The sequence below is a fragment of the Chroicocephalus ridibundus genome, chromosome 2, assembly GCF_963924245.1.
Source record: "Chroicocephalus ridibundus chromosome 2, bChrRid1.1, whole genome shotgun sequence".
Taxonomy (NCBI): Eukaryota; Metazoa; Chordata; class Aves; order Charadriiformes; family Laridae; genus Chroicocephalus; species Chroicocephalus ridibundus.
The window spans coordinates 136,896,935-136,969,023 of record NC_086285.1 but is presented as its reverse complement, the minus strand read 5'-3'; the positions used below and the strand labels follow the sequence as shown (position 1 = coordinate 136,969,023).

The 72,089-nt window shown below is 39.2% G+C and overlaps 1 protein-coding gene across 2 annotated transcripts; it reads right to left on the bottom strand.

The window, feature by feature from the left end:
* Positions 1-16,681: 16,681 nt before the first annotated feature.
* PKIA (cAMP-dependent protein kinase inhibitor alpha) lies at positions 16,682-60,170 on the bottom strand. Of its 2 annotated transcripts, none has more exons than XM_063327089.1 (3): positions 59,953-60,170; positions 24,306-24,483; positions 16,682-19,242 (listed from the first exon to the last, which is right to left on the bottom strand). In XM_063327089.1, exons 2-3 carry the CDS (start codon positions 24,454-24,456, stop codon positions 19,163-19,165), a joined length of 231 nt encoding a protein of 76 aa, XP_063183159.1. In that variant the 5' UTR covers positions 24,457-24,483; positions 59,953-60,170; the 3' UTR covers positions 16,682-19,162. The 2 variants fall into 2 exon arrangements, with proteins under 2 accessions (XP_063183159.1, XP_063183160.1); XM_063327090.1 differs by lacking the exon at positions 59,953-60,170 and adding an exon at positions 59,507-59,815.
* Positions 60,171-72,089: the final 11,919 nt, after the last annotated feature.

The following is a 72,089-nucleotide window of genomic DNA, read 5'->3' as shown; positions in this document are numbered from 1 at the left end:
TTCCAGGTCCCATCAGAAGGTTTGCGTTTGCAGCTCTAAAACTCCAGCTGTTCCCAGTTTGAGGAAACACCATTTTAATAGAAAACATTGTTTAGTTATGAAACATCCCCATTAACTCCTATGGATCATTAAAACACTATCAAAAGAGCAGAGAGGCTGAATTTGTATGCTGCTGTGGTACAGATGGCTGATGTCCTTATCGCGCTACCAGTAATTTTTGGGGAGTGATATTGAGAGAAACAAGGCTTTCTACGGGTGTAGGAAGCCATGCAAGATGATTGTAGGACTTGGCAAGGAAACTATTTTGGCTCCATTTTCAGAAAGAAAGATTCTTCCTTTTCCAGTGCTCATTTTTAGCTGCAGTTCTTTTAAATGACCAGTAGAAAGCCTTTATGTGACTGGAAGGACAACCTTAAAAGTAAGAAAAAACTTCCTGGTCCAGCTGGATGCTAAATAATAAAGACTGGAAAGTACTGTCCAACCGTGAAGCAAAACTGGGTGACTCAATATGGGCATGCACTGTCATTGAATATCAGAATAATAAAACAAGCCTATTCTGCCTTTTTCTCACAGCAACTCCATAATTCCAGGAGTATTAATAAGAAGGTGTCGATTTTTCTCCATGCTTGAGAGTAGGTGAGAAATATCGGTTTTATATGTTTTGATCATTCTGTTTATGGCTATTCATCTGTCTGCTACAGGGCAGAAAAACAGACAGAAACCTTTATTTTCATAAAGTTAGCTCTCCTTTTTAATGGCGTTATGTTAGCTCTGTAGAAAAGAACCAAATATGTTTATATACATATCGTGACTAATACAGAAATGCTGTGGAGTTTGGTAGGTATATTTGTTAGAGGGTTTTTTCTATTTCACTTTCTAAAGAGGTGTATGAGAGTATTGATCAATTATTTGGCTCTGCCTTTCATTTTGCAGGATGCGATTATTTTTTTCCTTACTTAATAATAACTGAAAGAGTGGATTGGTTTTCAAAAGGCGTTGACCTCAGTGCTTGACTTTCTGACTAAAGCAGGTTACACCCACATAAAGGGTGTAGAAAAAATGCGACCCTTTGTTATTAGTAGATACTGAAGCTCTCTTTTGTCCTTTCTTGTGTTCAGTATGTGCTTCCAAAACCATCAGCCTGAGATCTGACCTCACATTCTTAAAGTTTCTTACATTATTCTTTCTTCTTAGAGTAACTATGCAAACCTCTTCATTTCAAAGAGGATTTTGCCCAAAGGAGTTGTGCAAAAATGCCCCTATGCTTTACTCAAAGATTAATTCCTAAAGTTTTGAAGGTTCATCTTGGTTAGGAAACTTATAATTAGGAGTAGAGAGTGTTGTTTACCTAACAGCCCTCCTAAAATTCTAGGCAGGCCCTGATACAGTACTCCATTTCCTTCTTATGCAAGCTATTATAATGTAATATTAAACAACAAAGGCATTCACTCACAGAGCTCTTTAGTAATGCATGAAGGATTGCTACATCGTCTTCTCCTGTTTCTACATTGCTTAATTAACCAATAGGACTTAATTACTTGGTAAGGTTTGTCACTCTCTATCAAAACCTCACTAAAGGGTGCTGAAAAGCATATATCACCAATTACAGTTATTATAACTGTAATAATTTATTATAGCTTATTAGTCAGTCCTTCCAAATTTGTTAGCCCATGAGTTGGTCAGGAAGCGTGAGGAGGACAGACCTCTCTCTGCCGTAGCCTCCTCTGAATCCGAATGAGACTTTACACAAGTGACAGCAGTAAAGCCTGTGCCACCACAGTGACAGTGAAGTCCTTTGGTGTCTGAGAGCCTCTGCCCAGAGATGACATTCTACCTGACCCGCGGTGCCACCTCTCCTCCTCAGGTCCCCAGAAGTGTAAGTTGTGATTGGTTTGGGTCCTGGGTTACAGGAGAAGCTTTGTAAGTGTTCCCTCCTTAGTGCAATACAGTCAAGCAAAATGCTTGAAAACCTTGAAAATAAATGTCTTTCTTGAAAAAGAGGAAGAAGAAGAGATTGTCATGATCTGTGATTGCCTTAATAGGCATCCATCTGCTATGTGACTTCATAGCGGGCTATGCTCTGCTGCATCCATCTGCTATGTAACTACAGAAAAGATGACTACAAATGGCTTTCTGAAACTCTTAAAGTACCTCTCTCCATAACTCTGCCTTGCAGGACTTAAAACATGAAATGGGACAAGGTAAAGTGTAAAAGAGGGAAAATTCATCTACAATTATTCAGGAAAACAAAAGTCTGACTTGACTGTACCATTCTTGGAAGATGCTTCAGTCTAGGACGTCTGGCTGCTTCATGCCTACCGCAGGACTGCAACAGAAAGCCAAAAGCCTGGTTGCTGTTGGAGAGGTCCAGTCCCAGCTGGAGCAGAAAGGTAACACATTCTGTGACCAGCAAGACTGGAGATAAAGCTCAACTATTTTAGAACTGGAGTTGCTAACAAGAGATGCTTCAAAAAGAAGAAAAGGCTGGGAAAGCCCGAGGAAAGGTATTCACAGAAGCAGTGAATAAGACATGTCCTTGCAAAAAAAATTCAACTGTCCCACTCTACTCTTAAAAATACTGTTGTAAATCAGAAAATGAACCAGAAGCGTGGTGTATGTCAGGTTTTCCAAATTTCTGTGCACACTGTCTGGCTGTCTACTGTATTCTCTGGCCTTGTAAATGTTTTCATTTCGAAATGTCCTCTGTCATCTCTCTGAAAGCATTCAAACCATGAAGAATTCCTCCAACAGATCTCACATGCATTACTATAATTATGTTAAATTTGGAAGTGTATGGTGTTGACAAAGTTACCTTTCACTTACATACTTTGGGTGAAGAAGAAATGTTCCACAATGTACCAGATGTTATATCTTTGAAAGGATCTGGTCTGTAGGGTCTAGCAAGCATGGGATGAACCCTCCTAGAATACTGCACCAAATGTCTAAGTTAGAAGACCCAGACAGGCACAGCCCTTGTGCCCCTCAGCCTGTGCAAGGAAATTGCATCTGCTGGCCTAAAAAAGTCTGTGTTCTGGACGAGAAAGTCAGGTGTACTGAAGACAGCACTTGACCTTAGCAAATATAGTAAGTTCCAAAAAGCACCATGTCTCAGGTAAAGAGGATTCAGCATATGAGACTCTCCTTTTTCTGTCCCAGTAAAAAGAGGTGAGGGTGAAGTAGAGATGTGGCATCACCCAGGTTCATGGGTATGTCAGCCACCAGGGTGGATATGTCCTAAGGATAAAACTTGGAGGAATGTAGATGTCTGTTGCTGATACATACCATTATATTAAATTAATTACTTGTCATCTATTAAATATATACAGATAGTGATTTTATTTTTTACCCTTATATGGAAGACACCATGTTTCTATTTGGGTGACTGTTTTGTAGGAAAGTCTTGCAGACTCATGCTACAATAAAAAAAATGAACTCAGAATTTTATTTTTATACCTCCATATTATTAGTAGTAGTATTACCAGTATTATTAGTAACAATAACAATAACAATAAATAATTATTATTTATTTGTCATTCAAAGCTGAATGGCAAATAAATATGAGGGGAATAAAAATAATCAAGGTTTTGTCTGAAGGGCTGAGTTTTGGTTTTTTTTGTTTCCAATGTATGTGTTTTGGCCTTCGGAACTTTCGGAACTTTCAAAACAGTATGCTATTCTCAGACACTGCCATATGGCTCTAACACTGTCAGCAGTAACAATATTGTATTCATATGCTCAAAGAAAGAACTGAGCTCTGAAATATCTTTGCTGGACTCCATTAAGGATAATTTTTTAGGATAAAGACATCTTGCATAAAAGGAACTCCAGTCCAGTGTTGGAACCCCCCCTGGTGGACCTCAGGTAGCAATTACGCGGCAAACATGCCTAGGAAAAAATACATCTATCCAGAGATTTAAATCCTACTAAAATATGAAGCTGATTTACAGCACAGGCTTGATGCAGAAATTATAGGATACAGTTGATTCCTGCTCTCAAAGCCAGTAAATAAGTGTAATATTCACTTCAGCACTGTTACTCAGGATTTATATCATAGGAACTGAATTTGCCCCAGCAGTCTCGCATCTACTCAGGGACAATGTATGTAGAGATGTTATATGTATACGAAAATGTTATAGAGACATGGAGTCAAAGGAAAACTCCTACTTGTAATTTTCTTTTTTCAGATGACCACTCAATTTCAGTGTCTGACTTCATTAATTTCTCTATTAATAGTCATAAATTTATGGTATACATTTCTGTCATGTATATTCCTATTTCCATGCATACCAGATAAAACTTTCTGTTAAACACAGCTGTATAAGCTCTATTGATTTTGGTTTTATTTGTTTGAAGTATATTTTCTCAGTGAAGATATTTGTCAAAATATTTGTTCAGAATACTGTAAAAGCAGCTCCCAGGTCAGGAAAGGACTAAGTCCCCCCAGCTCCCCTCCCCCACCCTCAAATTGTATTAATCCAGTTGTATGTTTCTCTTGATAATGAATGTTTTGTTTTGTTTTGATTTGATTTTTATTAACTAGGAACATCATACATAAAAAAGGGAGGTTGTGTTAAAAAGATCCTAGGATGGGGAGGCAGCATTGAACTGACAACTTTGAAAGCATCTGTTTGTCATTGGCCTTTCCCAACATCAGCCTGGAATATTAATGCCAGGATGAAATGTGCTCATAGATGACACTGGGATTGGTTGACTGAAGAGTTATGGTTTAAGGAGGTTTTATTATTGTTGTTGTTGGAGGGAAAATGTTGGTTGTATCTAGATTTCAGATCAGTCATGGTTTGTGATCTCACCTTTGAGACCTGAAGAGTTAATAAATATTGAACTGCATTCATGAGGACAATGCAACTATTGCAATACTCTGTCCTTTGAGGATGCCTAGACTGACTCTGGGTTATGGACATAGAAATGGGGTCTACGGAAGTCACGTGCTGAGGACTGAACTACATAAGCCGGTGAAGAATAGCACAAGGTGGTGTTTAAGACCTGCTTGTCAGGGATGTAAATCTCTCCCTTTGAGTTTGGGGCTGCTTTTCTCTTCTTTGGCTTGACTGCTCTTATTAAGCATGTAAATCCCTTTGAGTAGTTTCCTTTGAAGACGAGATTATCAGTCCTACTCTTTTTCCTTAAGGAAAACAATCAGTGTAGTTTTGGAGCCATTGTCAGGTAGTCTAGTGGTTAGGGCATTCACCTGGGAGAAGGTAAGGCCTTTAATTTCTTTTTACACAGTGGGGAAATGCTTTAAAAGGAAGGCTTGAGAGTCTCAGCACCAGAATACTTTCTTGCCTAGAAGGTAGATGATGGAGATTCAAAGCCTGAGACAAAGGATGGGATTTATTCTGAAACTTTGATGTCATGGATCAAAGCTTTAATCTGTTGGGGAAAGGAATGGGGAAACAGGTACTGCTGCTACGTCCTTTGATAAAATGGTGTCCTAGGAAGACCAGTATTACTGAATCACAGAATGCCAGATTAAGACACAGTGTACTGTCATGATCATCTGGTCCTTCTTTTGTTTCAAATATGCTTGAGGTAATTTCTTTAAAGAATAAAATGCCCCAAAGTTTCTGTGGCTTTCATCAGGAAAGGGGAAGAGATCTCACCTTCAACCACAAAGGGGCACAGCACCTAGAACCTGAGCTATATTTCATAGAATCATAGAATGGTTTAGGTTGGAAGGGACCTTGAAGATCATCCAGTTCCAACCCCCCTGCCATGGGCAGGGACACCTCCCACTAGACCAGGCTGCTCAAAGCCCCATCCAGCCTAGTCTTGAACACTTCCAGGGATGGGGCATCCACAACTTCTCTGGGCAACCTGTTCCAGTGCCTCACCACCCTCACAGTATAGAATTTCTTCCTAATATCTAATCTAAATCTCCCCTCTTTCAGTTTAAAACCATTACCCCTCATCCTATTGCTCCACTCTATGATAGAGTCCCAACCCAGGGGAGGGTCTTTTTAGGTCCCTTATATAAGATTTTGAGTTTTGACTTTAAAAGATCAGCCGGCAAAAGTGATGCATAGCTGTCTAAAAGAGAAGGAACCCAACTTTCTGGAAGAATGAAGGTTTTAGGAGGCAGTTCTTGCCTTGGTAGTCTCATACTCAGTGGCTGTCATACTGGGAGCCACTAAATGAGCTTAGTCAAAAACAATCTCTGCGGGAGAATCCTTCCCTCCCTTCCATCCCACATGTATTTCAGCCTTCTGGTAAGCATGAGTGAACATATCGACTTATGGCTAAAAGATGGTTACTGAAAGAGAGGGCTGACCTTTTTCATGTGTGAAGCTTCAAGGTTATAGGCTGCACCTTCACCTCATGTGCAGTGCGTTTGTGCTTCCTTGTGATGCAGCCTGACAGACTGGTTCATAGAAATCACGGATTTCAAAGCCCAAGCTGTCAAACTACAGCATGAAAGCTTTTAAGATAAAATTGCTTATTTTTCCTGTAATGCATCTGCAAAAGGCTTGGTGTACTATCTTTACTGGAATATAAATGCTACCATGCCATTACATCTCCATAAGGTACATGTGATCATGCGTACAGCTTGGAATTAAATAGTTCATCTCTTTGAACAAAGACAAAAATAATCTCAGCCTGCCTGGACTAGTTAGGTATTATAATGCTCATTAAAAATGTGTTCTGCTTTTCTTATTGCTGAAACTGAAAAAATAATGACTGAATTGTCATGTGATTGTAGTTGGTGAGTCAAGCAATTTTTCTGCTTGAAGAAATTGTACTGTTCTACTCATTATAGATTTTACATATATAATATCTATATGATTATGTCTATATAAATGTAGTTAGTATATCTCCATATAGCTCTATATAATCCATATGATTTGATGGAGATATAGATAGAGATAAAGATACATAGATACAGATATTTTATTGATGAACCATGTGGTTCAAGAAACAAGTAGTAAGAAAGGGAGCCTTTCACTGATCTGAATTCATTCAGATCTTAGGTGGGCAAAACCTATTACTCCTGGCTGAGTAGAAGAATAAGTTGATTTTCTTAGTCGGTATGCCTTCATCTTATGAAAAAAACTCATTAGGTTCTTTCTGAAACCCTTCCTAAATAAATGTTCTCTGGGACGTAGACAAAACAGCAAAATAACAAAACCTGAATTTTCACCTTGAAGCTGTTAGCTACAGAGCACACATGCTTCTCTGAAGCTGCATGTTTCCTATGTAAAAATGTTTTAAAAGCCTTTTTATTTTACTCGAAGTATTAAAAGTAGATGTCTTAGGCTCCAACAAGCAATGTATTAAGTCTTCAGAAAGTGGCAAAACAAAGTACAGAGAGAAATGTCAGTATATGGTACAACCAGTAAAAAAGGAAATCAGTTTACTAGTATGAACAAAACATGTATTTGTAAAAAAGTAATAGGCTATATGTAATGATAGTGGATTCTACTAAATATCACGTTCAGTTCCAGACATCACCACTGGTCTAATTCGTTATGGTAGTTCTTCTGTTATATTCACTTTGCAGCACTCTTCAAATCTTAAAATAGAAAAGAACATGGTAGTGGATGGAAAGGAAATATGTTTGAAAGTGACATGTATCTCCCTCCTCCGACTACCATGTAAGTACAAAGAAATATGATAATATGAAATGCAGCAGTCTCATCGTGCCCCTTTAAAATAAAATCACTGGCACAACCCAAGCCACAGCTTCTTCATACATGAAAAAGTTTTCAAGTTTTTGTGTTAAGAACAAGTTTCAAATTCATATCAAATATCACTGAAGGTTTAAAAGTGGAAACTTGTAGCTGTCTGTTACCACTGAAGGCACTTAATTGTCAGCTCAGTCACACACTTTTATATGCAATATGATTGCTAAAGTGAACAAACTCCAGATGCCTGTTACTGGGGTTATTAACATCCTTTCTTTAAAATCCTGCATGTCTGGTCAAACTAGTGTCTTTTGGGGTACTGCTTTGATTACCAAGTTGGGGTTTTTTTCAGCTCAGTAGATGATTATATGTTGAGTAGTAGTATCGGTGTTTTAATCCACTGCAGCTTCATTCTAAATAATCGTCTGTCTAAATCTGCAAAAGCTCATTCACCCAGGGAGAAAATACAATAGCCCCACTTTAAATATTTTACAAGTTAAAGTCATTCCTAAAACATAATGATGACTAGAGTGAAACTGGTACATATTTTTGGAATAGCTGTTCCACTTTGCATACGAGCCCTTGCTATGTCATTTAATGAGAAAGGGCAAATTGAATAGAAAATGAAGATGAAAAGACAAGTTTGTGAGTCCTGATTGCGCAGTGTATAGGTGTAAGGAAACATTCATGCTAGAAACTGAAGGGAAGTCCCTGTAACTAAGCCAGGTGGTCCCCCCAAACACTTTTATAGGGGGCAATTCAAAGAACCAAAACTAGATTGTGCTTCTTAATCATCCCCTGAAGAAGCTTCTCTCTCTATTGGCAACACACATAGAAAATTAACTGTAGCTCAGCCAAAACCAGTACACTTGGTTAGATGAGGGATAGGAATCATTGGTTTTAAATTGGGGCAATTTATTCAGTGAAACCTCAGGGAAAAAAATAGTCTATTAATTCTCCCTGTGACTGAAACTCTCACCAAAAATTTATCATCTGAATCTGCTTCTGGTAGTCAGAATGTACCTCCACGTGAGTTTTATACTAGTCCAAGTGGATTGTCTTCAGTGAAGGGAGTTTTTATGAGATTGCTCTATAATCTGTATACATCATATCCCCCTATTTTAATTTTTTTTTTCAGAATGTACTGAGCACAGACTACTTATAATTTGCATATATGTAGTGTGGTGTAAAACTCAAAGTAGTTACTCATCTTTTCTAGCTTGAAATTAACTGCTTAGTTCTTTGCATTCACTTACATTCAACGTTACTGTGAAAATGTTTAGAAAACTGGACTATCTACTGAGTAGTCTCACTTGCCCTAAAGAAATAAAAACAGCAGAGAAAAAATAACAGTCGGTTTTAATATGGGACATAGAAGTAGTACGCTTTAAATATTTTCTGACTTCACAACACATGAATAGCAATTACTGAAGTATTTTAGAGAAACAGAATAATGGTTCGGAGAACAGAGCCTGAATATTTCATGGGAGACAGCAGGGAGGGACCAAAAAGAGACTGTGAGCTCTTAGGAAGATGTTGACTGGCCTTGCAGGGAGCTGACGTGAAAGCAGGTCTCCTGCAGGTCAAACACTGATAAAAATATTATGTTGACGCATCTGTGTACAAGCTTTGCATCAACATAATTGCTGATAAAACCACCATGGCAGAATAAATAAGGTACTTCATCTTTTGAATCAACAGTGTTTCCAGGGCAATGCGGTAACAACACAAGGAGCTGACATTAACATCAGATATTTTATGGCCAAAATTTGGTAGAAGAATGATATTTAATAAAGGGCGTGGATTTTTCTGTGATATTACATATGGGAACTTGGTTTGGTTTGACTTTCATAGGCCAGTAATTAGTACAAAGCACACCAAAGAAAGCAATGTCTGCCTATTTTTTCCCAGTCCTTGAATATTCAGATAAATATGTATATATATATCAGGAATGAACATAGTTTTCATCAGGGAGATTTATCATTTTCAGCTTTCAAAACCAAGGAAGCTTTAGGGAAACATGTGCTCCCAAGCAAAAGAAGCAGAATCCACAGTTGAAAAGGTTCACAGGTGGCTATGTACATTTAGGTATATCAGTATCTCCACCGAAGAAAGCTGTGCACGTGGAAGAACTGTTTTTGGCATGGTTAAATAGCACTTTCTATTTTTTGAGTGATACAAGCATAACATTTTTGCTGTGTCTGGGAGTACCATTGCACAAGAACTTACCATCGCTGTCATAATTCATAATATATTACAATATTCTGTGGACCCTGAATTTGTGAAAGCATAGATAGGATACTTTGAAGGGAATGGAATTACTCTGTGTGGCTTTGTCTCGTGCAGAACTGTTTCATAATCCTAAAAATGATTGGTCCAAAGACTTCATTTTGAAGCAGGACATATTATAGATAGTGTAATGAGAAATTTGTTTATATAAAATGGAACCCACTGCAGCATTAGGTCACTTTTCAGACATCGGGAAAGAAGGTAGAAACTAGGTTTACTCACCAGAGTTGTGGCAATATTGATTATGTGTTATCATAACCAAAGACTATGTGGTTGAGATGGATGGACAATCCTTTATTTTGGCAAGTATTGCCTTTAGAAAGGCAAGTATTTTAGATTGTGGACTTCCCCAGAGCTTCTAATACCCACCAAACCTTTTTGAAATGTGGTAGAATTAACACTGAAACAAAGACAGAGGCAGTAAGAATATAATGGGTTAAGAGTGATGCCCTAGAGAACTATTTTGGGCTGGAGACAGTAGAAAACTTCCGTCTTTTTAGCTGATGCATATAAACAGGCACCAATGTTGGTGAAGAAGGTTCCCTTTGAAATTTTTTAAGTGTCCTGTCTGTTTTAGGCATTTGGTATTGACATCCTATCTCAGGACTCTTCTGGTATTTTGTGAAAAGATGTTGAAAACTTGTACTTCTTTGAAGAGAGAAAAAACTAAAGCCTAGATGTGAGACTCTGTCAGCAACAGGACACGATCTGGCCGGTGAGGTGGAAGAAGTGGTAGGACTCTTAAGTGCTGCATGGTATTGTTAATCGTCAGAAAAGAAGCTTCTTTTCTTCACTAAAAAAGCTGCTCTCCTGTTCCTTTTCTCTTTGAAACATCTTGCGCTACTTACGGTAATAGCCACCAAATCCCTTCGTTATTGGTCTCTTTTACATCTAGTTGCTTGGCCCTGATTGTGGAATTAGCACAACAGAGAGGTCAATCATAAGCAGCTTGGAATGCTTCGGAATATCCCTTCTGAATTGGCCTTGATGACATTTCTTCTTTTAGGTTTGTTTTTTTCCCCCCAGGAATTCCACTAAGCACAAACTTCCCACAAATGTCAGAAGAGTACTCTTTGTTTTTGCTATGATGGCATATTTTAATTTAAAGCCTATTAGATATACTAAATTCTTAATTTCCTGATAGTAAAGGTCACCAGGAAAGCACAGCATTTTGACTGTGCTGCCAGACTGGTGAATCCAGGCTGGCATTCTGTGGGCCGTCCTCACAGCAATCAGAGTTTGTATGAAGACAAGAGAATAATGTATTTCTGATTTCAGTTAAGCTACTGGGATCAGTTGCAAGGCCTACTTTAAAACCCTATTTCTATTTCCAGCAGTAATGGAGATTTTATTTGTGTGGTATGGATGGAGATCCTGGGGAAGCCCTGAAAAAGCATTTTAAGAGACAAAAGACAATGTACAAGATGCATTAAGATGCATTTACAATACTCGGCTCTCACAATTTCCAAAGAATTTTCTCAACACCTTAATCATCCCAGATCCACCATGGCTGTTTGGATCTTTGTTTCTACAGGTCAGTTTAATTTCTAATCCTTCTATTAAAAATACTACCCGGTGCCACCAGGAGGTGTCCGTGTACTATTTATCGCTTACTCTCCAGGGTGCTTGCATTTTTTTTATTTGTTTGGCGGGGGGGAGAGCTCCATAACAACGCCACAGTGGTAGCAGTTTCTACAGGATCATTATTATTACACAGCGTTGGTGTTTGCACTTCCAAACAAATGAGGATGTTGTGTTTGTGTCCAGAGAGAGTTCTTAATTCTCTCCCTGGATGAGAAGAATTATAGATGAAAAATACCTGTTAAGCCATCCATCTTCTTCCCTTACAGCATGCCCTGTTCTCTGAAGTATACTGTATAACGTATTGAGGATATCAGTCTGTTGCTAGGGAAAGGATGACTATAATGAGATGTTACACAGTCTACATTTTGACTGCATTGCAGGATCAAAGATGAGGCTGGGGAAATGAAGATCTTTTACTGAAACACATAAGTTGTATCCTATTTGCACTTGTGTATAACTTCCAGGATCAGCAAAAAGAGATGAGTGTTTACTAGCAAAAGCTAAATATCACACAGTATTTTTATGTTGCATATTTCCATTTGGTCTGTGATGTTTAATTGGAAAATATCTAGTGTATTTTCAGTGTCAATATAGGTATAAAATATGTATAGATTCATAGCGATCCACAGGACATTACAAATGACTACAAGACATCCTATTACACTACAGCCAAAAGTAGTGCCATATTTATCACCACACGGATATTCAGAAGCATACATTAGAGTGAATAGTAAATCTGATTTCATTTGAGCATCAGATAGGAAGAAATAATTAGCTGATAAAATATGATCAGACCTGCCTGGTGATATAATGTATGGTTCAGATGTATTCCACAGACTCTCTTGAAAATCCAACCAAATTAGAATTCGGTGTGGTGCAACACGATATGGGAGAGGGCAATGTGCGGGAGTGACACTTTTTTCATGGCTGTACACTCCGATTGACTATTTCTACTTTCTACTGCCTCTTGCAATCAATGTGTGCTTCGATGAAGTGCACACCCTCCTTGTTGAGGTGAAATCATTTGCCTGAAAAAGGTTTTTAAATACAGTGGCGTGTTGTATGGGTTATGACAAAGCTTCTTAAAATGTTAAGAAATTTACAAATTTGCCAAATCTGATTTAGTAGTCACATTTCACCAAGGATATGGTTTTCAGGCTGTGTAAAATTGCAAGCTTACCCCCCACCCCAACGCCTCCCTCCCCAAATTTACCCATAGACTTGGTCTTTTATATTCAGCTGTAACTATAACACCCTTCCACCAAAACACTAGCATGGCCTCTTCCAAGAGTAGTTACTGGATTCCCACCAGTGACGGCAGTCCCAGGATGTTTCTGAGTAGTTCCTGACCCCAATGACTCACATATGTCCTCATCCTATTGACAAAGAGAAACATTAAAGCAGCAGACAGATATCATCACTGTACGTGAGTTTTTAACTTTTATGGTACGTGTTACTACATCAATAACCAGCTAAATCACTGAATTGAAACGAATATGGACAGCAGAAATCATTTTGCAGGCGAGTAGACTGAACTAGTAGAAAACACAGTGAAACTCCACTGAAATGAATGATAAAGCATTCCCACATCAAAGATATGGATAACACATTGGCTAGATACTTGCCATTTGAGGTCCCAAGTAATACCAGAACTCAAATTATTGAGACAAATGCACGATTTTGCTGATGTGTACATTGCAATACTGAATTTCTTTGCACAATCACACCTATGTTGTTCTTTTTTTAATGAGAAGAGAGACATACAAATGGATGCATACTAGTAATGAAACAGATCTGTCAGCATGCTACATGGTAAAAAAAATATCTTGTTTTCTCCTTTGCTGCCTTGGAAGCCACTATTTATGTGTTCATACTTAAAAACTGCTTCTGTGTACCTGTTTGCAATATCCATGTTTGATCAACGCAACGAGACTTAGATTACATGCTAATGCAACGAAACACGTGCAGAACAGATCAACTCACCTGCTAATATGTGCATTATTTGGGCCACACCAGTGCTGACTGAATGACAGGTAGCTTTAATCTCCTGATTGTGGTTTGCAGAGCTGCTCAAGATTTGATTTGCCTAAAAATTATCTGAGATGGATGGGAGATACACGTCACTATGTCCTATAAATTGCTGCTGAGTTACTCTTTTTTATTTCATCTCTCATCCTTTCATATGTTAAAAAATGATTAAATTTTCAGGATCAAAAGGTGTTTTTTTAATGGAAGTAGATTTAAGCATTAACTGATTAACCATTGATACAATAGGTTTATTATTTAACAAATACAAAGCACTTGCCTCTCCCTGCTACTGCGAGACAGTAGTATAGATTTTTTTGCCAACATTTTTGTCTCAAGACATTTTGGGATTAGTTGAGAATCTGCCTTGGTCAAGCCTGTATTAGGCTATCACCTATTACACGATACTCACGGATCAGCACCAGAGAATTTTTTAACAGCAAACAGGATCATAAATGTATACTGATGGCTAATTTGCTAAAAGCTTACTTAAGAACTCGTGAGCAAGTCCTCACTAGCACCGGTCTTTTTATAAGCACTTGGTTTCAGGGTACTGAAGCATAATGTGTCGCCTGAAAATACCAAGAGGTCATTTATACATTTGTCAGGAGTTGATAAGTCTGTCCTGCCTTCCATCCTAAATAATGTAAGAATCAAAGTAAACGGGCAGAGCATGAAGTCCCGCGGCTTGCAGAAGATGGTGATGCTTCTTGTGCACCGTATTTGTGTTTAGCTTTACTCTCTCCTTTTAATGTTTGTTCATATTTTGTCAACTCACAATTAGATTTATTACATGTCACATACAACAATAGGAACTGATTAGGTACCCTGTTATCATATTTGTCCAGACCATTGTTTCACCATTATTTTCACTCAGACAGATATTAGCAGTACATTACGTAAATGAAATACTAGTGGAAGTATACCAGACATCCATACTGACTATCTCTGTCCTCCTTCTCTTGCATTCAGTATAGCATCCCTGACCATGACCAAAAAAAAAAAAAAAAAAAAAAAAAAAAAGGCAGGAAAGAACAGAGTTCAGCCTGAGCCTGCAGAGAACAGTGAGAAGGTTCCTGCTACTACCTGGACTTCTATAATTTTCCTAGCTGTTAAAAGTTTCTGCTTTTCAGAGTGTATCCTATATTCCAGGTTACCGAAGAAATTTCTCATTCATTAGAACCTGGTGATTCTCATTTGTCCTAAGTGCCACAGATTTATGCAAGCTTCTGTTCTAGAGCACTGTTGAAAACCCGAAGTTGGTTCTGAAGTCAAAAGAATCACCTAGGTTGAACAATTTATCTTCTTTTCAGCTAAGACCAACACATCCTGACAGGCCATCATATGCTGGAGGAAGCCATTTTCTGCACTGGGCTCCACCTGCCTTACTGTTAAGAAAAGATATCCTCCTTATATTGCTGGCCTATCTTTCTGAACTCACACTTCTTCCTGGCTCCATTGCTTCTCTCATGCTGGGAATTTTGAAGCAGATTCCCTTTTGTGCATTGATCACAAAGACGAAGAGAAACAACCTTTCCACTACAAGACTTTAGTCAGTCAAATATACAGAAAATCCAATACAGCACTCCATATCCATGTATTTCTAAGGTATTATTTTACATTAGGGAAGCACAGGACAGGAAATAAACCCGCTAGGAAGAGGCAGAGCAAAACAAAGAAACAAGTCAGGCAAAAATACAGCAGTTTAACATAGGAGCACTGCTGAGGTAAGGCAAACTACATCAAATTTGAGGTTACATTACTGTGCTCAGTTTCAACAGCAGCTCTCAGTCTTTCCTTTGTAAAAAATAATAAAAAAAATCATTGATGTTTCTGAAACATAAAATGTAAACGTTAAGCACACTTGGAATCCTTCACTGTAGCTGAGGAAGCCATTCATACTGTACAGGTTCCAGCTCAACCACTTTGATAGTCGCTCCCTCCTTCTGGACACCAGATAATTTCATTATCCACTTGCAAGAAATTTAACTCCTCACAATTCACACCAGGATACAATTTTTCCCACTTTAAAATTGTGGAAAAAAACATGTCAAGGGAAATAGCAAGGACTAGTGGCAGGTATGCTGACTTTTTTTCCATATTTATTTAATAATTGTTGTATGGAAGGTCATGGTGAACTTTTGGCTTAAAATTATAGTTTGATGAAATAATGGTATGTACATGCTTGTTGCTGTCTTTTAATAGAAGCTTTCTGAAAGCACATGGACAACATTAATGGAAAAAAGCAGAAGAAGGAAATGCCAATATCCCTGTCAATTCTAGTTCTATATTTCTTTGAGTTTCAAGTGAATGGAAAATCTAAACCTTGCCAAGTGCAATGCTTGCAAACAGAGTCATAGGCATTATTATGGGCAACAAGAACATGAGTACAGAGACTATTTTTTGAAGAGATGGGGCTGGCAGGGTGAAGGAAGCACTGCAAACGTACAACTGAAAAAACAGTAAAACACACCAAAAACCACCACTCACCAAAACCCAAACCTTTCAGGACTATTCTATTAAGCTGATAGTCCAGACCTAACTTTGTGGAGTTTATATAGTTTTTGGAGAGATTTTTCTAAAATAATCCTGGAATAAACAAACATTTAAACATTTTACCTATCATGAGAACAACAAAATATAAAGAAGATACTGGACCAGACAACAGAGCGGCAGGCTTACTGAAAAAGGTAACTATCAAAGGGAAAAATAACCCAGTTAAAGTCCGATTCCACCATCAGTGTAGTGTCCCTGTTATATGATGCAATTACACAGAAATAAAGGTGTGACTGTACTTGAACTAGTTCTGGTTTAATTGCTTGGGTAATAATAGTACTCAAGATACAGTGGTGTGATTTGGCACAAACTAACCCCACGTTTACATGAAGTCAGGCCTGCTTATAGATGCTACAGAAGTACCCCAAATAATATGAGTGAGCAGAGAAGAGAGAATTTAAGTGATAAAGCAAGTACTCATACACTTTTGGGGGATGAAGAACACAAACACACTTTTACCCTACGAAAGTTAACAGCGCTATTTTCCATCATGAAGAGATGTGTTTCAAAAACCAGGAAAGGCCTCCATAATTGTTTTAAAACCAAAAGAAAACAAGAGGAGAAATAGAAGAAACAGGTACAAAATAGAGAGGAAAGGCTGAAATGAATTTTATTTCACAACACAGAAGAATTAAGAAGGAAAATGTACCGAAATAAAGAAGAGCACTGAAGAAAAATAAGGAAAACCAACACTTTAACGTACTGTAATTACTTATTCCACTATTGCCTTTTTCTGTGATATTTTATTGATGATGTTTCATGGATCATCAATAAAGTAACACTATAAAAAGCCCTAGAATCTTATTTCCTTCTGGTGTTTGTGCCAGACTGACAGTAACTAGTCCATGACAAAGGGGCAACCAGTTACAGCTTGAAGACCTGATGGAAGAGCAAGGAAGGGGAAAAAAAATTTAAAAAAAAAGATCAATAATAAGGTGTTAACTTTAAAAGGAACACCAAGTGAAACAAATTAATAAATAATTAGTTTAAGGGTAATAGTATTTTCAAAGCAAATGGACTACTTCTATTACCAAGAGGATAGGGCTTTTGACAGCTAATAAGACAGCAAGGCATTCAGCTTCCAAACAATAAAAGGTGAGAGTTAATAGTACACTAATGAGCCACAAGCATACTGCTGGCTTGTTTTTTATTAACACTAATAAATGAGCTCATAATACTGATCAGAAGTGTTGTTGTTTTTTTTTTTTCTCCACACATCTCACAAAAGAATTTCAGGTGACAAGTACTATGGTACATATGGTAGAAACAAACAGCTGTGGCCACAAAGATGTTTTGTTAACTGATGATTAATATATTCAGGAAGCAATCACACTATTCATTAGTAAAAGTTTACAAACATTAAAAAGTGCATAACATTTGAAACCAACAACAACACAAAAATATATATAATATATATATACTATATATAAAGAAAGTGACATCACCTCCTGTTAATAAAAGAAAACAAATCTTCTGACTTTGTGATTGGTGCTTATGTGATTGCCACGGTTTACTTGTCAGTCACTGTCTTTACTCACCTTAGTCACACAGAGGTTGTGGCTGCCCCATTTTGCAGTATTCAGCCTCATGTATGGCCTTGTCTATTGGGGTGGGATGGGGGGGGAAGGAAATCAATCAGCATAGGTACTGCAGAACACGTTATTAATTTGTAGATACTTTAAATAATATCCTGGAAGTACAAACTATCCCAGTATTTCAATGAAGGTCCAGTTTGGACTGTCATTTTGGAATAGCTGAAGTGGGAAAAGTCCAGTCTTTTAGGTGCTAGTTGTCAAGCCTTTCACTTCCCTCTCCCCATCCTAGACAAAAGGTACCAGCTTCTAGCACTCGGCTGTACCTGGCACATCAGTAACAGGCTACCGGCTGGGCAAACTCAACAGCCTGATCAGCTGAGGCAAAGGCAAGGAATAGAAAAAATAGTCCCCCTGGCTGGATCCCACCCATGATCCACCAGTTGGACTTTTCTGCAATCCAAAACTCATTCCAGAGTACGTAATTGGCACTAATCTATGCCAGTTATTCTGCCGTGTGTAAACAAGGCCCATCTTCAACAATGTGAACCAGGAAAATCTCTAGCACCACGGAATTTGTTTGATTTTTAACCCATATAAGGTTATAAATGTATTCTTAAAACTACCATAACAATAAAATACTTGGACTAACATTTTAAAAAAATATCTCAGAGAAAGATTAAGAAATTGGGAGTAAAATTAGAAAAATGGGGAAGAAAAACATAAAAGATTCAATTTGAGTCTCTGATATGCAACTAACTACAGTCAAGTGGCAAAACTGTACCAAGGACACAAAACACGCTGAAGTATTCACATTAACAAATCGTTTTGAAGGCTCATCTAGTAACAAATTAGAGTGTTGCTGAGTCATTTAGGTTTAGGCATAATCAATTTAGCGGTTGACGTTTTAAATCTATCATGTGCACATCACCACATTATGCAAAAAACCAGCCCTTTCAAAACGCGTGGTAGAAAAATTCACAGTAACAGAAATATTCTTCATAAGCAGTTGAGAAGGGGCAGTGTGGAGCATTTAAGTTGTACAATACAAAAACCATTGTAAATAACAGAGCTGTAAAACAAGACGCAAAGTTCTAAAAACAGTGCTTTCTTTACAGTTCTTTTAATGGGTGAACACTTTGGCCAGAGAATTTTAAACTCTGAGGATCACACAAGCCTTTTCTTAAGATACACAATTAGATCCTCTGACGTTTCAAAGGCCATTTGCTACAAGATTTACCTGTTCTACTTCCTAAAAGTGTTCCCATCAAGTAGCCATTACGAAGGGATCCATCTGATGACACTATCCCAAAAAAATCAATACATGTTCAACCACTGCTAATGACAGAGGTAGAGAAAATTCTGTCTTCTGCCACAGCTTGTACCCCATTTTTAGCATTGTGTTGAGTGGGTTCCAGCAGTGAAGACACATGCACTTTCTTTTCCATCAGCTTGCTCATGGAAACAAATTTGTTCCAGCATGCTCTTGTAGTCTGAAAACATCCAGCAGCTGCTCCAGTCGGTCAAAGTCGGATGTCAGCTTTCTTGCTTTGCTGCCTCCCCTTGGGCCTCCCCGGTTTGCTCACTTGGATTTCGTTGTGCATCTCCTTCTCCTTCTATAACATACAAGAAAAGGACGAGTGATCGATCCTAAAACAAAGAGGTTTTGCTCCCAGAACCCCAAGTGTTCATCCACCAATGTCAAAGACGATGTAGAAAGAAACTGAACTCTTGCATTAAATATGAAACCTCATACTTTGCATCTCAAGAAACACCTTCAAAAACAAATACCTAGCTGCTGTATAGACCTATAGTAGCTAGAAGTGAAAGAATTTAACAGAAGTAGTATTTTTCACAGTTTATTCACTACGATACTATGACAATATAAGACAAAAAACCCCATTACACTAAGTCTGAACAGAATTTACTATAAAGAGATGCAACTTCAATATAAGCAATAATTTGTTAAAGCTGTGTTTGTTCTGTGAGTCCATTTTCAGTGCCACACCCCACGGTGTTCGGTCCGGCTGTCTCCCTGCAAGCCACTGAACCATCTGAGGAACAGAAAACATCTTACACTGGCACAGTGAGCAGACAACTCATAAAGCCTGTCTAAAGACGACCAAGAAGTGCATTGACAATGGTCTATTAGTACCTATATGCAAAGTATTGCCCTTCACCTAACAATTAAAGGCCTAACAGGTTCAGACAGCTGGAAGCTAAGCACAAGTAAGACAGAAGTCCCTGAACACTGGACTAATTAGCTATAGGTACATAATAAGGAATAATGTTAAGACAGAAATCGCCTCTTACGTCTCGCAAGGATTCTGAGTAATTTGTATTGAACTGGCTTGATACAGTAGTGAAGAGAAGAAAATTCCATGGACTAAGTTGCAAAGAGGTGTAAGTAGAGGTAGCAGTGCCTCTTAACTTTAGTCTATAGATCTTTAGAATAAAGGCAGAGTTCTCAATACAGATATTTATTGTTCCCCCATTTCAAATCACACTGTACATCTGCAGTTTTATTTCTGTTTACAGAAATAAGCACCATAAACACCTTCTCTTTTCTATATAGAAGAAGTGGCACGTTCTTTGCATTTCAATAAACACTGCAAAAAGCTCAGACACGATAGCTGAGTATTTAGGCTGCAAAATGCCTCAGAGGATATTGATAATTATCAAATTCAGCCTGATGAGAAGTTGTATGGAAGGCTGATGAACCTATTAAACAGTGAGGTTTGTTCTGTTCATTATGGGTTGAGTAATAAATAAAAATTTGTTTTGCAAGCCACTTTCTCAAAAAAACTCTCTATTTCTCAGTTTTATCTCCCACATTACAGAGGATTCCATCAGGATGTATCTACACCTAATTATTTCCTATTGGACAGAAATACCTTTTGCCCAAGTTGTCTAAACACTTTCTACAAAGCCTCCTACATTTGTTCTGATACTGCAAAAGTCCAGATGAATGGAATCTGATTTTTTTTTAATTCATTTTTTGCCTGCTCTGAACTCCATTCATTCTGACTACTAGGAAGACTTTATTATCCCTCATACTATCTGGGTAAGTCACACTTTCCTGAAAGAATTTCTATTAAAAAAAAAAAAAAGGACAACAACAAAAAAGACAAAGCTTAAGAGAGAAAAAAGCTTGGAAGGAATTTGTTTTTAAAAGAAAAATCATCCTGGACGTGAAGCCCAAATGCTTCACTACCTAAATGTTAAAGATAGCGCACAAAGATTTACAGAAAGAGCACAAAGGTTCTATGTACCACTCCTTAAAAGACTTTTCTCAATTCACTGAAAAAACTCACTAGTCTAAATCCATTTAATCTATAATGTGCTGTCTTGGTACTACAGCCTTTGTCTTTCTGCTGGCAGAGCTCTCCTACCAAACGCCTTAAAATACGTTTAAGGAAATAATTTTGCTTCTAGGTTCTGAGAATCCCAAAATTGCCTAAGCACACTTTGTTGTGCTTCCTTCAAAAGATGATGGCTATAAGCTTTTAGGAGTTGAGATTCTTAGACAGCATTTTGAAAACAACAGGCAGTATTAAAAAACCCCAAAGCAAATAATATGATACTGTAAGCCATAAGAGTTGTGTGAGGTGGTAAGCTAGCAACAGTTACTAGTTCTGCTAATGTGCAGTTTTTAACTCATTTTTCCTTCTTGTAACATTACTGACTCTTCAGTGTCTATCAGCGTTTCCAATGCTTATGCCTAAAATGCTTCTACCATGAACTAAAATCACTTTTAATCACAAATTTCTACAATCAGTCCTTCATTCTAGTTCTGTATGGTTTTAATGTAGATGGCTATGATTGTTGGACCATTGCAACTTTTACAAGGAGTCTCCTTTCTACTTCTGCACTGAATTTATGTTCTGTGGCGTATCTACAGACACCTAGAAAACCATCAGTTTGTTTTAGAGATTAGACTTGCAGAGACTGGTCCTCATTCTTCATTGTACTTTTTCCTTGCTACTTTATTTAGCTACCATCACCTGTAAAATCAACTGAATATAAAGTTTCTTGGAATTACATTGATTACCTTGAGAGAGAGTTAAAAGCAGGTGAGCTACCTGCTGATTTCCCTACTAAAAATCCTTCTTTTGCCTTCTGTCTTATGATTTCTGTTGCAGTTTTCTACTTATCAGACATACACAGTGTTGCTTTTACTAAATTTAGATAAAATGCGTTGCCACAGAGTACTTGGAAACTGTATTTTGAAATTTGGTAAATATGTCCATTCCATAAATATTAGCTGGTTGTTAGCTTATTATGGACAAAGAATACTGGAACAGTTCTTTTGAAGGGAGAGTATCATACAGTAATTATATGAATTCTAAAAAGTTATGCAGTAAACTCGATTATCTGTTGTTGGCTCATCACTGAGGGGATTAACCAGCACTCACTTCAGGTATCAAATAGTACATGACAGAAATCGTGGTCTTTGAACAAGGCCTCACTGCTTAGTGCTGTTCAAAGCTGTTCCTGTTCTTTACAGCAAATGTATCTACAGGCTTTTCAAAGTGAATGTATTAAATATGCTTAGGTAGCTTAATTTACATATGTTTTATAATAGCCTTTTTTTTTTTTAATCTGCATTATCCTACTCTGCCATTACTCCATGCAGTTGAAAGCAAATGTACTTGCACTTTTGCAAGAAAACACATATATCTGTAATAAGAATAAAAGAAAAAGGAAAAAAAGAATCAAAACTTTATGTCTGTGTTTGTATAACCAGGTAATACTTAGCATAAATTGTTTGACATGCACCTTGAAAGAAATAAAATATAACTCCTAAACGTGTTTTTCTCTTAATCCTGTCAGGTGTGATGCATATACGCATCCGGCAAGCACTAGTATATTCTGAACTGGAGTGTGGGATGCAAAATAATTTTTAGTCTCTTTCTGGTTTGGAAAGACATGACGTGATAATACACTAATATGAATGATAATATAATGCATTTTCCAATATTTGTGGTTTGGAGGCTTTTATCTGGCATCTAGGTGTACTAATAATACAAAATTTAATATATTTTCATTGTATCTAATTCAAACTGCATAGCCTTCTGAAGAAGTATGCAGGCATTTTTGTGTATCTACTACCTATGGTAGTTTTACGAGCAGCTCTGTACACTCTTCTGCAATGATTAAATTACCCAAGCTGCAAAAGAGGTCTCCAAGAAAAACTAGACTCCTGAATTATGTATGAAAAATTAGGCTAACAGTTATTTAAACCATTCTTATTGCTACAGAGCTAACTGCATGTACAAAATGCATACCAACACACATTACAGGCACAAAGTCACGTTTTTATAACTCACAGAAGAACGCAGTTCCGGTTTACAATTACTCCAGCAGCTTAACTTAAAAATAGGGATTGTTTATATCTTCTAAATGGACAAGATCAAAGACAGTTTTGATAAATGTAAATTTAAGACTGAAAAAAATTAAAGCAAAAAGGAAGGCTGGCATTATGCATTTCAAATGCCACCTACTTTATATTTTTCAAACTTTTTACACGTATCCCCACATTAAAATAAGTAGACACACCTACACGCATACTAATAAAGCTTTTCTTCTTAAATAGAAAAAAAAATAAAAATAAAAGGCCATGCAATTCTAGTTAGGCAGGCATTTAGAAGCTATAGGCCCCAAACCGGCAACTGCAGAAGGAATGACTTTGTACGTACATTAGTCAAAGCCAAAAAAAGAACGCCCTCCCCAAACAGCACTACAACCACCCAACGTCATGCTGCCCACATCTCATTGCCCAGTGATGAGACTGCCTCTCCGAACTCTTGACGTTGTCTCTGAGAAAAATACGTGCACAAACAGGGCAGCTGCTTATCAACAGTTTGTTCTTTGATGCATTTGTTTTCTTCTGCTGTTATTAAAATAAGCATAAGACCTCTTTCCTAAGATATGAAAAGGGCTTTCAAATATCTGCAAGATCCATGCATTAATCCCCACCCCCGAAACATGAAAATAATTACACAGCCATATCACTATTTTTATTTAATGTAAGGCCTTTCACCATATACTGTCCCTCCTTCCTCTCAACTGAAGGCGCACAAGTAGATAAAAGTTTTGGTAATGTTAGCAGTAAAATAAGATTTAGGATTGCATTAGTACTAATCACCTTAAAAGAAGGACAAAGTATCAGCAGAAAGGGGAAAGAGACAATTTACCCAGAAACAAAGATCCAAGCAAAACAAAAAACAACGCATTACTATTACTCTGTCCTCTGGCAGCTGAAAACAAAATTAATCTCACAATAACCTTTCAAGAAGACACACAGCTTCTCCCACAGGCTTCAAATGAAAAAGCTTCCTTTAAAGCATATTATGGAGAGTTGGGTTTTAATAAAGACTTCCTTATTTTCGTCCTTATGCTCGATTTTCCAAAAAAATTATCCTGACATGGACCCTGCCACTAGGCACTTGCTGCAGAGTGACTTTTCTTTTTCCAGTATGATGTTGTACTTGCAAATAACTACCCTTCCCATTTATGAAATCTGTGTTTGTTATTGCAGGCAACCCCGGCTGATCTCCCCTTATCAGAAAAAAATATTTTTTTGCTGAGGAACAAGGGAATAATGCATGCACATAAACCATGTTTTGTGTACTACTCAGTTTTAAATAAATACAATAAAAGACCAAAAGGTACTCACCTCCTTTGTTTATATCAAGCTCTGATAACTTTAAGGCTAGTTCACTTGAGTTCCCACCCGGAGAGGACACAAGTATGTCATGTAACGCATTTCTTCTACCTGTTCTTCCTGAAGCAATAAAGTCTGCATATGTAGATTCCACATCAGTCATTGCTAACAAATATCCACATAGCAGTACCTGGATGGGAGAAAAAAAGAACGACACTTAGAACACCAGAAAAACAGATGACGTTATGGAATTGAAGAACTAGAGGGTTCTCATTATGGAGTAGACTGGCTATGTAGTAAGCAGCAAAAGATGCTTCAACCTCAAAATTTGGAGAAATTGGAGAAGAAACAGTAGAAAGCAAGAAAGGTGTGCGGATTTTATGCAACCTATATTCAACAGCATTTTAAACAACTTCATTTTTCATACTTCATAAAGTGCTAGTAAGTGCTTTATAAAAGCAATGACCTCAGCAACATAATTTCTTTATAGAGCTGTCTCTGCTTTTAATATTAGCTGGGAAGTAGGAGGTAGGTAGGGGGTGGAAGAAAGTTCTTTTCTGCGCAAAATGCAGAGCGTACGGAGTAACAAAGTACAAATCGATAATGCTTTTGCATGCAGAACACCATGCTCGCACACAGGCACAGCAATGTTTTGTGTATTTTCCTTTGTTAGTAGGATTAGTTTTGGCATTGCATATAGACTTCTTCAGACTCAACTAATTTATTTTGGTGTGGTAGCTGCACCAAAGTGAATGCATTACCATAAAGTCACTGAAATAAGAAGAGACATGCTAACAAAGCAAGCAGAAGAGCTGAAGTATAAGCAGAGGTTAGAAAGCTATTCTCTGTAAGCTAGATATCAACTCAGACCTCCTTTTCTTTCGAAAATAATTATTTCTCATGTTCTTATATGAATGCACATCATTACAGTATTCTATAAGATCTGCCAAAGATACAAGGAAACTCCTACTTCAACCTCCGTAAGAGAAAGATTCCCATCCCTGCTGGAGTTTGCTGTATCTGCTATAACCTAACCTGTTACGATTTTTTTTCTTTTTCATAATTTATAGAATTGTAACCAGAGCCTGGGGAGTGGGGTGGGGAAGGCACTTTCTCCTGCCGATCACAGAGAGAGAGTTCCCATTTGCATTCTCTAAGGTTTTCTGCAAAAAGTTAGGCTACCATGCTTCAAATGTAGCTTCCCTCACATTTCATGTTTGGATGTAGTAGGGCAATCAGGGAAGCTTTCTGCTAGAGCAGTAGTCCAAAGAAAAGAATTGCTAAACAAAACCAGAACTCCCACAGTTGTATGCTTCCTTTCATTTCTAAGGAGTATTTCTGTGGTTTTGCATACTTCACAGAGAGGACATGGCCATGTGGGCAACACTGCACAGTTGCATACAGTGAGAAGCTTTAACTATTATTACTAAGGTAGCCGAAACTTCACATTTGCATAGAATATACAAATTGAGTGTACAAATCTCTTCAATCAGTTCCTGCTGCAGTTGCTGGGCGCTGAAGAAGCCCCTGAAGTCATCACAAACACTAACAGCAGCAAAAGATTCAGCTTTCTCTCTTTAAATAAAAAGAAAAAACCCTCACTTTTATAAACACTTTTAAGAATAGATACATAAAAGACAACAGCCAACTCTTCCCCACCCTCCACTCTGAATAACTTCACAAATCCTATCCATTCTTCATCTTCATTCTAGTCCTCACCTCCCCAGCTTCAGCCAGCTGTATGAGGGTGTACACGCGATGTGTCTGAGAAGCCAAGAAAAGGGTTCTACGCCATATTTTATTTAGCCTAAATATAACTATATCAAGTATCACTGCAAGGCTGACTGACTTTAAAAGAAGTTCATTGCTATCACGCTTTGGTGTCCCATGCCAAATGCTGAAGGGCTGACAAGATAATTTTACTCCTATGATCAACCACCATGAAACAGGAAACTGCTTTAAAAAAAAACCAACAAAAAAAAAAAACAACAAACAAAAACCCAACGCAAACACACACAAAAATCCCCCAAAACCAAACCAACCAAAAAGACAACCCACAAAACCTAATCACAAACACCTAGGGAACAGAAAGATGTCAGCACTGGCCGAAAGCCTGCCTGACACACATAAAATAGCATAGTGCCTCTCAATTAACAAATGCTTTCATCAGCATGAGAGCATGTGCATTTCTTCCTGTGAAGTGCTGCTTCTTGAAACACTACAAGAATACTGGAGCAAATCAGAAGTCTACCATTTGTTCTTTGCCCCAGGTGTAGACTTCTCAATGCCAAATACATCAGCCACATAGTAACGAAGCATATAACTCGCAAAGGTGAAGAGAAACAGTGAGGACAGTTGTGATAAGGTAAGAAAACAGCATGGTTTTTCAGACTTATCAAACCTGTTCCCTGAAAAATATCATCCAGCAAGATTGGGAGATAAAAGATTTTAAGTGAAAGTTACATGAGTTATATTTGTTCATGCTTGTTATTGCAACTGGCCTGTAGAAAAGGAAGTGCAAAACCTGAAAGTAATCTATGTACAGGCTTGGATTTTGTCTTTAGCATAGCACCAGTCCAAAGCTGTCATAGCTATCACTCCTTTCATTTCATTTTAGCGTAGAAAAAGCACCACAGAGAAGAATACCCTTTTGCTACTCTGTAAGCTGCGTATCAGTGCATCAGAAACAGAGTAAGTAGAGAAGACCATGTCTGGTACAGGGCTGTAAGACTGGCAAAATGAGCGGTGTTGTACTCCGTGAGCAATTCCCCGGACGGTACAAACTGCACTCCACAGAATACTCTTCTGTAAGATTATATTCTGCTTGAAACATTCCATAAAACATGGAGAGCACCGGGGTAAAGCTCAAGCCCATTATATTTTTGCTATGAAACAAGCTATAAAGAAAAACGCGCTTGTGGAGAACTTCATTTTAAAGGTATGTTTTCTATAGGCTCAATATGGCATTACTAACAACATTCTGATCAAAAAAGAATGTTACCAAACATACATTTATTAAGACTTCCAAGTTTTTCTGTCTGTCTCTTCTCCTAAATGTCAAACATCGTTCTGTTTTGTATTGGCATTATCTTGAGACATTACTGCATAAATACGGAACTCCAGTGACATCACCCAAGAGCTCCCCTTCCAATGAATGGCTCAATGCCCAGCAGTCTGTAACTATTCACTGAACCAGTCATTAAGGAATTACCATTCACTCCAAAAAACCTTTCCTTCCACAGAGACAGAATGAAAAAGTGGAATTTGCTCATAAATTCTGTGAAACATAATATGAATTTCCTAACTAATCGCATTAACAAATATTCCTGCGTTAAAGATTGTGGTCTCAGTCCCACTAGTTCTATTATTTGAGTTTCAAAAATGGTACTCTGCTAGGTGGTGCTGAACTGAAACAAGGCGGCTGCAGACCTCACTACTTCTGCCAACTGAACCAGCAAACTAAAAAAAGCCGTTCTGTGACCATAAGGACTAATGAAATCCACTGTCGCAGGATTGGATTCCGTGGTAACTGATAAGATACTATCCCATCCGAAGTCTCCCCCAGCTATGCTTTTTCTCCCCCCCACCACGTAGAGACACTCTGCCTGATAATGGGTTAGAATTTGCAATACAGCCCTGGGGATTTTAATGTGGCATATTTCCTTTCCTCAGCTGCTAAGTTTCATAAAACTTTTAGAAATGTGGGTATCTTAGACTTCTAACTCTTTCCCCCCCAACTCCTTCCTCCCAAAGAAAACTGTGGTGAAAATTAGTTGAAAATAAGCATCATAAGGAGTAGAATTAGTATCCAGAGAATGCATGAGGAGAAAAGAAGAATGACAAGAACAGTATAATTTAATAGGTACCGAAAGAATTGGTATTTGTGTTTTCAGGAAGCTCACAGAATACTCCTTGATCTCCACAATATGATTTCTGTGTTAAATTTTCACTTTCCGTGCTATATATAACAAATCTTATCCTCCAAGTTTCTTAAGGTAACTGTCAGATTTCTACAACTGTTTTTCTTCTTCTACATACTTCGTTTTTTTTGAAAGAATTCTTAAAAAAACCCCTACAAAGTTACCGATGGCTTCACAAATGAAATCCCAATTTGACTGCATTCCATAATGATTCAGTGAAACCAAGTGTTACACAGTGCCGTTATTCTCAAGAATTTGGAAGTGAAAGTACAGAAATTATGTGGCATACCGACATGAATTAAAAATCAGTGCCATACAGTTTACGGTTTAGGAATACTTAGGGTTGTTCAATTTAGCCCATTTAAGGGACTAGCTACCTAAAAGAAGCCCAAACACATTTAAAGTACCTCCACTAATTAGTATTTATTATTATTTTAAAAGGAAGACAGAGTAAGAATGGGCACTTGACACGTGGCTTGTCTATAAGACCTGGTGTATGTTGCTGGCTAGCACAGGAGAGCTGCCATTTTCTTGGCAAACCCTCAATGTCAGACTAAGAGATATGACCCTTCACCGTTTACGCCCCCCTCTTTCTCCATATATGCTTAATGATGGCATCGAATAAGGGATTTTCAAATAAAACTCTCCCAAGCTTTGGCTGCTAAATGTTGCATCACGATCAGCACATTATTTAAATATAATTATCTATATTCAGCTTTCAAGAGGGAACAAGAAAAAAAAAAAGACAGAACTTGTCATTTAATAGCACGTCTGTTTTAGAGAAGGTGTATAATTATGCTTTTAAAATAAATTTTGGTTCCAAATCTAGCCTTAGCTTAGAGACAGGGCTCCTTCCAGTGAGGAGACAGTTCTATTCCACAGCAACCTATGCCTAGATTCCCACCTCTTGCTTGGCCTGCTACCTTGAAAGCAGAAACAGAAGAACAATTTAACAAAAGCGTACTTCTTCCACGGGAGATTACATCTGTTGTGCTACACAATAACACTGCTTTTGCGGAGACACAGATGAGCAAGAAAATAGCATTAACTCTTGAAAGACAATTAAAGGAAACATAAATGCCCAAGCCAGTTAGTGAACTGGATAGTATTTTATCTGCACTTTCAAAACCCCTTATGTAGTTTTGCATGTCTGATGTTTCTGAAGTGACCACCTCCATAAAATAGTAATATAGAACAGGTCACTTACCTTTTTGACAGTTAACATATTTTTACTGTAAACACGGTATATGTAGTACTCTTAATACTAATAGGAACTTAATGGAAATTAGTGGGCAATGCAACTGGTTAAACAAAGAAATAGAACAAAAAAAAAAATTACCACTGTATTAAGAATTAAGAAGCTGTTTTAAGTCTGCATAAAAAAAGCACTATGAAGTTGGATATCCTTCAGCTCATAACCTATATAAAGAGATCATTCACTAAGACAGTTAACAGGTTTTCCTTCTGCATTACCTAAGTTATAATTTACCTAAAGAGATCTACAGAACTAAAAGCCAAACAGTTAAGTTGTTACCACGTCCTTTCGCAGGCAAATTTCATGATGCCCATGACGGTAAGCATTTGGTCTCTCATCTACCACTTAATTTCAGTTGACAAATTCAGCTTTATTTTGCACTATTCCATAAAAATGGGCAGTTAAATAACAGCAGAAAATAAAAAAAGCAAACATAATCAGTGAAGCAGGACTACAGAGACCTTGGTTCTTTGGAAAGATACAGTACAGAAGTTGTCATTCCCACAGACAACTATTGAGGTTATTGGAACTAATTATTAATAACAATAAAGGTTTTCATATTTTGAAATTCACACCCTATAAGCAAACAAATCACAAGATTTCAGCATCCGCATGGGGACTCTATGTTAGGGAATGGAAGAGGGTGAGCTGCCATCTACCATCACTAGTCACTTCTCAACCTAAAGAGAATACTGAATGGCAAACAAAACGTGTTTGAGAAGAGAGGCATCTGTTGCTCTGTGACCTTTACTTGCAGTTGGCGAATGGATCTCTTGGCTTCTGAAGGGAAGGAGGCAGTTAAAGCATCACTTTTCAGGATGCTCTGATGGTCTCTGTGAACAACTAAATCCATTGCTATAGCACCTCATAACCATAAAGATGGATAAGGGCTTCAAGCAAGATGGGAGCTGTCAAGCTCCTCATGTGACACACATCTGTCGGCCCTGCTGAGCATTCCCATATCCGAGCTGTGGGAAGGCTGATGTTACAGGGTGCTGGGAGGATGAGGCCAGGTATGCAGCACTGCAGTTTATTTGTTTAGAATGGTGCGGTGCTTCAACCCAAGGAGCAGGGTTAACACAATACTGAACAAATACAGTGTTTTGTTCAAAAGGAGTGGTTTCAGCCTTTGGGGAAAGCCTGTCCGCTGGGGCCTCTGTACGGCAATTCAGCAGCACTCCTTTCGGAACAGAGAGATGACACAGGAGGCAAGCCCACGGAAGAGTATGAAGACACAAAATACCCTCAACAGGAAACAGGAGCTCTTCCTCAAGTGCTGGAAAAGCCCAGTCTGTTGAGGATTCACAACAGACTGGCAGCTTGGAAATGCTTTGTGCAAAAAAGAAGAGTCTTTCTGCAGAAATGTAGAGTAGATGTCTGCTTAGCATCAGGATCTTTAGTGGAGGGGAAGGGGAAAGCTGGGTGGGCTTTGCTCATGAAGCAATTCTTTATGTTCCCAACCTTGCCCTTAATTCAGGATTCGTGTTATAAGCAAGTTGTTTCTCTCAGACACTTTTGTCGAGAAGTACCAGCCTGCACAGACAGGGCTTTAAAGGTATTGGTCAACACAATTCTCATTTGAAAACACAGCTGAGTCTCCGACATCTATTCTTTAGAGAACTTCTTATAAGCACTATAGTGACTATTTTTCTAACAGCCACATCTCCTCTATTCACTGCTACATACAACAGCATGTATATGGCTTTGGGGAGGGGGGGACAACAAAACACCAAACAGTCACGATCGGTAGTCTGCATATGTTTTGGGTCAAACTGCTACGAGACACTATAATCCTTATAGACAACTTTCAACTGAAAAAAATTATAGGTTTAGCCAACTTTTAATTGAAGCTCTGATAGCAAAACAGTTCTGTGGTTTACCTGCAGACCAGTCTGCACCTTCTCGTACTGCATCAGTAGTACAAAGGCGATGATGTGGAAGTCACTCAGACAAAGGATTTTCTATCAAACAGATTTCCAATTCCTGGCAGAAGCTTAATGCTACGGAAGGGGCTAAGAATTAGATTCACTGGACTAATTTTAAGTGCCTGTGTACACATATGTAGGTAGGTACCTATATGAGGTGATTCATCTGATCCATATTAAGGATTTGTTTTAGAATGAATGCAGCTAGCACCTTCAATGTGCTTATCTCTTCCTACTGAATAGAAAAAAAAAGTCTAGAAGGTGAGCAGAGACCTTTATTATATATGCATTGAATTAGGTGACATTAATCATACTCTAGATGATCTAAAAGGATTCCGGTCCATTAAATTTTTTAAATTCAGCATCTATAAAATGATTACCCACATAAGACCTATCCCCCTCAATATCTTTATTTTCCCTCCAGATATACATCTTGCTAGATATTTCTTTACCAGAAGTAATGCTTTCGAGGTCAAAGCCAAAAAAAAAAAAAAAAAGACAATTCTCATTTAAAAAAAAAAACAACAACAAACAAAACACAGACAAGAAATGGCACACAGACAGTATGCAGTACATTGCTGTGTACTTTTCCAGTTAAATAGGAACCAGCTGTGTTTTTTAAGAAATAGCTCCATGGTGCAAAGCAACCTCGATTCATTTATAAGGGCTGAAATACTCAGCTGAACTACAGATTTGAATAGCTAAATGTCTAAGTAATTTATTATAGTTGCTGCAATTCCTAACAGCAAGCCATGAAACTAACAAGATTAATAATTTTCAGCTAGTTACAAGCCAAGAAACCTAGACCATCTCCTCCATATTAATAGATACCCAATGTGGCAAAATACATAGCTTTGTTATGCTAGGGTAAGAACTAATGTGAGCCTTGCTCTTTATTGTTTTAGTTAAGGTAATGCTTAGCAAGAAGGTATTAGCTAGCACTGGCAAGACTTATCTATTCATTTGCTGGGTTAGAGGAATACGATGGAATTACAAAACCACAATATGGGCATGAAGAATCAGATTTCAGGTGGGGACATATCATCCAAAAGGGTATTCTGTCTGGAAGACAAGACCAGAAAAAAAAAAAAAAAAAAGGCAGATGGAGATTTAGAGAACTTAGGGTTCAGTTAGAGAAACCAGTTAAGCCTGTACAACCAGTAAGAGACCTTTGACCCTGGTAGACCCCTCCAGCTGCTCTACCAAGAGGTACCCGGCAGGCTAACTTGACTCAAGGACTTCACACAGGGTCACTGACTTGAATGAGGGCTTTGGATGACTGAAAAGACATTTTATGGGAGGCAGGGAGAGCCTCAGACATTTTACAATGGATAGATAACCTGGCCAGGTATCTAACAATATTTTATACTAACTCTTTATATGGCGTTCTTGTATTTTCTAGTCACCAAAAAGATTGCTTTTAACATTATGGAGCCTATTTACTGAGAAAACAGATATTACTTCCCTCTTTCTGGAGGACTCCATCTTGAATATTTTAATTTTACATCCTTCGAAGACAGAGTATTTTCACCACTTACTGCAGGACCAAGTTCTAACACAATTATTTCCCGGCAATACTCATATCATTACAATACCCATTTTCCTCTGAAGTTGCAATAGATGAGGTTGTCCTAGAAGGTCTCCTTTCTTCTTATCTCAGCGCAAGAGATTTGTCTTAATAGAGTTATCCTTCTTATTACACTGCTCCCATTCCCAAGTTAACGAAAGTCTACATTCTCTAATGCTCTGCATTCTGACAGTTTGATTGATGTGTTTACAGCATCTACAACAGCAGTTTGTAGGTAACAAAAGCATTTCCAAGGGAAAGCATGCAAGAAGAAAATGTCTAGATAACAGTATCATGACAGCATTTAAAACTTAGATTATACGTTCTCCTGTGTGGTCAGGAGGATGCACCAGCATTTCCATAAGACTTCTTCCGGACCTATTTGCTAGGATCCTTCAATGTTTCAGTACAATGTGTAGTCTCGCTATCAAGTATTCAAGATACCTAAATGCTCCACAGTTTACCTATCCTTGAACTCTTTCTTAGTATTTAAAAAACAACTGTCCCCCTCCAAGACACCATCCTCAAATCTTTAAGACACTGTAAGCTACTAAAAAGATGCAACATTTGTTGTATCACATATCTTTTCAGCAGGTTCTGGTGCAATAGCTCAACTGTCTGCATGTGACTACCTTTTAAAATCATGCAGTCATGACTCATCATGAAAGTATGTGTTGCAGCATCCAGAACAGAAGAGCTTGATCTTATTACAGTTTCTTCTTGGGCAGTGGCAGAAACAGTACCTGAATGAAGGGATTTGCCTTTTTTGATAGCAAGATCATCCACAACTGTATCTTACCAAATATTAAATATTGGTTCCTAAATTTGCTTTTAATAAAATCAGATTACCTCTTGCAAAAACAAAGCTGCTACAGTATAATCTGCTTCTGCTAAGAGCTCACATTTCACATGCAAGCTTGGAGTTTGCCAAGAACATACACAATGACACCATACTTTTCAGTGTTTGCAAAGATAAATACCAGTGGGCCGGCCTGGAGACCCGTGAACACAAGACAAGCAGCTTTTAATAATACAAGTATTTGAACCTCTTTGTTCCACAATACATTAATTTTTATTTCATTCATGGTATATTTGGTCAACTTTTTGGCTCATCAATAATAAATTAACTTTTCCATGCAAATTTTTTCCTGTGGCAGGCATTTAACATCTACTTTACATTTGAATTAGTTTTCCGAGCCACCAAACATTCTGCCTTTCTTTTAATTACTATCCAGAAGCTACAAAAAGGGCACAATTTGGCTGACAGCATTTCAGTTTTTGCAACTTAAAAGCAGTTCAATTTATTGTATCTCGCACTATAAATTCACATTTTATATTGCCTGTCATTTCACTTTGGTTTTCTCTTAGTCTCAGCCTTACATTTTGCAGGGTTTCCGTCATTTTTGCATTCTGTTCCCATGTGTACACTGACTACTTTAGAGTCTAAGGACTGCCTGGCGCTGTTGCTATGCAACAGCATAGCCTACTTAGGGCTTCCTGAAATAATCGTCTCAAATGTGCTTTTTTTAGACTTGTTTCCAGCAGGAATACTGTACTGTTTCTTTATAATGGACCGCTGATATTATCACAATATTAGACAGTGGTCACCTGGGAAGTTTTGGTAGCTACCTAAGAAGACAAAACCTCAGTGTTATTGCTTACAAAATTCAGGACATACGTCCTGCCCTAGCACAGCAAGGTAAATATCTCAAATCTTGCTATATGTTTGCCATATGTTCTCCAGGTATATATATATATAAGGAAAAAAATAAATCTTAATTGTTATTTGTCTTATTCTATTTCATTCAAGGGGAAAAAAAAAGTTCTCTATTTAATGTAGAATAAGCCACCAGTTAGAAGAAAAAAAAATAAACCCTCTGTCTATGAAGCGTAATGTAAGTTTAATCAAATCAACAGAAGGAATATATATGCAAATATTCCATGTTGCAATTCATTATAAAAGAAGTTGTTTTCGGAACTCTTTAGGACAAGGTTCCACATTTTAAAAATTGTATGACAGATGCCATGAACTGGAGCTGCATTTGCTTTTTGAGGTACCTCCAAGCAGCCCTTGAGAAACTGTCCTGTGAAACATTCACTATTTCCAGCCTCATACAGCATTTTTCTTGACAAGCTTCTGGTGCTGCTGCTCCAAGGGTGGACCAAACTGTTTTGTTTCCTTATTGCTGGCTTATTTGGGAATCTTAAGTTAATTCATTTCTCTAACAATATGTAGAGCAATATAAACACCAGGCTCTTGTTAAAGCACCAATCAACTCTACAGGGCCAAATGCCTTCCTGTGCACCAGGCTGAGGGATCAAAGGGACGAGGTCTAATAGTACAAAAGAGATTCTAATGAAAGGAAATATTTTACCTCAGTCTTCTCTTTTCCGTGTCCACTTTAGCATGCTCAGTAGCAGTTATGTTTATGGAGAGCAACTGTGTGTCAGTCCAGAACTGAGGTAGAAAGAGGATGTTTCCCAGACCCAGAGAAAATGGGAACAAGGTTTAAATTAAGGCCCTTGCAGAGGCAAGTCCACCCGCAGTCTCCTAAAGGAAGAGGGGGGGAAGAGAGCAGCGATTTCATATTGTTTGCAAGATCTGAAGTCTTAAAGATGACCTTTTCTTAAAAACAGTAGGCTTTGGTAGACACAGGAATGGGCTTCCCAAAAACAAACGCATGAGGTGGTATAAAGGGTTAATTTTCCATATCCATATACATGCGTAGTAGCCAAGCTATCCAAGAATGTGATTCATCAAGGTTTAGTGAGTGTGACTCTCCCAAAGTGATGCATTTCAAGTCTTTATTCTTTAAAACCCTATAAAAAGTACAGCTTAAGTCTCAAATTGGTATCAATACTGTTTTCAAAGAAAAGAGGTCAAGACCTGAAGAGCAGCAACATTTGGAAGGATCCTCTTTATGGTAAGCAAACAGTCTGAAACCTGAAAATTATGCACGATCAGCTGGAGGAGAGAAAAACATTACTAAGGAAATCCTTTATAATGGGGAAATCCTTTAGTATGTTCAGTTGGCATTTTACACTTTACAGCATTTATGGGCATTTAAAACACGGGTCAAATAATTTCTAATGTAAAAGAAAAAAGAAAGCCCTCATATTTGCCATGATAAGTCTGAAGACAGGAACCTTACCGACCTCTTTTGCATGTCCACATTTTAAAAAAGAATCTAATTAAGCAAAGAGGAAAAAAGCAAAACAAACAACAAGCCTTCTTCCTGAATAATCCTTTGTGACCCAGGATCATTTTGAACATTTGGGATTGAATAATCTGCACTGTCCTTAACAATGCTGACAAGCATGCATGTGCTGGTACCAGATGGAAACTAAAAAATGGCTTGCATATACTAATATTTAATTAGCAATTGTGCTGCACTACACAATCTGTTAATGACACTCAGATTTAATATGCATTTCTAGATGCAAACCCAGGTACCCTGACGAATATTATAACCAACAGCAATTGAGGCTCTGCAAACCACAGCTACTTAAAAATCAGTGCTAGTTACAGCTTTGAATCTGAGGGGCTTTTGTCCTCCATTTCAAGCCAAACCAAAGGTCAAATACTTAATTCTTATCCCTCTAATGTCTGAATTCTTCATCTAAAAGAAAGGGCCAAATGGAGGAAGATAACAGGGTGGGCAACTTACAAAAGGGGTGGTGGAAGCATATAAACAAAGTAGAATTTTCTCTCACAGAGCTCATCCATTTCAGCCAACCATAACAAATTGCTCAATCACTTTAAGAGATGGCTTATTAAAAAAGCATACAGTAGACATTTTATACTCATGGCAGGAAAAGTTATCCAACCAAACTAACACATTTTCTGCAGCCCAAGCTCTTAATTTCAGCTCGCAACTCTCACAGCGGTTGCTGACTACCAAGAAATGTTAAACGAACCCAAGACTAATCTGAACACACAGTTCTTCCAACATGCATAAAACCAACAAAATACAATGAAGTACAAGCCATGTTTTCTGGATACGAGCAGAAACAGAAGAACTTACAGAAGCCCCTACTACTGTGCAAAGTTCCTGAGAGGAATTCATGTTGTCAGACCACATGAGTACTTCCATACTTGACCTGAACAGCCTACCTGACCCTTCACAGGCCGTGCAACGCACAGAATCCCTCCTTTTATCTACCTGCTGCTGTTTTGTCAACAATGAAAGGAAACACCAGCTGTGTGCTTGCAGTAAGAATGCATATGTGGGCAGAATATTTCCTAGGATTTCCAATTCTGAAACCCTGGAAAAGGGGGGGAAAAAACCCCAACCTCTCAAGAATAAGAATCTCCTACAGATGTGAGTTTCTGGATACCATCTTTTTCCATAAAAGGCAAGCTGCAGGTAAAAGTTCAAAGAGGAAGAAGATAATTATATAAAAGATGTTGATCCAAATCTATAGCAACAGAAAAACACACACGCATCTCTTACAGTCACTGCAGAAGTGCCTCGTTCAAGTAAAAACTAAACTTTAGAAATAAAGAGAATAAAAGAATTAAGTAATTGAGAACCACGGAAGAGAAAAGACATATAGGCAGACTGTTGTGAGAAAGTGCATAAAATAAACCCAAGTGGACTCCAAGACTGAGCAGAAAGAAACAATAAACTAAGTGCCTCCTGGCAAAGAGAAAGAAACCTCCTTTACAGCCATTATTCCTCCTGGCAAAGATCTTGAGATGCTGACAACTAGCTGTAAGCCTCTACTCCATTGCAACTGAAACTGTCCACCTTTGGACCTAGATGAATGTGGGAAGGACCATAATACCAGAGAGAATTAGTAGATACCAGGATGGTTTCCTATACAACAGTTTGAGTGTTCAGGGTCAGGAAACTTTCAAAATGACCTCATCTACCCATGTAAAGATACCTAGATAGGCCTGCCAAGATGGGTACTGTTAAATATTCACTCCATCTGCACAACTACTTATATCTAGATGTACTTACTACCAGTAGGGTCCGTGAGCTTAGTAGATTTTCTGTAAGCTGTACAAGAACTGCCTCATATTCAAAACGTTTGTCTATTTAAAAAAAAAAAATATTTTTTAGTACCTAAAATAATTAGCTTTAGAGAACCACCTGGGGTGTGTTGACACTGCCTGAACTGCCAGACGCCCCCCCAGCTGCTCTCCCACTCCCTGTCTTCAAAAGAAAGGGACAAGAAAATAAGACTAAAGAGACAGTGGGTCGAGATAAAGACAGGGAGATCTCTTACCAGTTACCAGAAGTGGCAAAACAGACTCGACTTGGGGAAAGTTAATTTACTGCCAATTAAATTACATTTGGATAGTGAGAAACAAAGACAAGTTAAAACAACACCTTCCCTCCACCCCCCCGCTCTTTTTCCAAGGCTCAGCTTCACTCCTTCAGTTCCTGACTGCACTACCTCCTCTCCACCTCCTCAGCAGCCCAGAGGGATGGGGAATGGGAGAGTACAGTCAGGTCAATCCATGACAGTTCCTCTCTGCTGCTGCTTCTTCCTGACACTTTTCCCCTGCTCCAGCATGGGTCCTTCCCACAGGCTCCAGTGTGGGCTCTTCACAGGCTGCAGTTCTTTCAGGAACTATCAGGCAGCTCTGGTGTGGCACATACTGGCAGGCAAATATCTGCTCCACTGTGGCCTCCTCCACAGGCTGGAGGGGAATCTCTGCTCTGGTGCCTGGAGCATCACCTCCTCTTTTTCTACTTTTATGTTCCCACTGCTGTTTCTCACTCTTTTTGTTTGCTCCTCCTCTGCCTGTGTGGTGGTTTTTTTGCCCTTTCTTAAATATGTTTTCCCAGAGGAGCCACCATCTTGGCTGCTGGGCTCAGCAGTGCCCTGCAGTGGTCTGTGGAGCTGACTGGAACCATCTCTGTCTGTCATGGGCCACCCCTGCAGCCACCTCCCCACCAACACCTGGGCACCAACACCCTGTATATCCACCAATACAATTCCTATTCATCACAAGGTACTAAGTGGATATAAATGGCCATGAGAAGCACTTACTGTGCTTTCCAGTGTCTTCCTTAAACTTCACTAATTGCTGAGACTGCCCTTCTGTCACTTTCTTTCACTTCAGACTGGGAAATCAGAGGCATGCAATGATCTCACCCATTTCACATCCCTGATATCTCACAGCTGATACGAAGCAGTTTCCAAGCAAAGGCTATGTGGCCAGTATGTTAATATCACGAGAGACAGATAATAAGGCACTATTCTCTACTTCCCAGTCTTTACCATCAGAGACCAAGAAAATCTCGTGACTTTTACAGACAGCAGAAGCAATGTGTTTTTCCCCAAGACTGAAGTCCTTGTTTTACATAAGGGAGCATGAGGAATCTCTTCTCTCTTATTTTAAATAAATATGAGATTAGCTTTGACATTTTTAGGTTTCTGTACCAAGAAGAGTAGAGGAGGAATATATACCAGCTTTTCAAGCCTTTAGGTTACTTCCAAGAAAGCATTCGCTACAGAAACAAAATTACTCAAGATCTCAAAATTACTCAAAATTTTCTCAAGATCACACCACATCATTGAATTGAATTAATGCCTCTCAGAAGACCAAGAAATAACAAGGATGCAAGCACGTTGCAAGAGGTGACACATTTGCTTGTGGATTAACTCTAAACATTGATTAACTTGTTTAAAAAGTAAATACTCCACAGGAAAAACAGGTAAAAAGACTACACCCACATGCAAGTAACATGCCAAATTTGGGTGAATGAACACAGTATATAGAGACTTATATTTTCAGTTTCAGGTGACCAACATGAGATGCTATAAAGGACCTTATGCTTCAGAAATTAGTAAGAACCAGCCTTTTTAAAAAGCATCTTGGAATAAGTAGTGAAATAAACTAGCAAACCGAAGCATCTTATCAATTCTGAAAATTTCACTTAACGTAATGTTGAAATCAAGGTCACCACACATGAAATTTGAAGTTACAGTTACAAACTGAAGTTGATGAAAAAAACACTTTGATTTCATCCGCGTCAGAAATTCACTCATACTGTAAAAAACACTACTATGGGAAGAAGGAGCAGGAGGGGAGGGGAGGGACCAAGACATCTTTCTTTCTACTACTAGGTAATTAATGCCCACATTTTCTAACATGACTGTTTGCACCGGATTAAAAGCTTCACTGAACATGTGCTTCATAGCCAATGTTTTGGTAAGTAAATTTTAACTTTTAGTGCAATGTCTTTGAAATTTGCCATCCCAACCACCAAAAATGATCTTTTCTACCCTTCCCTTGAACAAAGTTTTCCATTGCTACTACGTACTTCATACCTACAGCCTCCTCATGATTCAACAGAAACAGCACCAGCATTTTCAAACAAATAGTGCTGATGCTTGCATAACAGATAATATTCCATATTTGTTTTCATCATAGACTCCAGTGAAATCAGAGCTGCACTAAAAATGGAGAGACAAGATGTGTCTTCATTTCAGAAGAGCTTTTCAGCACAGTCAGAGTGAAATAACATTCGGATGAGAGAGATCTCTTAAGTATACCCTGCTCAGCCTCAGGGTCTTTCTGTTTTAAATCTTTCTTTCCAAAATGCTCCTCCTCCAAGCAATTTGCTTGTTAACACTTTGTCAGGAATATCTTTAAGTGTGACTCTCAGAATCAAGCAATATTTTCCCCCTTTTTTATTTTGCCAGTCTTCTTGCTCAACTGCCTACAGGGATTATTCAAATATTAATACTCAAATATTAAAATAAATGAAAATGTTAAATATTAAATTCTATTATTAATTATTAAATTTAAACTTTTACTTGCAAAAAAATGAAAGGAAAAAAACCCATACAATCAAGAGTCTGGAAGGCTCACTAAAATAGAAAACTATTTCCCCAGAGCTGACCTTTGGATGAAGGCTCCCAGACTCTGAGCACTTCACTTCTGTGTGAAGCCCTGCTGAATCCACTTGTCTCGACGTGTGTCCCCTCCTTTCCACAGAGATATTCTGCATGATGTCATTGCTGGAATAACACATTTGTATCCAGTCGCCAAGATGGTTTTTTGGGAGTCACTACAAATCTTTTAACTATTTGATTTGCCTGCCAAATGAGGCAAACTTATCTGTAAAGTTAAAGGGAATTTGGCTATTTGCCTGAAACTCCGCATACGTCACATTACACAAAGTTATGATTCTTAGGTCCATTAAAGCTATTTTTAAGTAAATTTTTCTCCTGTATGGCATACCTAGGTATACCATTTAAGGGACTACCAAAGCTACTGGGTTCAACACAAAGCAAAATCAAACTTAATCAAATTTTCCCCACAAAATAATAAATACAGAAGGATTCTTCTGTACAACTGGACCACAGAAAGTGTGTAAAGGTGCACAGATTCTCTGAGTCTGACAATCAAACAAGGATATTATATGAAGACAGGACTAAAATGAAGAGCTATGCCACCATCATGACAAAAACAGTAGCACAGAAGGAGGTAGTCACCATATTTGCCTTAGGAATATAAGCAGAAAGAAGGGGTTTTGTTTAGTTTTAAAAACAAACGAAAGAAACACTCATACTCCCAGGAGAAAGCCACACCTCTCCCACTCATCACACACAACACCAAACAAATGCATCTTACCCAAAGAAGCTTATTTGAAACATTTTCAGTCGACTTTACAGTTAAATGATAACTTGAAGAAAAAAGAAATAAAACCAAAAAGACCACTACAAAACCCCCCCAAAAAACCAGATAAGCTAAACAAAACAAACCACCACCTATAATTTGATTAAATCGAGATGGTGATTAGGTTGCCAACAAAGGCAAACTGGTTTAGTCTGATTATTAAGCATGTAATCAAATACTCCAGCGTACTCCAGTTACCACAAAAAGTTTTTATGAAGCTGCATAGCATTATGTCTTTCAGATACCTCAACAGCAGTAATTAAGTATTTCAGAGCTAAACCTTACAACTTAAGACAATTATTGCTCAGTTCAGCTTCATATTAGGTTCTTATTCCTACTAATCTTGAGCACTCTAAACCAACAGTAATCAGGCACAGGAGCTTCAGAGACAGAACCATGCCTGACACTAGATAAAGAGAAGGTTCTTTCTTAGAAACAAAGAACTAATTAGGTACACCTAAAAGAATAAGTAGTTTTAAATCAGCTCATGTGCTTCATTAAGAAAATTACTCTCAGTATGATATTATAAGGCCGAGTATCTTTTTCCTTAAAATACCCAAAGACAAAACCATGCTATGTTGCAAGGCTATTTGTATTTGCTGTGAAGAAGTCTTGAAAATACTGTGTTGAGCATGGTCAACACCAAATAGATCAGTACAGAATTTTGTAGCTATAATCCTATGCTAGTTTTGTTATAAGAAAGCAAGAATTATAACTAGGTAAAAGCAAAGTATAAACTACATTAGTGCAGGATGATTACACAAAAAAATCCCTGTATTCTGTATAAAGTGATTACTTCATGTTATGACACTAGGAACAATACTGGCAAATATATCTTCTTTTCCGAGTCTCAGGAAAAAAAAAAAAAGAAAAAAAAAAAAAGGTGTTTCCTCTACCCAGCATAAGTATTTTTCACTAGCTTTCCATAACAAGCCTATGGAGAGAGACTTCGACAATTGTTGAAAGTGAATCCACTTCAGAAGAGGAAGCTACAAGGTCTCCTACAACAGCATTGGCAAATTTCACCAAAAAAAACCTGAACCAAACACCAACGCAAAATCCAACAGAAGTCATGGACTTGTACACTCTTCATTTGATTTCTCTTGTTTCTTGTCCCAAACCAGTTAAGTTTGTATGATATACAGTTATTAATTTAAATTCATTTACTTCCCAGGGTTGCTTTAACTTTCACAGATTTCAGCATGTGATGGAGCTTTTCTTGAATATCTTCTACGTAGGTGGATTTGATAGAAGGATAAGTTTAGTTTGCAATGTCACATATCTGTGTTTTTCTGCACCAGAGTAAGGTACATTAAACAATGACAAACTCATTAACACCTAAATATGGAGTTGCTTATTTGGTTTATGTCTCATTGTGTTAGTGAGAATTTCATTTTGCGTGGCAGCATGAGGAAAACAGAAGCAATCTCGTCACAAAGAACACTGTGGTCATGTCTTACAGATTCAGAATGCCAGCTTGCCATAGCTCTCTTCTTCACGTAGAAGTTAGAGAACCATATCGTCTTGGCACTTGAGTATTTTTCTGCTGCATTTGGACACTTTCTGTGGGGCACATCTACTGGAAACTCTGCCTCTTGCATGATCTTAGATCAGCTTATTCCTGTGCAATAAGCATTAAGTGACAGAAAAGCTTGTCTTGTGCGTAACACCTAGGACTTCCAGAACTGCTCATGTATTTTACTCCAGAGTCAATTAAAACTAACAGAAATAATCTAAGGAGCATGATCCAGAAGTGGAGCCTTCCTGTTTTTCAGCATACAAATCATAAGACTACAGAGACAGGCATCCGCTTGTCTGCAAAAGCGCAGGACCAGAAGGAAAGCAATTGTGCTCGTACACAATAAGCCAGTTTCAACATACCTTTCATACTGATGGTTCTGTCCTCTGCTTAGACACGGGTTCAGGTTCCTTGAGGTTGAGAACAGTCTGTTGTCCTTCTTTCTTGACATGAGGCAATAGAAGATGCTACCCTACCTCCACACTCAGACCTTGAGTCAGGACTGATAGGTCTGTATAGGCACACCTAGTAAATCAAGGGATGTCTTTGAATGACAGAAAAGGTTTGGCTGGAAGGGACATCTGGAGGCCATCAAGCTGAACAATTGCTTGCTCAAAGCCAGGCTAACTTCAAACTTCAGTCAGTTACTCAGGCACTCCAGATGAATTTTGAGTATCTCCAAGGATGGAAGCTGCCCAGGCATTCTGGACAACATGTACCAGTGCTAAGCCATTCTTGCAGTGAAAGATTTTTCTTTCACGTATTTGGAATTTCTCTCACTGCAACTTGTGACCATTGCCACCTGCCCTTTTATTATACATCTCCAAGAAACTCTACATCATCTCCATAACCCCTCCTTGGGGGTGCAGTTAAATCTCCTTTTAGTGTCTTCTCCATCCTGAACAAACCCAGTTCCCTCAGCTCCTGCTTGTATATCATGTGCTCTGGCCTCAATAGCTTTCATAGCCTCCACTAAACTTGAGCGGGTATGTCAATTATGTCAGTAAACTTGAGCAGGTATGCCACAGGTCCAAATGACTGCAATGAGTTTAGGATCAGAGTCCTAGTTACCAGATCATAGACAGTCTTAGGTGAGAGACAGATGATATGCCCATAGAAAAAGTCCGGCCACCAGTTCTAAATGCTTATAATTTTTAAGTAAAATAGGAAAAATTATAGTCTTGAATTAAAAGGTAAATGTAGTTCCCAGACATCATCTTGGCTCAAGAGCCCAGTCTCACTAAAAGCACCGTAGAAGTGAAGAGTACTGGTTGACAGAAACATTGTTTGATACATGATTAGTGAGTTTAAAAGCTGTCACTATCACCATCTCACAGATGAATAGTGAGTCTTGGTGTATTCTAGACTTACTTGTTCCTGATATATAATACAAGTAACTAGATATTTTCTTTTTAATCACACATCTGCACAGAGTTTATAAAAATCAGATTTTAGCTCTCTACTTGCTGGAGGATAACAGCCCACGTTTAGACTAAAGTTGATACTCCTTTGTATCCTGATACAATTCAAAACATTAACATTACAGGCCAAAGCCATTAATCTACAAAGGATTAATCTACAACACTAATCCACAAAGGATGAGAGTTCTAACTCTTCACAAGGCAATCTGTCCTCTCAGCTTGTGGTCTCAGGCAAAGACTACCTAGATATCTGCTCAGAGGCCTAAAACTCAAGCAGACTGCCTGCATGAATCAGGCGCTGAAAGATCCAACTGAGATCAAGACAGCATGTTTTAAATTACAGTCTGTGTAATTAGGCACAGTAAAGGCAACCTTCTCTTCTGGAGAAAGACCTGTTAATTACTTTGCTGTCTGCCTTCTGCTACCATTTCTTGTCCTGAAGGACAAGCTGCCCTTTAACTCTTTCTCTTCCACCTGCTCAGACGCAAGAGCCTATTTCCACTTTGGAAAGAGGGACCGATATCTACTCATCCCCTCCTCAAATCCCAATATTCAATTAGGAACATACCCTTGATATTTTTTAAGCCCAAAACAGCACTATGCATTGGGTAACCATTAAGATTTGATTAATTAAAGTTGCAGAAATTAGAAGTATAATCTGATACAAAATTAATGCAAAGCGTTCTCAGGATACCAGCTTTAATTAACTTTACTGGAGAATTTTCACTGGTCGAATTCTCATCAGATTCTACCCATACAGTCAAAAATATTTAATTTCTCAAGAGAAGATGAGGATTTGCATATTTAACTTCTAAATTTGCAAGAACACCCATTCTTTGGCCTTGAGCTTAATGATAGCTGATAGAAATACTGCTATGTATTTTGCTACTAACACATACACATATTCTGCCTGATAAAGTGTTACACATACATCTTACCTACAAGCTGAGTAGCATACTACAGGAGGCAGAACAATGATCTCCATGATAAACTGTCACACAAGAGAAAGCCTCAGGAATACAGAACAAGCAGGCACTGGAATAAGATCTTATTTTAAAATCAGGTTTTGAAGTAGCAAAATAGAAAAGTAGTAAGAATTTCCATCTGTTAGCAGCATTTGGAAAAAATTACATCATAATGCCTTTTTGCAGTGAGGTTTCCTCATTAGTATATTTCAGTTATGAGCTTTTAAGGCCTTTGAGTGAGTTTGTTTTTACAATATTAATTTATAGAAAAAGCTAGGGAAAAAAAGCAATAGATGTATATAGTACATGGTCTAGAGTACAGAGCTGACCTTCACATCTGTCCTTTGAGAGAAAACAAAAAGAATCAGGAGGGGTACAAGAACAGAGTGAGCTAGAACTGCTGGAGGCTGAAGACAAAGGATTCTACAAAGGCAACCCTCATACAGAGTTCTGGCCACAGTGCTAAAAAACAAGTAGTTTATAAATTGAGGGGGTGGGGGCTGTTGTTTTGTATTTTTAAAAGCTGCCTCTCAGAGTCTCCTCAAAAAGATCTTCCTCATTCTAATTGGTGACCTTTTCTTGCAATTCTTCATCTCGTGTTTCTTATGCTATTTTCAATAATTAATTTGAAAGACCCAGTCAGCATCCTCTGACTGCAACTTATACAAGAGGTTCTCTTCATGCTACTAGGTAACATGCATGCGGCACAGCTGGCAGTCTGCTGTTTTCACAGCAGTCAAGTCTTCATTATATCTACTACAAGAGAAGCAGGGAAGATAATGTGACATCAAGAACCCCTCTTGATTTTTTGGTAACGTGCTGATCTCTAGAAGAATTGTACCCTGTTGTAGATGGAACAAGAAGCTGTAATGGAGAACAGTCTGTACCAAAGTTCAAGATGCAAAAGGACAAATAAAAAAGTTCATATTGTCCAGTACAAACAAAGTAGAAAGAACCAAGATACACAATGTAATCACAAGGAATTAATGAGGTGTAAAACATTTAAATGAGGCAAACAAAGTGATGAGTCATATGGAAAGAAACTGAAACGCCCAGTTTCAGTGTTTCAACAGTTTCATAGTTTTCCATCAAGAAAGCGATCATTTTGGTGGATTTAATACATAAATTTGCAATGAAGACAGATGCATTGCATATAAACAGCCGAAAAAGCACTAATCATACAGGTCTTTATTTTTGAGTTTTATTTTGAGAAAAAGACTGAATGTTTGTGTATCAAAGTAAGTTACCAATAGGAAAACAAATTTGGAAGCTGTATGAAATCATGTTGCTCTCCAGATATTCACAGCTCTATTAGAGCACTTCTGAATTCTGTTTCTACTTTCTACTGTAGGGAAAACTTCCCTCTTACTTTTCTTTCTTGATGTGTGGGGAGGTCAGGGAGGAGAGAGAGACAAGGGAACACCCACAAATATTGCAGAGACTGAGCAAGAAAGGCAAAACCAGATACTCATCATCATACAGATACTTGTTGATGTTTTCTAAGCAGGTAAGACTCTTGGAGCTACTCCATCTTTTAAAAATCTTTTCACAGTGACCCTAGAAGCAGCTGCTTATGGTCTGGGCCAGTACTGATCTAAACACGACCGTGAACTTGCTGGGGAACATTCATTACACCTATATGACAGGTACAAAAATGTTCCATTGGGTAAGACATAGACATGAACTTCATACATCATATGTTTTGCTGTAACTCTATTATTGTGTTGCCTGGTATCTCAAACTAACTAGCAAGACTGGCAGGTAACATACAAGACGTATTTGAGATGGCAGACATGAAATAGCATTAACTTCAGTTTTCACCGAGTCAAATACACTATTAAGCCTATTTCCTTTAGCCAAACTTGTAACCTCCAAAATATTTAAAGCCAGCATGTCAAGGTCTCTTTGACAGGATCTTTTTTTTATTAACCATCAGTGATTTCCATTAATTATACTCCTGTCCTTCAAAGCTATAAGTAAAAAGAATATCGCTTTTTCTACTGTTTTGCCTGTGAGTCATATCAGATCACTAGACCTTGCTAACTAAATCATTATATTTATCCTTTTTGATAAAAGGCCTTATATTAGCTTTCTTTTGACTCCTCTACTTTCCTTGCTTTTCCAAATTATCCAAGCAAAGTGTACAGGAACATGGAAGAAGAAATGGTGGACAGTTTGATTTGAATTTGGGTGGCACTATTTATTTTTTTTTTGAGCAAGTTTTACCCAACAATGTTGGACAAACAAATTCCACTCTTTTTGGTAGCTTATGTAAGTATAGTTACAGAAACAGACTAGCAAATTGGTCACAGATGTCATTAGAAGAGTAGATGGGCACCATAGAAGTTCCACAGAAATAAATGGACTTCAAAGGCTTGTAGAAAAGTCTCCCAAGGCAATAAAAATTCTTTCTTGCCTATGTCTTCTCCTAAGAAGCTTGAGGAAGAAGTCAAAATTATTTCAGTTATATGAATTATCTTGTCAGAAGGGCACTTTAAATAGTAAAGACTACAAATGACAAGTTGGTAAACTACTTTCTGAAATGGGTTATTTGAAGTAAAACCATTTTAGCTCCCTCAAAGCACCTGGCAGAACGTTTGTGTGTTGAGACAAGCCTCACATATAAGAATGTACTTTTCCTTCTGCTTCAGATAAATGAGAAAGCACCAAGGACATCCTCTTCCAAGCAATTGCGAAAACAGAAATTACTTCCAAAACAGGTATTCTCATCAGAAGGCTAGGGCTAAGCCGTACTGTCTGAGAGATTCTGCTGGAGCTGCTCCAGCAAATAAAAGGGCTGGAGTATTGCTCAGTGCAGGCAGAAGAGTAGCTTCTGTCATTTTGAGATGAGAAGAAACTCCAAAAAGGCTTGCCTGTAGCAAGCAAAGCAGCAAAACATGCCAGTCAGTGAGACTGAGAGATCCTCGTTACGTTAAAGTTGCATGTTTCATGAGTACTTTGCAGACTTGTAATGATTAAATGTCAGGATGAGATCTAGACATTCCCGTTTTCTGCATCACCATTCCAATTTCCATGGAAGGGATGTGCACTTGTGCACAGTCCAAGTAGGTGTGCTGTGGACAACCCAAGTGCAGATAGTGAGGCACTCAGCGTGGCATTTTAGAGCTTATTCCAGTCTTAAGTTTATTCCTCTTGTGTTCAGAGACAAAAGGATTTTCAGAGGACAACAAAGGATCCTTCAGGAGTAACTGATAATTGTCAGATATAGTTGCTTGCAGATTTCCCAGGTGAAGCCAAGCAAAAAGCCAGAATGTGTTCCACGTGAAGCTCTCTAAGCAGTCAGTAAAACAGGGAAGCAGAGACACAAACAGGAAGTGACCTATGTTCTGCTTTGGTTCAGTTTTGAACAGTAGAGTGCTTGAAGGAAGACGACCTGAATTAACTTGTGAATAGTTAGCCCTTTCAGTTAACAGAGAAGCCAGCATTCAGCAAGGCCTTGCATGCAATCTTCTTTATTTATAGAAGCACATGGATACTGACTTCATCTATGTTGCACTCTTAGATGTCATTCATGCCACCTTAAATAACCAACAATTCTGATCGAATATGTCTAAAGCCACACGCAAGGGTAGGAGAGAAGAGACCCTTTTCAGGGACAGCTGATTATGGGGAGATATGTAATAGCCACTTCAACAACTTTTCTTTACTCTGTCCTTAATAGGCTTCTTCATCACTCTTTATACTTAATCACTTGTAAACTGAAGACCTCCGATTCAATGCTTTCAGTAGCTGAAATGATTTGAAGAATCTTCTCTTCTGATTCCCATTTTACATGTTAACTTCCCACAATTAATGCTGCTTTCTTCAGCTTGCTTTTAGCTTTCAAGGGCTGCTCCTGCATGGAAAAAACCCTTATGCGTTGCTATTTAATCCTACTGAATCTTTTCATGCTTCCCTGAATACTTTCTCATTTAGTGCTACATCAGCTGTGTTGAACATAAGCAGCCTCCACGTCAAGTGTAAGACTAGCTTTAAATCAGCTGGCTAGTTGGAGAGAAAAGTAGGAACCTGAACGAAAAAAAAAACCAAAAAAACCCCAAAACAACCCAACACAGAAGCATTCTTTCCTTAGTTTGCAAGAATTCTTTATTGCCAAACTATAAGATAAAAGCACCTGACAACTCCTCAAATACATACACATGCAGGGTGTAAAAAAAAAAAAAAAAAAAAGAGAGAGAGGAAAAGTTCAGAGCAGAGATCACAGCATCACAGCTACCTTTACTTTTTGGTTACTCAAATTTTGCTATTAATAATCTTTATAAAAGGAATTATTACTTCCCTCATACTGGTATTGCACTCATTAGTTCCACAGAGAAGGTACTCTGTGTGGAGAAGGAGGTAAAAACTTACCCATTGGACAAACAACTGACATATCAACATTAATATTTGTATGCAGCTAAGAAGTTTAAGTGCTATTTTAAGACTTACCCAGAAAGACCCTCACTAGATGCACCCTGACATTATTCTGGTGACAGTTAATTCCTATTTATGTTATCCTTTCCAACCTGTCCATAATTATGTCCTTACTTACATAAGAACCTCTTAAAAGAGACAACTCTTGGTGAAAATAAAAGTCCAGTATTTTGTCCACTGCTATCAGAATGTTAATTACTTTTATCAATTACCACTACACAGGGAGAATCAAGAAAATGGAGGTGCTAAACTGTGACTTCTCTTGGATTTTCACATCTCAACACAAAATTAACACATGTAGAGAGTAAAGCCACTGAATGCCTCTACAACTGTTACTATGAAAGCCATGATACTCCAAATTATTTCTGTATATCTGCCTTTCTTGACAAGGCATTCAAATGTGTTCAGAGAATCGAGATAATTTAGAACACTTCACTGGAATTACTTCTGTCTGAGCAGAACAAGAATACTTCAGAAAGGAAGATGGAAAATTGGAATTTCTTCAACAGAACAAACAGCAGATATGATTAAGTAAGTGTTCAAGAAGAGTGTCACAGAAGGAATATCAGTTGAAAGACAGATCTCCCAGGACGCAGGGAAAGCTTCTACTGTTTTCATTGGTCTGAACAGAGAAAACCCAGACAAATTAGCTGAAAATCTGCCCTGCCTCAACAGTGACCACACCAAGGGAACGTCAGGTAAACTAAAAGGCTTCTTCTAATAGGATAATTTATTTTTTAAACAACATTCAAATTACCTACTGGGAAATGGCACCTAACCCACACCAATTCCCACACCAAATTTTAGACTCGTTTGGAAGAACAAGTTGAGACAAGCCAAAAGTGTACCAAAATTTTTGGCAACAGTCAACAGTCCTATATGAAACTGTTCTAGTGCTAAGCAGTATTCACGGACACTGTTTCATGTAAAGCAAAGACTGCAACTTTGATCCTGCTGATACCTGTTCCATACTAAAAAAAAAAAAAAAAAAAACAACACACACCAAAAAACCACACACCCTCAAAACCCCCTTACTTGTCACAAAAATTCATGCAAGAATAGAATTATGAAAGAAGGTGTTGAAGATCAGCCACGAGAGGAGAGTGTAATGAATCACTACTGAGCACGGAGACACAGGGAACTGCTGCTCTCAGGAGGAGCTGGACAGAAGAGCTTACTTGCCAAAAGCATGCCTAGACACCAAAATGAGGTGCTTAGGTGCTGCCTAAGGCTCAAAGAAAACACAATATTCAGTAATTGGCTCAAATGACACAGCCTGGAAAGCAAAGCAGGGGAAATTTGGAATGTTCTTGTCACTTTTTCCTCCCACTGCAGTAGGAAATGAATGCAACACACCACCACAGGAAGATAGGCAGTCATTTGGATGCTGAAGTTTTGCTGAACAGTGCCGAAGTCTGCTTTCTAGAATTCTGCCTTGTAATTTGCTTAAGGTATGCAATCTCTTAGTCTCCAAATAAATGCTTGAGAGAGTAGTGAAGAACACATTTAGAAAATACTGTGCTAGCAAGACAGACCCAACTATAATCTCAAAAATTTTACTTCTTGACAAAATTCAGTGAAAAACCCCACCAAACTTACAAAACTTGAAAAGGAGTATCAGTGCCTGGCTTAGCCATACCAAGGCGGCAAGAGGAAAACAGAAGAACAGAAATGCTAACAAAGAGTGTACTTGGAGGATCTAGTAAACTTACATGAAATACATTTGCACAGTGTGTTGTCCCACTAGAAACACTGCTTAAGAAGCAGAGCTACAGTCCATAACAGATGAGCGGCCTTCAAAAATTGCTTCTATGAGGCACAAAAGTGATAGCAAAGAGAATTTTCTGCTTGGAAGGAAATAGCATGGTTCAGCGTGCTGCAGCAGTGATCAGAAATCAGTACCTTTTTCTGGAGATTAACATAAATAACTCTCTGATCTGCAGTCTCACCAGCTATACAATTGTGGGAAAACAACATTTAAATAACAGCTTTCACCCTTTACTTGCAAATGTTGTCAATGAAGATGGAAGTGCTTCATGATAAAAGGTGCTACATAAATAATACATTTCCCCAGTACCTGAGAAAAAGAGGGTAACAGAAATGCTTCTTCTTGCTCTTTGGTCTGTATAGCAATTACATAAATGTGCAGAGTGTACAACTGAAAAGTGTCTTCTTCTAGAATGACAATTAGCTAATGCGTCATACCATGCAAAATATCTTCATGCAATTCCTTCCTTATGTGCTAATGAAATCATTCCCCAGTATTAGCTTTCTATATATTAAAAGCCTATTGTTACATGAACATATAATGAATACCAGAGTATCAGTGAGGAAGTGAGGTTACATGCTTAAATTTCTTATACAGTATCTGTGTTTCTCTGAGTGTTATCGCTATCATGTTCATCTTCTATAAATACCCATTCAAACTGGACTTGTTCTGGAGATGTGCTGTGCACATGTTGTGGACGGGTGAAGGCTTTGCACCTGTTTTTTTACCACTCACCAATTTTTTTACTTTTGTAAAATTAAAGAGAATATTGCCATTCCCTCAGTCAGGCCCTAGTAGTACCACATTAGATATAGATACAAAAATTACACTCTGAAAGGACACATAACGGTAGTGGCATTACTTTTGCCCACTGTCACTCAGAGTGAATGACACTAGCATTATACAGTTCTTTACTACCTCATAATATTATAGCTGCCATTCAACAGATCAACACCTGAACTCCCTGCAGGCAAATAAACACATTAAAAAAAAAGTGCTCAACAAGGCCTCTAGCTATTCAGGATAACTTAGAGGACTCCCTGTTCAGGATAAATATTCTGCTTGGAAAAGGTTTTGGTGTTTAAGAACTGAATGAAAACATTAGTAGCCTGTGCATAAACAAATACATGATAGAAAGGGCTTACTTCACTGACAAAAAGCTGTCATTTCCTTAGGCTTTTAAGGCATGCTGTCAACAATTTTTATAAGCTATGTCTCTTTCTCAAGTCATACAGCTTCTATAGTCATGCATACTCCATTCACATCTCTTATCACGCTTTGACTCCATGAGACTTTACAAATAACAGTTACTTAAAATGCACCAGTCTATTAACAAAAAAAAGCCCAAACTAAAAATAGTGTTTTACATTATGCCTGCGTTTTAGAGGCTAAAATTTTTTCACATGCTCCAATTCTTATATGCATCAACAAATCTTTTATTTTCTGCTTGCCGTGTCTGAGCTCACAAACATTAGCCCAAGTCAGTAAAGATGCCATCATCCCACTATTTTAAAACACAAAACAAAGGAAGGGTTTACGGCTGAATCTGTCTTGCTCTATAAGACTACATACTACAGTTTGTTCTTTCTTACGTTTAAAATACAAATTTTTTATATCCAACTATCAACTTCTATGTCTCTTGCTAATGGCACCACTTCCTTCCAGTCTCACTGCAAACATATTATTGTACTGATCCTACAATAAAAATGAACGTAACAGGGACACAAGAGATCAATCCAAATGAAACATGTAATTAGTAACGGGAAGAAATATACATAGTAAAGAAACTGGGAAAGGAATGGAACAGAGATAGAAATTATCATGCTACTAAACAGAGTTCCTAAATTCTGACCGCTGCACATCAGAAGTAAGTTTGCAGGAAGTATATAAAAAAAGTGACAACGAATAAATTGGATATGGAACAGACTCTGTATATCCAGAAGGAGTAAATAGACCAAGATGATTCTGTTCTTGAGGAAAAAGAGAACGTGACAGATACGCAATACCATGACTTGTGAGAAACTGAAAAGGGAACAACAGTTTAACTTTTCTCATATCACAAGAATTAAAGGGGCCCCCAACTGAATCGTTAGACAACAAATTTTAAGGCAAAATAAAGGGACTTACTTCCTTACACTCCACATGCATTGAATCATATAACTATGAAAAGATACTGTGGAAACTGAGAATATAAATCAGATCAACCAAACACACTCTGTGAGGACGCGATGCCCCCTGTGATAAATGTAATTGTGCAAACACTACTTTATGCTTAAAGAACTCCTAATCAATGCCGAGGACCAAACACTGGGAGATTGTATCACAAGATGATTACTCCATTTAATTTAGGCATTACGACTTTAAGCATTCTTTACTGGAATTTTGCCAGTGGTCTTATTTTAATAGCACGTTTATATTCTTGCGGGCTACATCTATAACAATATGCCACACAGCTTTTCTGAATAAAAAGAGTTTTTATCTATCCTATACAGTTTGAACAGGCATCTGGCAGTCACCATTCTAGTGTGAACAACTATTTTTTAATTTACTAGCTATACTAAACCCAACCAATGCCATGCGTCATGCATCACAGGAAAAAAAAAGTCTTTATATATATTTATAAAAAAAGAATTAAAAATCACACACACAAAAAAAGACACTCACCTTAAGTTCCCAAGAGCTTTTGCTAAACTTAAGACACACGTTTCATTCTTTTTTTGTGATATATATTTTTTGCAGCGTATAATAGTGCTCTCTTGGAATTCACTAGCAATACAGAGATATCAAGAACTTTCTGTATGGCAAGTAAGCACCTTGGGAAGTTTGAAAGTAGCAGAGCTTATCCTGATTTCCCTTTTAAACTTACATCTCAGTAAAGTGAGAATGATAGTGAACTGCTACTTAACATCAAGAATTTTTCTTGGTCCACTTAAGGATGGATGATTTCGAAGTAGAAACATATTTTTAATTACTACTTTGACCAGGTTAGTAAAAAAAAAAAAAAATAAAAATTCAGACAAATCTAGAGAGTTACAGACCAGAAATTATTAGGCAGAACTGCAGAAATTCTCCGAAAGCAAAGTTGAGATTCCAAGTCACACAAAGAAAACAGGAAACTGATGGAACATTTGTTTACCTAAATTTAGTTTAGTTAGTTTAGAAGTGACTTTTCCATGAAAAAAAAGGCAAAAAAAAAAAAAGTATTAGGAGACACTCTTGATCAAGGCTCAAGTTCCGCTATTGTTTATTTTCCCTGGCTTTGAAGTGTGAAAACTCTGCTTTTGAGCCTTGGCCTGAAGGAGCTGACATCAACTGAGTTCAAGACTTCTGAGTGCAAAGAATGTGTGCACTCATACTTTTTGCAGTTCTTGAGGTTCATCAGCTATCCAAATAGCAGTAGTCACTTCCACAGAACACCTTGTACAGGATTCACTGACAGCTTTCTCATTAAGCTCCAGCTCATTTCTCCATCTATGAAGTTTACCTCTCTCCTACCTATGAATAATCAACAAGTTCAGTAGAGATGCTGAACAGGAAACAATTTAAGGCTGCTGCTGAAGTAATAATATCCTTTACCAATAAGATCCACAGTATTTTAAGTGAGTTTTAACATGTGCTATAAACAGTATCATGGAAGGACCATTAATAAGCATCTGTGCTATTTTAAAACAACAGGTGGTGAAATCGTTTCTCCACAGTTACGTGCTCACCATATGTGTAAATGGAAATTCTGTAGGAGTTAGAAGGCAAATGAGTGAATAGTTAGAAAATATATATTATGTAATATATATAATTATATAGATATATTAAGAGGTATATGATCTCATTAAAGCTGCAGCACATTTTACAGGCTAGCTAACAGATGCCAAGATAACTTTGATATACCTTTGGGTCTTTTGGAATAGTTGATAGAACAAAGATGTGACAAAAAAAACCCCAAACAAACAAAGTAAGAGAAACTAAAATTGTAGGTTGGAGTTAGACCTATTTGCGTATCACATCTGATGAATCACTAGGACATTAGTGTAGAAAGGGATGCATAATTGGGCAAAGGCCAGACAATTGCTTTACAGTACTTCTGAACACAGGGCAGGTTAAGTTGCCCAAGAGTCCTTTAAAAGCAAAGAACAACAGTGTAGCCAATATTAAAACTCATTTTAGTAAAGGTTAGAAAACAAAACAAATTCTACTAGAGAGAACTAATCTACACCCTGACTGACACGGAAATTGTTACACTGCAGCTTTTCTGCAGAGCATATGTTTTATACTTGGTTTACCCAGGGAAGAACGGCAGAGAGACCCTGGAATCATTTCACCACTGCAGAAATGCGACCAGCTCAGAAATGCAGCTTATCTTAAATATGTTAGGGAAGACAAAAATCACTATCATATGTTATTGGTTCTACCGTAATAACTAAAGGAAGAAAAATGAAATTATTTTATCTGGCATTTAGCTAGAACATTTGCACCAACTCTATGAGGGAGTCCACTTTGTGTTACCTTCTCCTCCAATATGTTTATATTTAAAGATAGGGACATATACTGGAAAGATACAGTTCTTGTACAATCAGATCCCTTCTTTTATAATGGTGTTTTAACAGAGTCATTTTGTAGGAGCATGCAATACGAAAACTTACTTTAAACTAACCTCTCAGTGCATCGTGTAACTAATACATGGAAATGGAATCATGCTTGTGTTGCTGTCACGTGCAGTCCTCTTGAAGAGAAAGGCGTAAATCAGCTTGCTTTTGCAAGAAGCATACATGAACTCTGCACTTCTATCTCCATATTTCAGATATTAAACTCAGGGGCTGACTTACTTGATTAGGTCTAATTAAAGATAAAAAGATACTTACCGCTTGCCTTGTTCCCATCGCTAATACATTACACGTGGATAAAACTCTTAGTTCTCCTTAACAACTGCTACCTTTGCAGTTGACTGCCCCTACACATAAAGAAAGATCTTCTATTGACAATTATTAAAGAGTCCAACATGAAATCTATTTGCATAGTAGGAGACTAAGTTTATGGCTGGCATTTATTTCTCAGACAGAAATTTTTTCTCACCTAGAAATGTTAGCTACTGCACGTAAAGGGCATGCATTTGGAAAAGCATCAATACATTCGTTCTTCAAAAGAAAAAAATGGTATCACTACTGTTAAAATACTATTGATTGCTTGCACATTCCAAAGTACAGTCTTAAATTCACTGTATAATATCAGTCCACTCACACTCTGCTCAAGCCTTCCTTTAAGGAATTCTTAATTTGCGGAAACTAATCCAACTCAAAGCCTGGTAACAACAGAACTGAAAGAGTCACATGCTTGCTCTGGAACGTGGTTATTTCAGTTAGTTCAAACAGCACTTAGAAACATCAGCTTTAATATATTTTGTATTATTATGAGAACGTTTAACTGAACTGTTTCATTTCAGCCCTTGGAAAGGATCACAAGTGAAATCAAACCTCTGCAACTTCAAGTGCATTCAAGGTTACTGGGTTTTCCAGTTTGTTCTCCCAAGGAAACAAGCCTTATGCAAATATACCCATCAGGCCCCCACTCATAAATTTGGTCAAATGAACCTGCTGGTTCAAAGGCTGACCGTGGCCTAGAAATCTCAAAGATAATTAAGCTCTTACAAATTTGAAGAGCTAACCCAGATGAAGAGTTCCAAAATAGCAGACCCTCTGAGGAAAAGGCAGCTAAATCTCAGCTGCTACCCAGCCTGTGTGGCATTACCCAGCTGGCCAACTACGCTGTTCTTCCAGTCAGCAGGGCTGTTGCCCCAGATTAACCACAATAAAGATGCTTTTCTTTGCTTGGCAGAGGTATGGAAGTTACTGTAACAGACGGAGGAAGAGAAGATCTGGGAGAGAAGTCTGTATGAAGTAGATTTACATCAGTTACACTAGTGAACTAAATTCACACTGATAATTAGATATACTTTTTTTTAATGCAAGAGTGCATGTGCACATGTCCATTTTACATGATTACACCATCTGTCTTAGAAGCACACATAAAATAAAAACAAAAGCAATTCAAGTTTTCAGTGTCAAACCAATCAGATGTACGTTCTCATCTACAAAATGCTCTTGGTCAACTACTCCATCATCCCTGATACCACATTATTATAAAAAATGTTAACTAACAGTCTTTTGAAACATTATTTAGGTTCGCCAGGAAGCACAAACAGATAAATTTACTGCGCTAATGTTGTGTGAACATTAGTTAGTACTCATACTACCCTGTACTTACAAGAACAAAGTGGGAGACCATTACTTGATGCTCTCTTCAGTGAGGAAATTGACTTTATATAGAGTAGGTGGACTAATATGAGAAGTATCTGAACTCAACTACATGGTTTCTTTTTCCAGCCACAACCAGTTAGAGAAGAAATCAGCAAATGACTACAACATTGCAATTGCTGAGACAGCCAACCTTGCTCTTTTCTAGACAGGAAAAAACAGTAGAGATGTCATAATTCAGACTCCCAAAAGACACAGGTCTGATAGAATGAGATATATTTTTTTTCTACTTTGAAATGCATACATTGGCAGTGCCATGGAGTGCTTAAAAGGATCAAGCTTATACAGGGTCATAGTTAATGACTGTTCTTCAGAGCAAAGATTTGTCTGTTGAACTGATTTCTCACACTGCAATTCACGAGCCACTCTTTGTTTCAGCCCTGTGAAGCCTCAATTGTCTTTTATACACATTTCCTGTCTCTATAGCCATCACTCGCCTTCTGCATACCCAGCAACAGCACTGGGGCACAAACATGTATTTAAACATCTTCCCAGAAATAATAACAACAGACCAAGCAACTGGCTGTTACCTCCTGTCATGTCCTCAAACCAGGACACCTGCCCAAGTATTACTTCTATCACACTAGCACCATGACTAGAGGCTTCAACCACAACTGGGGATCCCTCAACTGCATGAGCTGCTCTGTGAACACACAGGATAACAGGATGCTTCAAGATGAACGTATAAGTAAATAGACATTGAATAAAATAACCTTCAGCTTCCAATATCCTGCTTTCTTTTTTCATTAAAAGCAGATTAATACCCTATCCTTTTCTTCCCAGAGGCACAATCGCTGTTTTCACTTCCAAACCAAACCACATAGCGCCATTAACCACTACTACATGCAGATAGTGCTCATTCTAATGATCTGCCTCTGCACACCAACCCTAGCCTCCTGTATTGACATGCCTGCTTTAGCACAACCTTTTTTAAAGCAGAACAAAGAAAAACATAAAACCAAAAATCACCAACATATCAGAGACAAAGGCCAGACAGATTTTTCACTTCTACTCAATTCCAAGACTGTTCATCTAACTTTAACACCTGTATATGTACCACAAACAGCGTGCAACACCAATGACCAAGCTACAATGCTGCCATGTACTTGTTTTTTCACTCTGAAGGCAATATGATGGATGAGCAACTCACTAATTCTTCCATTTAGCAAACAAAGGCATTTGAATTTTGCTATTTTGCTTGTCAAACCTTGTGCTAGATGACAAAAATGGAAAAAGGAAAAAACCGCAAGCATAAGTCCCCCCAAAAGTCAACAGAATCCATTTTGGTATAAGGGCTGGTTCTCCAACTTCTACACTCCCTTTAGTTTCCTGCGAAGCGACTCCCAAATCCAGGAAGGTCAAGAAGACAACATCCTTTTTTTGATTCTGTTCCCCTGAAAACCTTCTGCCCTAAGATGTCTTCCCCGTCACTTGAGGAAGGCACATCGGACTGGAGAGCGCAGCAGGAAGCCCGGGGCGCAGTCCCGCACCTGTCGCAGTGCTCCACGCTCCTTTCCCGCCTTCGCGCCCGTCCTGCGCCACGCCGCAGACAAAAATGCCCCTCCACGCGTGTCAATCCCTCCTGGCACGGGTAAAGAAGGCAGCCCAGGCTGCCAAGCAGCCAGCTGGCTGCGAGCCACCGCACATCCTGGCAATGAGAGATAAAAACGCAACGCTGTGGCGCTTCTGAGGGCAGCCTTTCTGCTTTTGGAGGAAACCGCGGGAGGAGGAAGCTACATGCCCGAGCACGGCTCCAGACTCTGCCTGCGCACACGCAGCACGGCGCCTGTTCCCCGGGCCACCAGCCCGGCCTTCCCCGGGAACCGGGCGAGCAGAGGCAGGCGGCTCGCAGCGGCGGCGTCGCGGCACCCCCACCGGGCAGCGCCGCAGCCTCCGCCGCCCGCCCCCTCACACACCTCCGGCAGCTCCCGCTCACCTTTCCAGCGACCGGCTCAGCGCATCTTCCTCCCTCCCTCCCCGCAGCGGCTGCTGGTGGCGGCCCAGATCCCCTGGGCCCAGCGGAGCGGAGGTGCCCGGCGCTGCCCCTCCCTCAGCCGGCAGCAGCTCCCGCTCTCGCTTCACCCCCACATCCCGCCGCCGGCGGCGGTGGCGGCAGCAGCTGCTGCTCCTAAATTCACGGCGCTCCGTCGGCATGAAGTCATCCTCCCCGCCCCCTTCCCCGGTCCGCCGCACTCCGCTCCCGCTGCGGAGGGGGAGACGGCCCCTTCCTCCCGGCCGCCCGAGCGCTGCGGGGCCCTGGCGCTCCCCCCTCCACCCGAGGGGCCGCCACTCCTGCCGTACTACACACACCCCGCTGCCCGGGAGGGCTGCGAGGGGCGCCGCGGTCCCCCGGCGGCGCGGCGGCGGGTCGGGGGTCCCTCCCCGGGCACGGCGGCAGGATGGGCCGCTCCGCCTCCGCTCCAGCCTTCCCCTCACGGGAGTCCCCCCTCGGCGGGTGGTGGGGTGCGCGACGTTCCCGCCCAACGGCCGCTGTCAACCGCCGCCCCCGGTGGCCGGCACCGAGGCCTCGCCGCCCAGCCCAGCCCAGCCCAGCCCAACCCGGCCGTACCGGGCTGAGGCGGCGAGGAACGGGGGAGGGCAGGATCCCGCAGCGCTGCAAGGCCGGAGCCAAGGGAGAGCCTCCCCCCGGGAGAGCTCTATGTGTGTGTCCGTGTCTGTTTTTGAAGGAAAATCCGCTGTAATCCTTCGTGCCTGTGTGTGGGCGCCCGGGTCTCCCCACTTCCCTCCCGGCCTCAGGGCATGCAAGCGCTCCGAGGCCTGTGCCCCTAAAAAATGCAGGTGTTTCTGGGGCGGAGGGGACTTTGCCAGTGGCTCTTGCGCTGTGCCTGGGAGAGGAGAGCAGAGGAAAGGCACTAAGCTCAAGGTCATCAGGACACACTTCTCCCTTTCCAAGGGCGTCCTGATATTTTTAAGATCCACCAGTAGGCAGCATGTCTATTTTTGTTACCTACAGAGTGCTGTGTGCGTACTGGGTGACTGACAGGCTCATAAAGAGGGCTGGATTCTTGTCACAGTTTACAATCCCATGAACCCATCCTCTGTGCAGGACAAGCACGGCCGTGTTGCTGCATAAATAACACCACGCAGTCCAGTTCGGATAGATAATGCGTGTGACCAAATCATCGTAGTCGGAGAGCTTTTCGTATTTCACAAGCAAGGCAGGGATGTGTCTGGTCAAGAAAAGTCCTGCTGGATGAGCTCCCAGGAAAACACAAATGTGAGTACAGGCATTTCCAAGGCGCTGCACCTGCCGTGTTGACCGGCTAGTCAAGTGGTACCTAAGCAAGGTTTTTAAGTAGACGTGAGTTGGAGATGTTGATGTTTTCCATAGTGGTGAGGTCTGAAACAGGAGAAGAGCCACTTCAGCTGACTCGGTATAGTTAGGAAGGGTGTCTGTAGTGGTAGAGGAAAGTGGAAAAGGGGATAGGAATCTCATGAAGGTAAGGATCTTCAAGGATCTTCATCTGCTACAGCTTCCCTGGCCAACCTGTTCCAGTGTCTCACCAACCTGACAGTGAAGAATTTCTTCCTAATATCAAATCTAAATTTCCCCTCTTTCAGTTTAAAACAGTTACCCCTCATCCTATTGCTCCGCTCCCTGATAAAGAGTCCCTCCCCATCTCTCCTATAGGCCCCCTTTCAGTACTTTAAGGCGGCTGTAAGGTCTCCCTGAAGCCTTCTCTTCTCCAGGCTGAACAACCCCAACTCTCCCAGCCTGTCATCATAGCATAGGTGCTCCAGCCTTCTGATCATCTTCGTGGCCCTCCTCTGGACCTGCTCCAACAGGTCCATGTCCTTATGTTAGGGACTCCGGAGCTGGACACAGTACTCCAGGTGGGGTCTCATGAGAGCAGAGGGGCAGAATCACCTCCCTTGACCTGCTGGCCACACTTTTAATGCAGCCCAGGATATGGTTGGCTTTCTGGACTGCAAGTGCACACTGCCTGCTCATGTTGAGCTTCTCCTCAGCGCTGCTCTCAAGCCATTCTCTGCCCAGCCTGTATTTGTGCTTGGGATTGGTGTGACCTGGGTGCAGGACCTTGCAGTTGGCCTAGTTAAACTTCATGAGGTTCACACAGGCCCACCTCTCAAGCCTGTCTAGGTCCCTTTGGATGGCATCCCTTCCCTCCAGTGTATCAATCGCACCCCACAGCTTGGTATCGTCAGCAAATTTGCTGAGGGTGCACTCAATCCCACTGTCCATGTCACCAACAAAGTTGTTAAACAGCACCAGTCCCAGTACTGACCCCTGAGAAATACCACTCGTCACTGCTCACCACTTTGACATCGAGCTGTTGAGCACAACTCTTTGAGTGTGGTCATCCAGCCACTGAGTGGTCCATCTGCCAAATCCATGTCTCTCCAATTTAGAGACAAGGAAGTCATGTGGGACAGTGTCAAATGCTTTGCACAAGCCCAGGTAGATGATGTCAGTTGCTCTCCCTTTATCTACCAACGCTGTAACGCTGTTGTAGAAGGCCACCAAATTTTTCAGATGTGATTTGCCTTTAGTGAAGCCACATTGGCTGTCACTGATCACCTCCTTATTTTCCATGTACCTTAGTATAGTTTCCGGGAGGATCTGCTCCATGATCTTGCTGGGCACAGAGGTGAGACTGACTGGCCTGTTCCCCAGGTCTTCCTTTTTTCCCTTTTTAAAAATGGGGGTTGTGTTTTTCCTTTTCCAGTTGGTGGGAACTTCACCAGACTGCCATGGCTTCTTAAATATGATGAATGGTGGCTTAGCAACTTCATCCACCAGTTCCCTCAGGGCCTATGGATGCATCTATTGGGTCCCATGGATTTGTTCACCTTCAGGTTCCTCGGATGGTCTTGAATCTTATCTTCTCCTACAGTGTGTGGTACCTCATTCTCCGAGTCTGCCTTTGCCTTCTGTGACTTGGGCGGTGTGGCTAGAGCCAAGGCCTTGCCAGTGAAGACAGGCAAAAAAGTCATTGAGTACCTCAGCCTTCTCCATATCCCGAGTAACCGGGTCTCCCGTTTCCTACGGAAGAGGGCCCACGTTTTCCCTAGTCTTCCTTTTATCACTGACATACCTGTGGAAGCTTTTCTTGTTGCCATTGTTGTCTGTGTCCAGATTTAAGTCTACCTGGGCTTTAGCTTTCCCAACCTGATCACTGGCTGCTCAGGCAGTTTCTCTGTATTCCTCCCAGGCTACCTGTCCTTGCTCCTTGTAATCCCTGTAGGCCTACTGGCATTTTTGCCTAACTTTCTCTTCGTTAGGAGCTCCTGAGCTTGGAGGAGGTGATCCTTGAATCTCAGGGTCTTAATCTCTGTCGTTCAGATGAAATATAAAAACTCTGAGCTTGACTTCCCTTTTGGAAATTCATTGTGTTTATTTTTATAGTGGTTATGGTAAGGCTTTTAACTGTGCCAGTGCCTTTGATTTGATTCCCTGTGCCTGTACAGTCCCACAGTTGCACTAATTTTGGGCTGCTTGTGTTTACTCCCTGCCTCAAACCTCTTCTATTGATTGGCATTGCAGACCTGAATGTGCAGCACTGGCAGCATTTCAACAGTGATACTTAATCTCTGTTTACAATGTGTTAGGTTAGGTGATTAAAGGCTCATCTTCACATACACGGAGGAGCTCAAGGCCACGTGGGCAGGCAGGGGAGCCCCAATAACTGGGTCAGAGAAAGGGAGCCCCTGCCCAGTCCCTCCCAGGGCTGTCCCAGGGAAGCCTTAGCCCCATGGGGCTCAGGGGGGACACACAAGAGCCAACCAAAAAGCTCTACAGATCCCTCAGAGATTGAGGGGGTTACTGCCTAGGGGCACAGGATGCATTACGGGATGCATACTAGGAAGAACATTTTGGGATTGTACGAGGTTTGTTATTTGTTTAGGGCAAGAAACAAAGGCAGGGAAAAGAAGGGATCAAGGTGATATGAGAATGAGCAAGTGTGGGAAAATAGTGGGATGAGGAGGTAAATAGGGCTAGTCCTGTGTAAGCAAGCTGCTGGTCAGTATGCTTGTTGGGCTGTGTGCCCTGTGCCTGATCAGCGCAGTCTCTCCTGTCTTCTCACTAAACTCTATTTCTAACTCTTTTACTGGGAGAGAGGACTCCCTGTTGTGTCTGTGTGTATGTATGTGTATGGGCTGTAAGTGCCAGCAACAAGAGTCACACCTCAGGTCATAGGGACCCATGCCAGAGAGGAGGGCAGGATTACATCATTCATACCATCTGTGTTTGCTTGAGTGTTTGTGTCTGTGTTGATCTGTGTGGTTGGCCCTGTGCATATTTTTTTATATATGTATATATATATTTGTGTATACATACATAGCATGTGTGTGTGCCTATTAGGAATATGTGCTCAGACTCGCTACTGATCAGACCTAGGAAAATGGAGCCATGGCAGCCTCTCTTCTGTTGGGCTACATAGTTCAGCAACTCCTAACACAATCCACTAAATGACTAGTGTACTAGAAAATCATTGATCTGTGCAAAAGTAGAATTATTATTACTATAATTATTATTATATTATTATTAATAATAATATTACTATTATTTCTTTGGCAGCAGTAAATCCAGAGTCAAGAGAAGTAAACGCTCCTGGTCCAAGACTATTAATTAGTACTATTCAATATATGTAATTACAAAAAAAAAAGGAAGGACACTTGGGCGAGACACCTACAGAATTTGATTTTAGTAGAAAAACATATAGGTGTGCATCATTTAGCAACATTCAGAGAGCCTATTCTACTCAGAGAATATAATCTTCAATTTAGTACTCATGCATTCAATCGGTTTAAAATACATGCAAATATAGATACAAATTGACCATAATCTGAGCATTTCAGCTTTAAAGGGGTACACTTATCACGTTATAAACTGAGGCTAGTATAGATATGGAATTTTGTTGACCTGACTATCTCACCTTACCTGTTTGAGTTTGCTGTAGTGACACTTCTCAGTAGAAAGTGTGTTACAATTAACAAATAGCTTTACAGAAAGCTATTTCTTCTTTGTGATTAATCAGCAACTTGCAAACATTTACATCAAGTGGCCAAATAGTAAGTATGTGGCCAGCCATAAACTAATTTGAAAAATAAGAACAAAAGGTAAGAATCAAGTCCATCCACAGAATAATTTGTAGGAAGTGTGTAAACAGGACAAGTATGCATGTATGCATGTATACATGAGCTGTGAATTTCAACAGTAAAGTGGCGAACAAGATCACTTCGTACATTGCCTCTGGGTTTGACTTCAGTGTAACTTAGGGAATGTGTGTCTGTTTTCTGAGTTCTTGGTCTATGTTCAGAGACAAAGTAAGGTAAATTCCCATGGGCCTACTTTTCATTTCAATTTTACCTAGGCATTTAATGCATCAAAAAATCTATGCCATAGATTGTATAGCAGTATTTAATAGCTTATGGGAGCTTTCTGAAGCTCTTCTGGAAATACTTCATCACACTTTTGCTCACATATACATATGTGAGAATTCTTTGCTGGAGCTGACAGCTTTTTTACCACTTTGCTTGGTATCAGTGGTAAAAATGGCATAGACCATGAGGCCTGGTAAAAGTGGATCTGATTTACAAGACGTCCTATTAATGAAGGCATATATTATGTGGAGAACTGTTGTGGTTTAGCCCAGGTAGGCAGCTCAGCCCCACAGAGCTGCTAGCTCGTGACCATCTGCAACGGGATGAAGAAAAGAATTGAAAGGGTAAAAGTGAGACAGCTCGAGGGTTGAGATAAAGACAGCTTAATAGGTAAAGCAAAAGCTTCATGGGCAAGCAAAGCAAAACAAGGAATTAATTCACTACTGCTTATGTGGCTGTTAGCTACGTTAGGTTCTTTTCATGTATTCCAAAATTCTAATGCTTTTGGAGTCTCTGCAGTACAAGCCAACATGTTATTCCTGGACAACAATAGATAATTCTGTTATAACCAGTTTATTTATCATAGTTTGCTATAAGGTTTTTTTTTTTCCTTTTAATATTAAACTATGTACTAATGCACACTTTAATAACAGAGTTTTTCTGGATTTCTTCAGACTGCATTTAAACTAAATCAAGACAATGAATAAACAGTCCTTATGAAATTTTACCAGTTTTTATAACAAATCTGGGCAAAAATTTTACATAAGCATTCAAAAAATGACAGAAAAAACAATTGTCACATGTCACCAGCAGCGCAGTCTAAGATATTGAACAATCAATTCTGATGGAGAATATAGTAAGTGCAGTCCCTGCTGGATATCAAAACAGTCTTCATGATATTGAAACGCAATGTGAGAATGCATCATAAGAACCCTTAGTTATCCCTCTTAATAATCATAGAATCATAGAATCTTCATGGTTGGAAAGAACCTTTGACATCATAGAGTCCAACCATACACACACCAAAAAAAAAACAAACAAAAAAATAAAACCCAAAACAAAACCCACAAACAAACAACCTACAATCTCTGCCACTAGAGCATGCCCTGAAGTGCCAAATCTAGATGTTTCTTAAATACCTCTAGGGATGGTGAGTCAACCACCTCCCTGGGCAGGCTGTTCCAGGGCCTGACCACTCTTTCAGTAAAGTAATTCTTCCTAATATCTAATCTAAACCTCCCCTGCCGCAACTTCAGACCATTTCCTCTGGTCCTGTCATTATTCACCTGGGAGAAGAGGCCAACACCCATCTCTCTACAACCTCCTTTCAGGTAGTTGTAGAGGGCAATGAGGTCTCCCCTCAGCCTCCTCCAAGCTAAACATGCCCAGCTCCCTCAGCCTCTCCTCATATGACCTGGTCTCCAGACCCCTCACCAGCCTGGTAGCTCTCCTCTGGACATGCTCCAGCACTTCAATGTCCTTCTTGTACAGAGGGGCCCAGAACTGAACACAGCACTTGAGGTGAGGCCTCACCAGTGCCGAGTACAGAGGCACGATCACTTCCCTGCTCCTGCTGGCCACGCTATTCCTGATACAAGCCAGAATGCTTGGCCTTCTTGGCCACCTGGGCACACTGCTGGCTCATGTTAAGCTGGCCGTCCACCAGCACCCCCAGGTCCTTTTCTGCTGGGCAGCTTTCCAGCCACTCTTCCCCAAGCCTGTAGTGTTGCTTGGGGTTGTTGTGACCGAAATGCAGGACTTGGCACTTAATAAGGCACTTAATAAGGCACTTGGCCTTATTAAACCTCATACAGTTGGCCTTGGCCCATCGATCCAGCCTGTCCAGGTCCCTCTGTAGAACCTTCCTACCCTCAAGCAGATCAACACTCCCACCTAGCTTGGTGTCATCTGCAAACTTAGGGTGCACTCAATCCCCTCATCCACATCATTGATAAAGATATTAAACAAAACTGGCCTCAAAACTGAGCCCTGAGGGACACCGCTGGTGACTGGCTGCCAAGAGGATTTCACCCCATTAATCACAACTCTCTGGGCACGGCCATCCAGCCAGTTTTTAACCCAGCAAAGAGTACACTTGTCTATGCCATGATTCGCCAGCGTCTCCAGGAGAATACTGTGGGGGACGGTGTCAAAGGCCTTACCAAAGTCCAGATAGACAATGTCCACAGCCTTCCCCGCGTCCAGAAGGTGGGTCACATGGTCATAGAAAGAGATCAGGTTGGTTAAGTTAATAAGTTAATGTCCATCTGATCCTTCTGACACTATATAGATGAAATAATGTCAGATCCCACAAATAAAATTATGCACAAAATAAAAATTGCTATATGCTTTCGATCAAGAAGAAACAGTACTTAAAAGTGTTGATGTTGGAAGTATTGTTTCAGGACATATTTTTAAAAAGCAAATAGACTAAGCTCCGTGACTCCCTGACCACCGTGTCAATTCCTTACTTTTTGTTTCTTTATTCTTTCATTGCCATTATAGCTTGTTGTGTATAGATATGCCTTTAAGTAAATTAAGTAAATGAACACATTTTGTTCAATTTTTTGTTTGTATTTTTGAGGTGTAATGTGTATAGTAGAAATAGTGACTCAGAGGTAGTGTGATGACCCCAAAATAATAATATGATGAAGAACATTGTAAGAGGAACTGCAATGTCAGCAATACCCCAATAGACTTTCTTATAACTAAAACCATAATCAAGAAAATATATTTGAAGTAGTGATATATGCCTGCAATCATTTCCAAACCTTTTGGGAGGGAATAATTATTTAAGTAAATTTTGATTGATTACTTGATAACTCTATCAAAAGAATATGAATTAAAAAGCAAACAAGTCACGCTGCATTCAGTACATTAGTTTCTAATCTTCAGCAACAGGAATTTTCAAGTAGCACGATCTGGCTGTAAACAGTTTAGAATAACCAAACTCTGGATGCAGACAGCCTCTGCCAGTGTGTCTCAGTATCCTCCTCTTAACGCCGGTTGCATACTGCCTTAGACTAGGATACTCAAGTTTTCAAGGCAGGGACTGTCAACGTTTCAGTTTGTACAACATTGTTAGGCACCTGCAAAATGCACTGTTGATAATTTATGGCACTTGTGTCTCTAATACAGTGTTTTGACTTTTATGCACAAGACCCAGTTCTACCCTAAATTACAAGTTGTTTCAGCTGAAGGTAATGGAAGTTGTGTGTGTACAAGGGTAGAGCCTGGCCCTTAGCCTCTTGACGTCAATAGGAACAGATGTGTTCTTCTTTTTTCCCCGCCTTGGGGCTTCCAGCATTGTCTTAGTACAAAGGAGTCTGATTTTCTTAACGCTTTAATAGCAACCTGCTTGGGTTTTCTCATTTTCCACTGTCAGCTTCGCTGCTTGCTTTTACATTTTCTAAACTTTGTAGGAATAATAGTCCCACAGTAGCATTTTCTGTGCTTAAAAATACATTACTAACATTGTAATATAAAGCATCCTTCCAAGTGGGAAAAATAGCTTATAATAATGTAATGCTGTTATAATGCATATGCCACAGGGAGAGAAATTTGGATTGTACTAGAATTCTCAATTCTGGTGTTAGCTGTAATGTTTTCTTAGCGCTTGACTTATCAGTCTTAGGTTTTTCACATTTTCAGATGTGTTATGGTGATTTGGTTCTTTTTGAAGAAAAAAAACACTGTCATGTGACAATTCTGATACCTACATCGGTCTTCAGTATGTGTACTTATGTGAATGGATATCTAGTGATCTAGTGAAAGTTTTCCCTGCCCATGGCAGGGGGCTTGGATTAGATGATCTATAAAGGTCCCTTCCAACCCAAACCATTTTATGATTCTATGATATTAAAGTGAGATGTAGTACTTTACCTCTGGATTCCACAACTATTTGTCAACAGTGGAAAAGCTAAAATTGGAGAATCTGGAATTACGTATTCATGCCCTCTTCTAACTCCATCTTTTCATCCTCTTGGATCTTCAACCTAATTCCCATCTTCAGGTTTCTCATACCAATCCTCACAGAAGTTAGTTACTAGGAATCTTCATCTCAATCTCCTAGTTTAGTAATCATCGCTTTCTCTGCAGTGTCTTTTCCCAGACTCCCCCATCCACTGCCAGACCCTTTTGGGAAGTTAAGTCCTGTTTTGCTTGGTCCTGGTTTCTTTTTCTCTCTGCATCCTGGTGCTTCCAGTTTTTTTCTTGAATTCCATTTTTCCTTCCTTTCCCTTTGTTTCTTTTATAAAGTAACTTGTTCGTCATTCTTTCTGGTAGTATTTAACATAGCTCCTCTCCAGATCCACTTCCTAAAAATATATGGTGGAACAAAGAAATTAGATCTGTAGTTCAGTCTCACTTCCTCTTCATGTTGTCACAACTGCCAAGTGTCATTTTGGCTTGTCACCATATCCTTTCATCTCTTTCTGAAAAGCCTGAGCCAATGTACTCCTCTTACCAGAACCCTTTCCTTGCTCATGTCTCCTTTGCCTTTGAACTCTGCATCTTCCTTGTCCATGCAGCGTGGTGCCAGATAGATGGAGCTGGCTGTCAGAAAACAAAAGAGGCGTAAACTTCAGGTTTCCAGAGCTCGTACGTTAATGAAATAAGTAGTTAATGAAAAGTCCTACTGACTCTGCTCTGGAGTGTTCTTTGTGAGAGTGGGATCTTAGAAGTGGTTGTTGCTAAAGCTTTTCAGTTCTCTCTGAGCATGTGCAGTTTTCAGACTGTTAAGGATTTTGATATGTTTGAATCTGAGTGGTTACTTCAGTTCCTCATCAGTTTCCTCATGTGGACTAAAGAGAGATCATCATATTTATTTTTATTCTGATTGGAGTTACCCTGACAATTTTTGGAAAAAAGAATTTTCTTATGACATTAAATTACATTTTGAAGCTCACACAATTCTGAAATTTATAGTCAAATAGTTAAAATTTATAAAGTTATAATCAAGAGTAAAAGAGTCCACTCCAAAGTGGTGAGTAACTCCTATAATAGATAGGCTATTCACAGTATATATCTGTGTGCCGTGTCCACATTTCATTTTTAATTTGATGCCTTTCTGTCTTACTCACTAATACTCCCAGGAGTTTGGTCTGCAGTCATATTTAGCATGTAATGTACAGCCTGTATTTGACTGTCATTGATACAGATTTAAAATTTTGTAAAGTTTTAACCCTGATTTTATTTCAGATTCCTTCCCTTACACCTATGTGTTTTAGTGGAGGAACCCATTTAAGACTGGAGACAGTAGTCCAGAGGTTTATTGTTACATACAAGACTTTAAAAAGAGATTTGTTCAAAAGATTGTCCTCTCCACTTTTCATTTTGCAGTGCAGCAGAAAGCATCCTGCAACACAGATAAGATCTTTAATTAAAAAAAACAAACAATCAAAAGTTGCAGTGCATAATAGGGAAGAAAGAAACAAAAACTGTGAGAGTTGCCAAAACCTGGTGCCTTTTCAGATGCAGAGAATTTGACAGCAAAAATGTGCCACAGTGATCCTGTGTACTTTATGTTATCATTCACTGCCAAAACAGTTAAAACCAGTCAAAGAACATGAGAATGCTGTTTGTCTGACCAGAGGTAATAAATCTTTTCCTAATCCCAAATCTACCACAACCCACGAGTTGAGTTTTAGGCAGATTTCTCAGTAACTTGCCAGCACCTCTAAAACTTTGCCTAAAGCAATTTCTAAAACTGAAGAATGCCTTTTTTGATTCTGTATATTAGCTTTGGTTCCGTATATTAGCTTTGATTCCTGTTTCCCTGTCTGTATCCCTTTCTGTTCACCATTCTTAGGCAAAACTTTTCAGTTCAGAAGTAAAAAAAAAAAAATATTCAATTTTGGATGGTGGCTAATCTTAGTTTTCCAAATAACAGAAGCTTGTGGGTTGCTTGTAGTTTTTCAAATGCTGATGAGTAGGTGGCAGTTAAGCATATGCAGTTCTCCTGGTTTTCAAGGCATTTGCAATTCTCAGCTTTTTCTTTGGGTACCATCTACTGAAACTTTGGTTTAGGTCCCTGCTCCTGCCTTTTCTTGTACAAGTGTAATTCTTCCTGATTTAGTGCAGTCAGAACAACATTGGACATTTGGAGTTTGAGTTGGGTGGTAGTCATCCTTAGGAATGTTTTTGCATCAGTTAAGACATCTACCTGTTTCCTCAGAAATCTTCTCGTTGTTGTACAGGTATTTCATGATTTTTACGGATAAGTGTTGTGCCCAAAGCTGGTCAGTGGTTTTGATTAATGCAGTTGAGGTGTTGGACCTTTCTGCCTAAAAATAATTATTTCCCAAACTGAGTACTTTAGTGATTCCATATCAATGGCAGTGAATCTTTTCCTCCAAAACATACTTTTATAAAAAAGTAATTGACTCGTAATTTTTTTGGTTTAATTTTGCTGTTTCATTTCTGAGTGTGTATTGGAAAATTCTGTAACTGCTCCTTGTGCTCACTCACAAGCTCAATGCCTCCACTTTCAAGTCAATCTTCTGTTGTGACTGTGGATTTCTTTGAGTATGTTTATGTTCCTAGAGCAAAGTGTGTCAGTCATGAAACAGAAGAAACAATAATCTTTTGGAGATGACTTTCTCAACAACAGGTTAATAGGATATTCGTTTTGGAGGATGGGAAGAAAAAGGAGACTGCAAAACTAGTACAAATTTCAGCAATAGCTGAATGGAAAGTACAACGTTC

Coding starts and splice junctions, on each gene's coding strand:
- PKIA (XM_063327089.1), bottom strand. CDS start 24,456: ATGACTGATGTGGAATCTACATATGCAGACTTTATTGCTTCAGGAAGA. Junction 19,243..24,305: donor GCTTGATATAAACAAAGGAG/GTGAGTACCTTT, acceptor TGTATGTTATAG/AAGGAGAAGGAGATGCACAA.